Source organism: Eubalaena glacialis, chromosome 1 (genome assembly GCF_028564815.1).
Source record: "Eubalaena glacialis isolate mEubGla1 chromosome 1, mEubGla1.1.hap2.+ XY, whole genome shotgun sequence".
In the NCBI taxonomy this organism is placed as follows: domain Eukaryota; kingdom Metazoa; phylum Chordata; class Mammalia; order Artiodactyla; family Balaenidae; genus Eubalaena; species Eubalaena glacialis.
In genome coordinates this window covers 124,136,636-124,208,724 of record NC_083716.1, presented here as the reverse complement: position 1 = coordinate 124,208,724, position 72,089 = coordinate 124,136,636, and the positions used below count along the sequence as shown (strand labels likewise).

Sequence of the window (72,089 nt, the reverse complement as noted above, 5' to 3'; positions counted from 1 at the left end):
AGAACTATTGCAGAGTTCTGCAATATTCTCTTTTCCCTCAGCGAGAACTGATACCCTCCACATGGGGGCTGCTTCTTCAGCCGGGGCCCAGAACAAAGATGCAAGGAGCAGAGCTACAGCCAACCCATAATGGAAACCTGATATAAGTGAAAAATAAGCTTATTGCATTGCTGTGATTTGGAGTCCTTTGTTACTACTGCTTTGCCTAAGTTGACTGATACAAATACTTTACAGGCCGCTTTCCTAACTCTATTTCCCATTACTCTCTAATACTTATTCCATCTAAACTCCTGCCAAACTGGATGACTTGCTTTTCCTCACTCACAAATTACTCCAATTCTATGCAGCCATTTGTTATCTCCTGCCTACCAACCTACCTCTCAAAATCTGACTTCAACCTTCAAAGTCCATCTCAAGTGCCACTTTCTGTGTAAAGCCTTTCCTCATCCCTTGATGGGCCTCCTTTCAACCCTATATAATGACGACTACTATAACCTGTTTATTTTTGTTGGTTTTTTTTTTTTGATACTTTTCTTATCATGTCCCCTCAAAACATCATAAGTTCCTTGAGATTAAAGATTATCTTATTCATAATGTGTTCAATGAAGCTTTGCAAATAGTAGGAATCCACACAAGTATTTGTTTAATTAAATTAGCACTTTCAACTAAAGAACTGCTGTTTAGTATATTTATGATGTTTTTTTTTTAAACATCTTTATTGAAGTATAATTGCTTTACAATGGTGTGTTACTTTCTGCTTTATAACGAAGTGAATCAGTTATACATATACATATGTTCCCATATCTCTTCCCTCTTGCATCTCCCTGCCTCCCACCCTCCCTATCCCACCCCTCTAGGTGGTCACAAAGCACCGAGCTGATCTCCCTGTGCTATGCGGCTGCTTCCCACTAGCTATCTATTTTACATTTGGTAGTGTATATATGTCCATGACACTCTCTCACCCTGTCACATCTCACCCCTCCCCCTCCCCATATCCTCAAATTTATGATGTTTTTAAAGGTAGACTTTATGAAACACTTAACATACTCATTGAGTAAGCAAAATTAAGATGCAAGTAGAATTATTTCTAATAGCAAACATTACTGCTGAATGAAATATAGGTCAAAGTTTAATGAACCTGTGCGCATGTTTGTGTGTGTGTGTGTCTTATCTGCAAAAATGACCAGGCCTTGACCTTCATCCCTTGCTAAATCCAACAGGTTTTAAACCAAACCTTTATCAAAGAAAAACAATGTATCATAAAGTTAGTATTCCTATGATTACATGCTAAGGGCAATTTTTACATTTATGGCCCAAATTAGCTAATGTATTTTCTTACATTCAGGAAGATGTATTTCCCTGTTTATGATTAAAATTCAACAAATATAATTCCAATTTCAAAACAAATACCCAATAACAAAGTGTTGCCCCTACAAACCCTCGTAACAAATAGAGTCCTATCCCTGGTGATGAGCATCTATCTTCTTTTCCACTCCTCTCCTAGGAGAAGGGGCATTAACCTAATGCCCTCTGAAACATTTTGGCAGTAATTGCAATGGTTCTTCAGGTTTTTCTGAATCTAATTTCTTTTTTTGAATCTAATTTTAAAAGTACAGGAGACAGGGATGGGAACCACGCCGCCTCCCAGCCACGGTGATACGCGTGAAGCGCGGACCTTTCAACACGAACTTTATTAATTCTCACGTTAGGACCCTGGAAGGCGATGGAGGTGGCCGCTAATTGCTCCCTGCGGGTGAAGAGACCTCTGTTGGATCCCTGCTTCGAGGGCTATAAGCTCTCCCTCGAGCCGCTGCCCTGTTACCAGCTGGAGCTTGACGCAGGCTTGTCTGGAGCAATGCTCAGTCTATGTCTGATTATTCCTCACCACTGAGACAAGACTTTTCTGTGTACTCTGCCTATGAATTAGGAGTTTTCTCTGGTCTGCCTAGTGGGAACAGTGGCAGCTCCTAGCCTTGTCTGTGGCAGGAGTAAAACTTCGAGATGATCAGTATACACTGGAACACATGCATGCTTTTGGAATGTGTAATTACCTACACTGTGATTCATGGTATGAAGACAGTGTCTACTACGTTGATAACGTTGGAAGAATTATGAATTTAACAGTGATGCTTGGGCTTCCCTGGTGGTGCAGTGGTTAAGAATCTGCCTGCCAATGCAGGGGACATGGGTTCGAGCCCTGGTCTGGGAAGATCCCACATGCCGCGGAGCAACTAAGTCCGTGCGCCACAACTACTGACCCTGCGCATCTGGAGCCTGTGCTCCGCAACAGGAGAGGCCGCGACAGTGAGTGGCCCGCGCACCGCGATGAAGAGTGGCCCCTGCTCGCCGCAACTGGAGAAAGCCCTCGCACAGAAACGAAGACCCAACACAGCCAAAAATAAATAAATAAACAAACAAATAAATAAATAAACAAAAAAAACCCAGTGATGCTGGACACTGCCTTAGGAAAACCACGAGAGGTGTTTCGACTTCCTACAGATTTGACAGCATATGATAATCGCCTTTGCGCATCCATCCATTTCACATCTTCTACTTGGGTTACCTTGTCAGATGGAACTGGAAGATTGTATCTCATTGGAACAGGTGAATGTGGAAATAGTGCTTCTGAAAAATGGGAGATTATGTTTAATGAAGAGCTTGGGAGTCCTTTTATCATAATTCACAGTATCTCGTTGCTGAAAGCTGAAGAACATTCGATAACTATGCTGCTTCTTCGAACAGAGAAAGAGGAATTGGATATGGAAGGAAGTGGTTTCTATGTTTCCTTGGAGTGGGTCACTATTAATAAGAAAAATAAAGATAATAAAAAATAAGAAATTACTAAGCATAATATTCTCCGTGGAAAGTCAGTGCCCCATTATGTCGCTTTTGAGCCCGATGGGAATGGTCTAATGATTGTCTCAAGTCCTTTACATTTGTTCAAGTTGGTCAAGATCTTGAAGAAAGTAAGGATGAAGACATGTCAGAGAAAATCAAAGAACCTCTGTATTACTGGCAACAGACTGAAGATGATTTGACAGTAACAATACCACTTCCAGAAGACTGTACTAAGGAAGACATTCAAATACAGTTTTTGCCTGATCATGTCAACGTTGTGCTGAAGGGTCAGAGGTTTCTGGAAGGAAATCTCTATTCATCTATGGATCATGAAAGCAGTATATGGATAATTAAAGAGAATAATAGCTTGGAGATTTCCTTGATTAAGAAGAATGAAGGACTGACATGGCCAGAGCTAGTGGTCGGTGATAAACGGGGAATTTATAAGAGACTCAGCTCAATGTGCTGCAATAGCTGAACGTTTGATGCATTTGACCTCTGATGAACTGAATCCAAATCCAGATAAAGATAAACCTCCTTGTAATGCTCAAGAGTTAGTTAGAAGAATGTGATATTTTCTTTGAAGAGAGCTCCAGTTTATGCAGATTTGATGGCAGTACATTAAATACTACTCATGTGAGATCTGAGGTTACAGGGCAATCAACTAGCTTGAAATCCAAGGAAACACAGGTACCACCAAGGAGAGATTGGATAGGAGAGCTGGTTCATCTGAACATGGGGAGAAGAAAGGATTGCCATATAAGTGGGTGAATCTTGGAAGCAACCAGTACCTTTTCTCTGTCATAGTGGATCCTAAAGAAATGCCCTGCTTCTGTTTGCGCCATGATGTTGATGCCCTACTCTGGCAACCACACTCCAGCAACCAAGACGATACGTGGGAGCATATCGCAATTTTCAGTGCTTTAGGCTACGTCCAAGCATCAAAGAGAGACAAAAAATTTTTGCCTGTGCTCCAAATTATTCTCATGCAGCCCTTTGCGAGTGCCTTCAACGAGTTTTCAACTATCGTCAGCCCACTCCCATGTCCACTGTACTTTACAATAGGAAGGAAAGCAGGCAAGTAGGGCAGGTTGCTAAGCAGCAAGTAGCAAGCCTAGAAACCAGTGATCCTATTTTAGGCTTTCAAACAACAAATGAGAGATTATTTGTTCTCACTACCAAAAACCTCTTTTTAGTAAAGGTAAATACAGAGAATTAATTACTCCAACATGTTGGCTTCTCTGTACTGGAAAAGTATTCAGTGGTAGCTGGAAGGCTAGGCAGTTGTGCTGTAACCTGTTAAGTTTTATTGTGTTAAAATTATCTTGTATGAATTTATTTTTTAAAGGATACTGGAAATATATTTGAGATTATGAGTCTATAAAAGCTATGGAATGAAGCTGCAAATTTAGAGAAAATTAGCTTCTGTAAAAAATGCAAAGATAGTGTTAGCAAGTATAATTTTTTAAAAACAGAGGCTAGAATCTCATCTTTTATATGAAAGATGTACAATTCACTGTTTAAAAATAAAAATATTTATCATGTAAAAAAAAAGTATAGGGGACATTATTTTTGAACTGCTTATCCATTTCATGCTGTATGAGGTTTTACGCTAAGCGGAAGGTAAAAATACTTTGTACTTATTAGGGACACCACATTGTTTGCCAGAGCACCTCAAATTGGCCACCTGTGCTAGGAAAACACGCCATGTATTCAGCCCTTTCATTGTCACAAGAAGGGAAACATTTCTTCTACCAAAAACTCAAACGACACAAAAATGCATAAAGATTCCTGACCTCTTGTCAGTCATTTGCTATCTTCAACAGCAGCAATTTCTAAACCGTATTCCGTGGAACAGAAACATCTCTACACGCACGGATATATGTTTAGCCAAAAAAGCAAGGGTTGGGTAGTTAGTGGTTAAGAATCAGCCTGCCAATGCAGGGGACACAGGTTCGAGCCCTGGTCCGGGAAGATCCCACATGCCGCGGAGCAACTAAGCCCATGCACCACAACTACTGAGCCTGCGCTCTAGGGCCCGCGAGCCACAACTACTGAGCCCGCGCACCACAACTACTAAAGCCCATGTGCCAAGAGCCTGTGCTCTGCAACAAGAGAAGCCACCGCAAAGAAAAGTCCGCACACCACAACGAAGAGTAGCCCCCGCTCGCCACAACTAGAGAAAGCCTGTGCGCAGCAACAAAGACCCAAAGCAGCCCAAAATAAATAAATAAATAAATAAATTTATTTTAAAAAAAAAAGCAAGAGTTTATGGGGGGGGATCAGTGATCAAATAAGTTTGAAGAAGACTGCAAATTGGACCCCAACCTTTCTAGGAAGTCATTATTTACATAGGATATTAAATCTTTCATGTGATCCTGCAGTGAAAGCAGGAACATGTAAGCATGTTTCCCAGTTTATTCAACCATGGAATCAGCTTTTGGTTTTATGTTTTGTTTTGTTTTGGAACGCCCACTGAGTTAACCTCATGGGACACTGGTATTCAGCAGGACTTGAATTAAGAAACAGTTTCATGCAGGTATGCTTAAGTAATCCATCTAAAATAAGTGTCAGGAAAGAAAAAGATCTGAGTTGAAAATTCAGGTTTACACAAGTACATCCAAGATTGAGTGGTTTCTCAACACTGTCCAAGAAAATAGGGTTAATAGTCCTGAATTAGCACCTAAAAGAAAAGGTCTCATAGTTATGTCCTTAATTTGATGGTTGAAATATTTCAATGCATTCTTGGTTGAACTTCAGATTGGGTTTAGTGCAGCTCAGACTAATGCTGATGGTCAAGGCCAGGCTTCTTTTTCTCTCCATCATATTTATAGAAGTTTCATAATTGATGTTTTTTAAAGCACCTGATCACATTCTCCACACTGCTCACCAAATAAATTACTTGTAAGGCTCTTTGCCTACATAGGCTCACGGAGTTTATCATTCTGTATTAGGCTTAACTATTTGCATTCTTTTGGGGTATATACCAGAAATGTTTCCTGGCCCAGGAAGTGATAACTGCTCTCTCATTAAAGCAATTTTTAAATGCACCCACCAAAGTCATATTTTTTTAAAGGACTCGTCATCTTGATTAGGGTCCAGGTCATTCTGGAATAGTACAGACACTTAGAGATGATGTAGTAGTTGATCATTTAACTAAAGCATGATTACCTGCTATTTTTTGGTTTGAAGGTATAGTTACTTACCTGTTAAGGTTTTTTCTTAATCTTTTATGAAAGCAGTACCTGTTGTATATTTTAGATTCCCTTAGCTCTTGGGGTGATTTGGGTCTATGTGGCTAGATTTGATTCTAGATGTTTCTCCTCAATGCCAATTTAAAACTAAATGTGTGTGGCAAGATTCAAGTGGAGATGCTCAAACAAGAGGAAGGTGTGAGCAGCCCAAAGGCCCCTTAAGAATGTCACATGGAGGACATCACCGAGAAGGCTAGATAAGAGGCTCCTGACTTCCCCTCCACAGAAGTGCACCACAACAAAGAGTAGCACCCGCTCACTGCAACTAGAGAAAGCCTGCACACAGCAATAAAGATCCAACACAGCAAAAAACAAAACAAAGCAAAAAAAACAACAAAAAAAAACAGGCCGTTCTATATAGGTGCACAAGCACTACCAGTGACTTTCCCCTTTGGCTTGGCACAGAGTAAGCAAAAACACCCAGCTCTTGGTTTCTCCCTGATAGGGGCTAGACTGCATAGCTAACGTCCTGACTTTCCCAGCTGTTGCCTGAAGGTCAGGCTTCCAGTTAGCCTGCATCAGGGAGCTGAAGAACCTCCATAAGACTATCATTGGATTTTTCAGCAGAAACCCTGTAGACCAGAAGAGAGTGGGATGACATATTTAAGATGCTGAAAGAAAAAAACTGCCAACCAAGAATATTCTAGCCAACTTATCCTTCAGAATTAAAGAGGAGATAAAGATTTCCCAGACAAACACAAGCTGAAGGAGTCCATTACCACTAGATTGGCCTTATAAGAAATGTTTAAGGGAGTTCTTCAAGCTGAAACAAAAGGATGCTAATTAGTAACATGAAAATATACGAAAGCATAAAACTCACTGGTAGAGGTAAATATATACGTAAATTCAGAATACTCTAATATTGCAATGATGATGTATAAATCACTTATAACTCTAGTATAAAGGATAAGAGAAAAAAGCATTAAAAATAACTACAGCTACAATAATTTGTTAATGGATACATAATTTAAAGAGATGCAATTTGTAACATCAAAAACATAAAATGTGGGAGGGAGAGTAAGCATATGGAGAGCCTTTGTATGCATGTGAAGTTGTTATGATAACCACAAAGTGAAAACCTACAGTAGATACAAAAAAAGATAAGAAGAAAGGAAGCAAAGCATACAATTACAGAAAATCATCAAATCATGAAAGAAGAGAGCAAGAAAGGAACAAAGGAACTACAAAAAAAGCCAGAAAACAATTAACAAAATAGCAATAGTAAGTCCATACATATCAAAAATTACTTTAAATGTAAGTAAACTAAATTCTCCAGTCAAAAGATATAGAGTGGCTGAATGGATTTTAAAATTATAATAATGATAAGACCCACATAAATGCTGCTGAAAAGAGACTCACTTCAGTTTTAAAGATACACATAGACTGAAAGTGAATGGATGGGAAAAAAGCTATTCCATGCACATGGGAACCAAAAGAGAGCAGGGTAGCTATATTTACATCAGACAAAATAGACTTTAAGTGAAAAACTGTAAAAAGAGGCAAAGAAGGTCATTATATAATGATTAGGTGATCAATTCATCAAGAAGGATATAACAATTATAAATATTAATGTGCCCAACATCCAATTGAATAGATATCAACACAATAGCTGCAGGGGACTTCAATATCCCCCTTTTGACAATGGAGAGATCATTCAAACAGAAAGTCAGTAAGCAAACTGAACTTAAACTACATGTTAAAGATGAACATAACAGACATATACAGAACATTTCATCCAAAAGCAGAAGAATACATACTCTTCTCAAGCACACATAGAATATTCTCCAGGATCGGTCATATGTTAGGCCATAAAACAAGTGTTAACAAATTTAAGTACATTGAAATTTTAGCAAGCATCTTTTGTGACCACAGTGGTTTAAAACTAGAAATCAATAACAAGAGGAAAATTGAAAAATTCACAAATATGTGAAGATTAAGAAACATGCTCCTGAATGGATCAAGGAAGAAATCAAAAGGGCAATCAAAAAATATCTTTAGGGGGCTTCCCTGGTGGCACAGTGGTTGAGAATCTGCCTGCCAATGCAGGGGACACGGGTTCGAGCCCTGGTCTGGGAAGATCCCACATGCCGCGGAGCAACTAGGCCCATGAGCCACAACTACTGAGCCTGCGCGTCTGCAGCCTGTGCTCCGCAACAAGAGAGGCCGCGACAGTGAGAGGCCTGCGCACCGCGATGAAGAGTGGCCCCCACTGGCTGCAACTAGAGAAAGCCCTCGCACAGTAACAGACCCGACACAGCCAAAAATAAAATAAAATAAATAAATATATTTATTAAAAATATATATATATATATAAAAATATATCTTTAAACAAAAACAAAAACACAACATACCAAAACTTATGGGATGCAAAAGCAGTTCTAAACAAGAATTTTATAGCATTAAATGCCTACATTAAGAAAAAAGAAAGATCTTAAATAAACAAGTTAACTTTACACCTGAAGGAAACTAAATAAAGAACAAACTAAACCCAAAGTTAGTAGAAGGAAGGAAATAACAAAGTTCAGAGTCAAAATAAATAGATTAGAAACATAACAGAAAAGATCAATGAAACTAAGACAAACAAAATTGACAAACTCTTAGCTGGACTAAAAAAAAAGAGAGAAGACTCAAATGATTAAAATCAGAAACAAGAGGAGACATTACAACTGATACCACAGAACTACTAAGGATCATAAGAGACCTCCATGAACAATTACATGCCAACAAACTGGACAGTCTAGAAGAAATGGATCCATTCCTACTAAGACTGATTCATGAAGAAACAGAAAATCTGAACAGACCAATTACTAATAAGAAGATTGAATCAGTAATCAAAACCTCCCAATAAAGAAAAGTGCAGGACTAGAAGGTTTTGCTGGTGAATTTTGCCAAACAGTTAAAAAGAAATAATACTTATCCTTCTCAAACTCTTCTTAAAGATAGAAGAGAAGGGAACACTTCTAAACTCATTTTAGGAGGCCAGCATTACCCTGACACCAAAGCCAGAAAAGGCTTCTACAAGAAAATTTCCTTGGCCAATATCTTTGATAAACAAAGATGCAAAAATCCTCAACAAAATATTAGCAAACTAAATTCAACAGCACATTAAAAGAATCAAACACCACGATCAAGTGGGATTTATCTCTGAGATGCAAGGATGGTACAACACATGCCAATCAATAAATATGATACACCACATTAACAGAATGAAGGATAAAAATTATATGATTGTCTAAATAGATGCAGAAAAAGCATTTGACAAAATCCAACACCCATTCATGATTAAAAACTCTCAACAAATTAGGTATAGAAGGACCCACATGACAACCCCACAGCTAACTCCATACTCAACAATGAAAAGCTAAAGGCTTTTCTTCTAAGATCAGGAGCAAGACAAGGATGCCTACTCTTAGCACTTCTATTTAACATAGTACCAGAAGTCCTAGTCAGATAAATCAGGGAAGAAAAAGAAATAAAATGACATCCAAATCAGAAAGGAAGAAGTAAAACTGTCTATGTTTGTAGACGACATGTTCTCATATATAAAAAAAAAAAACCCTAAAGATTCCATAAAAAAACTGTTAGAACTGATAAATGCATTCAGTAAAGTCGCTGAGTACAAAAATTAATACATAAAAATCAATATACAAAAATCAGTTGTGGGCTTCCCTGGTGGCGCAGTGGTTGAGAATCTGCATGCCAATGCAGGGGACACAGGTTCGATCCCTGGTCTGGGAAGATCTCACATGCCGCGGAGCAACTAGGCCCGTGAGCCACAACTACTGAGCCTGCGTGTCTGGAGCTGTGCTCCGCAACAAGAGAGGTCACCACAGTGAGAGGCCCGTGCACCGCGATGAAGAGTGGCCCCCGCTCGCCGCAACTAGAGAAAGCCCTTGCACAGAAACGAAGACCCAACACAGCCAAAATTAAATAAATTAAAAAAAAAAATCAGTTGTATTTCTACTCAGTAACAATGAACCATCAGAAAGAGAAATTAAGGAAAAAAATCCCATTTACAATAACATCAAAGATGGTAAAAATACTTAGGAATAAATTTAACCAAGGAGGTGAATGATCTATATGCTAAAAACTATAAAAGACTGATGAAAGAAATTGAAGAAGATACAAATAATTGGAAAGATAGTCCATATTCATGCATTGGAAAAATTAATTGTCCATACTTATCCAAAGTGATCTATGGATGCAATGCAATCTCTACCAAAATTCCAATGTCATTTTTCACAGAAACAGAAAAATCAATGCTGAATTCATCTGGAACCACAAAAGACCCTGAATAGCTAAAGCAATCTTGAGCAAAAAGATCAAAGCTGGAGGCATCATATTTCTTGATTTCAAACTATATTACAAAGCAATAGTAATCAAAACAGTATGTCACTGGCATAAAAACAGACACATAGATCAATGAAACAGAATAGAGTGCCCAGAAGAGAAACAAACCCATACACATCTAGTCAATTAATTTTTGACAAAGGCACCAAGAATATACAATGAGGAAAGGATAGTCTCTTCAATAAATGGTGTTGGGGAAACTGGATATCCATATGCAAAAGAATGAAATTTTTGGATTTGACACCAAAAGCAAAAGCAACAAAAGCGAAAATAAACAACTGGGACCAAATCAAACTAAAAAGCTCTAGCACAGCAAAGGAAAACATCAACAAAATGTAAAGGTAACTTATAGAATGGGAGAAAATATTTGCAAACCACATATCAATAAGGAGTTAATATCCAAAATATATAAGGAACTCATACAACTCAATAGCAAAAGAAACCAAGTAATCTAATTTTAAAATGGGCAAAGGACCTGAACAGACATTTTTCCAAAGAAGACATACAAGTGTCCAATTGGTATATGAAAAGAAACTCAGCATCACTAATCATCAGGGAAATACAGATCAAAACTGCAATATCACCTCACAGCCTGATGACTTTTATAAAAAAGACAAGAGATAACAAAAGCTGGTAAATATGTGGAAAAAAGGAAACCCTTGTACACTGTTAGCAGGAATGTAAAATGGTATAGCAGCCACTATGGAAAATAGTAAACAGGTTCCCCAATAAATTAAAAAACAAAACTATCATATAATCCAACAATCCCACTTCCGGGTATATATCCTAAGAAAACAAAATCACTATCTCAAATTGATATCTGTACTCCCATGTTCATTGCAGCATTATTCACAATAGCCAAGGTAAACCTAAATGTCGACATACAAATGGATAAAGAAGAGCATATATATATATTATATATGTATATATATATATATATGATATATATAATATATATTATATAATATATATAATATACATTTATAATATATAATATTATTCAGACTTTAAGAAGAAGGAAATCCTGCCCTTTGCAACATGGATGAACCTAGAAGGCATTATGCTAAGTGAAATAAGACATACTGCATGGTACCACTTACATGTGGAATCTAAAAAGGAAAAAGTCAAACTTCTAGAAACAGAGAGTAGAATAGTAGTTGCCATGGGCTGGGGGTTGGGGGAGATGAGAAGCGCTTGGTAAAAGGGCACAAACTTTCAGGTATAAAGTGAGCAAAGTTCTAAGGATCTAATGTATAGCATGGTGACTATAGTTGAGAATACTTTATGGTATAATTGAAATTTGCTGAGAGTATATCTTAAGCTTTCTGACCAAAAAATAAATAAAGTAAGTATGTGAGGTGATGGAGGTGTTAATTAACTTTATAGTGGAAATCCTTTCACAATGTATACGTGTATCAAATAATCATATTACATATTACAATTTATTTTGTCAATTATACCTCAATAAACCTGAAAAATAAAAATAAAAATTTGCTTGTTAATCTGTTTCTTAATAATAATAACTGGTTTATGGCCCCAGGAAGGAAAATTTGGGCCAATAGAGCAAACCGGATAATCTGGCTCTTCACTTACCTCTGTGAAGTATCCTAGCATTCTGCTCCAGGAGGAAAACTGATTCAAGGTAGGAGTTAACATCCTGATCAAAAGACCCAAGATTGTTGGCTCATATGGCTTCCTTTATGCAAGCACACAGGTCTAGAGTAAAAAACACTAGATTGGGAGTCAAAGAATGTGAAATTTGTCAGCAGCCTAGTTGTCAGGAAACTTGGAGTACATTAGGGTGGCCATATAATTGACTGAATATAAATTACATTCTTTATTGGAGCACTATTAATGATTATACCAGGACAACAAGATGTAAACTGGGACTGTCCTCCACAAACTGGGACACATGGCCATCCTAATTCTGTCACTAGAAACTCTCTAGAGACCCTTCCAACTGTAAAACAATGATCCTATGATTAATGAACCAGTTTAAAATTTTATCTCTAATGGTTAGAATTGACAAATGCTTAAGGACTTTTCAAAATAATTAAGATGAAGAGTTTTAAATAATTAGAGCAAAGTTTTGAGAACACTATCTCCTTAAGATTCTATTTTCAGTCTTTCATGAGTCTTCCAAGATATTAAGAAATTATTGTTCTTAGTTCCTCTTTTTCAACACTTCCGTGAATACACTATCCTGAATGCTTTAGCTCTCATCCTCTCAGTCACTAAAAAATACTTTTCATGTTCTATTTTTATGTTTGGCTTTAAAGCAGCCACATTTTTGAGGAGCAGAGGAAAAGGGAAAGGATGGCGGTGGGAAGTAGAAGAGGAGGGCTGGGAATGATAATAGAAGTCCAGGGCAGGCATTTTCCCCCAAATCCTCTTTCTGGAGTGGACCTGAGATGGACAAAACCAATCCTGGCTTCAGAGTATTTCTTGTACTGTGACATCTTCACGTACTGTGATTCTGCTGTTTAAAGATACGTGTTTTCCACACAATCGGGCCTCCAAACGCAAGCCAGCTACTTAGTGCCTATGCCAGCCCTGGGCCTGCTTGACCTCTGCTCTCTAGCTTGGAAGAGTTGACATCCGGAGGCTCCAAGTCCCAAGCTCCCGGTCACGTCCTGCAATGGGAGTCAACGGCAGGAAGAAAAGGAAAAGCAGGGCTCTTCTTTGTCTTCGTCTCCAGCTGCATCATGGGCGCGGCTCCCGCTCTTCTCGTTGCTCTACAGGAAGATCTGCTTTGTCAAATACCTGAGATACATCTTGGAGACTCCGGCATGAAAGAATGAGTGCAAATGTTTGAATAAAAGGAAACTTTAGAAATCAAATACTTGTTGGGACTTCCCTGATGGTCCAGTGGTTAAGACTCAGCACTTCCATCGCAGGGGGCGCGGGTCTGATCCCTGGTCAGGGAACTAAGATCCCGCATGCTGCGCGGTGCGGCCGGAAAAAAAAGAACAACCAAATACTTGTTTGCACAAGGACAGATCTGAATTTTTCGTGTATTGTTACTGAAATAGAACTACATACTATAAGTAGAATATGCATATGATTTTACACAAATGCATTAAAATAAATCATACATACTTTACATTAGGTTATTCATAGTCTATAAAATAATCTTTCCCAAATCATATAGTATAAAAATAAGCAATGTTTCAAATTGCCTCCAAAACTGGGATAGTTCTGGCCCCAAATTAGAACAGAATTTGAACCATAAGTAGTAATTAGAATTAATTTTATAATTGTGTTTAAAATTTAAATACGCCAGGTTCTGAAAATCGGAAAATATTCATTTTATTAAACAGATGGAAGAATAAAATTATCAAGTTTAAAAACAAATCTGAGGTAAAAATCTGCATTAAATTACACTTAGGAAAATCTATCTCAGATTGTTTCCTTAATTTGTTTATTTATTTAACATTTCATCTTTCTAAAGTACTCTTTCATCACCTCTGGCCTTCTGGGTCTAGTAATTAAGGTGACTTTTATATAAAATGATCTCTACTACAGGGATGGGAGTATTTGCACTTAGCTACTGATTACTCAATACAGACCTATCAGATAAAATTAAAATGTTGCAACTAGATCAGAATGATGCACTCTTGTCTTATGTTAAAATACAAATCACAGTATGTTGACACTTGATAATTTCAGCTTTAATTTACTAGCCAAAGGGGATTAAGAATATACTATAAAATTTTAGTACAGTTGACCCTTGAACAACTGTTCAGATTCAACTGCACAGGTCCACTAATATGCAGATATTGTTCAACAGTAAATATTACAGGACTATAAAGGTCTGTGGTTGAATATACGGATAGGGAGGAACCATGGATATGGAGGGCCGACTATAAATTATACTCAGATTAACGCCCGTGTTGTTCTAGGGTCAACTGTATAGAAAATATGTTGGATGCAAAACAAACCTTCCCAAGAATTTACCAATATGACTATAAAGAAATGCAAAATAAATATATATACCTGGTTCCACAAAAATATTGCTGCCTAACCTCTAAGACGAATCTGAATATTAAGACCCGCTTCAGATTATACTAGTTGAACTTTACCCTACATTGTATCCTGGCATGGACTTCTTTTTTTCTGCCACTATCAGCTATTTCATGTTATGCTAACAGAGGGAATTGGCGTCTTCAATGTCCTGTCTGCATTCTTTCTAGCCCCCTTCTGCTCAGGTTTTTAGAAATAGGTATTTCAAATGCAGTCAGAGCCCCCAGTGTGTGGGGAAAGCTCTCCCACCCACGTTTCCAGTGCTCATCCTGCAGGCCCCCAGCAGTCAGTAGTTTAAGGAGATCATCCTGGATGGCTGCAAATGCTTTATTCAAGTTCCACATATGTCGCCAAACCCCAATCACTTAGCTGCATATGCTTTCTGTTGTATGTACTCATCCCCAAATTTACTGTATAGATTTATTTTTTTTAATATCTTTATTAGAGTATAATTGCTTTACAATGTTGAGTTAGTTTATGCTGTACAACAAAGTGAATCAGCTATATGTATACATATAGCCCCATATCCCTTCCCTCTTGACCTCCCTCCCTCCCTCCCCATCCCACCCCTCTAGGTGGTCACAAAGCACCGAGCTGATCTCCCTGTGCTATGCGGCTGCTTCCCACAAGCGATCTATTTGACATTTGGTAGTGTATATATGTCCATGCCACTCTCTCACTTTGCCCCAGCTTCCCCCTCCCACCAGCGTCCTCAAGTCTCTGTTCTCTACGTCTGTGTCTTGATTCCTGCCCTGCCACTAGGTTCATCAGTACGGTTTTTTTAGATTCCATATATGTGCGTTAGCATACATACTGTACAGATTTAGATGGCGGGGGTAAAGCAAAAGGACCCTGGTTGTGATTATTTTTTTTAACAAGATGGAGTTAAACGAAAAAAATCTAATAGTATTTTAGCCCACTACTTTTAGCATCCCCAATTTTTTAGATTATAAATTCACAATAGTGAATACACTAGTGACTATTTTTAAATAAAACACTGAATAATTTCATGCTATAAAAATAATATGCTCACGGGCTTCCCTGATGGCACAGTGGTTAAGAATCCACCTGCCAGTGCAGCGGACACGGGTTCGAGACCTGGTCCAGGAAGATCCCACATGCCGCGGAGCAACTAAGCCCGTGCGCCACAACTACTGAGCCTGCGCTCTAGAGCCTGCGAGCCACAACTACTGAAGCCCGCGCGCCTAGAGCCCGTGCTCCACAACAAGAGAAGCCACCGCAACGAGAAGCCCGTGCACCACAAGGAAGAGTAGCCCCCGCTCGCCGCAACTAGAGAAAGCCCGCGTGCAGCAACGAAGACCCAATGCAGCCAAAAAATAAATAAATAAATAAATTTAAAAAAATTATATGCTCACAATTTTAGCTTGGATTTGTTTTGCAGCTTATTTAATGCTGTCTGAAAATCAAGCAGGTAATGAAAACTACATAGTTGAGCATGCATTATAGGAGGCAACATAGTGGAGACTCTATCTAATAAGGCCAGTCGTTTAGAAAAGCGTGCCCATTTATCTGATACACTCAGCCTCCAGAAACTGTCATGAATTCAAATATAATTTCTTCAATGCTGCTTTAAAATCTGACTGAAAACTTTTTTAGAGTCTGGATGCTAAGCTGTAATGAAAGCAAAAACGAAACTATGGTCTTTGCAATCTCACTGTTACCACCACACCATTCTCTGTAAAGCACCAAACACACATACAGTGTTTGGCAGTCTCTCTTGAACTAGAGAACTTTTAGAATCACAGAATTTGAGAGCTGACAGGAACTTAGAAGGCGCTAAGTTTAGCTCCTCCCTTTCCATTTGAGAATAGGAAGGGGAGGATGGAACAAGGGAATCAGCATTTATCAAGCCCCCCAGGCACGTAGGACTGGGCACTTCCAACTTTACTACCTCAATTCTCACAGTCCCAGGTAGGTAGCATTAACCTCCATTTTACAGCTAAGGAAATGCAGGCCTACCTGGATTAAATACCGCCCTCCTCCTCCTGCCCCCCCAGTAAATCCACTAATGGAGAACAGGGGAATTCCAACTTAAAAGTCACTGCTCTTTCCTGAGGGTAATGATTCACAAAGCGTGGTCCTAGGACCAGCAGCAGGGGCATTACCTGGAAACTTGTTAGGAATGCAGATTCACAGGCCTTGCCCAGCCCTTCTTTTTTTTTTTTTTTTAACTTTTGGGTTTATTTATTTATTTATTTATTTATGGCTGTGTTGGGTCTTCGTTTCTGTGCGAGGGCTTTCTCCAGTTGTGGCAAGCGGGGGCCACTCTTCATCGCGGTGCGCGGGCCTCTCATTATCGCGGCCTCTCCCGTTGCGGGGCACAGGCTCCAGACACGCAGGCTCAGCAGTTGTGGCTCACGGGCCTAGTTGCTCCGCAGCACGTGGGATCTTCCCAGACTAGGGCTCGAACCCGTGTCCCGTGCATTGGCAGGCAGATTCTCAACCACTGCGCCACCAGGGAAGCCCGCCCACCCCTTCTGAATGAGAAACTGTGGGGTGGGTCCAGCAAGCCCTCTAAGCGATGCTGGTGGGCTCTCAAGTTTGAGAGCCACTGCTCTTTAGCATGTTGCCTCTTGGAAGTCTTACCTGGAGCATGCGTATTAAAATATATATAATTCTACACTGAGCTACTGCAGAGGTCAAAAGAACTTAGTGTATTGCCCCTTATCCCTGAATATTATGACAAGGATGGCCTTCAACAAAATTTTGCTTTGGATGTTACATCGTCTAACTGATTGACATTGAATTTTTTCATAAGAAAAAAAAAGTGAGAGCTATTCTGAATAAACAAATATTGCCAGTAGGATTCTGAAGAACTGTTTTCACCTTATGTCCCAAATAAATAAGACTTAAAACAAAAATCTTCTGCCTGCCTTATAAAGAGCCACTGAAATTAACAAATACCCTTGCCTGACTGACTTTAGTATTACTTGCCATAATTAAAACTAGGTATAGGAAAACCAAGTAGGGATATACTGAATGTTTAGCATACAAGGATCTAAGTTAAAGTTAATAAAAGTAGCTCTTAAGAAAGAAACCACATGTAAAATTAAATTAAAAACTAAGAATTTAATGAAGTACCTTGTTAAAAATTTCCATTTGGAAGGTTTTCTTTTCCAACTTTAAAATATCATGAAGGAAATGCTGTCTTCATCTGAGTGCTTCTCCACTCCACACCCCCAAATGAAAAATAAAATAATTCATGTTACCAAAAATTCAAAATGTTCTCAGTGGATATTCTGCCATTTCACTTTAGCATTTCGGCAAGTATGCCTAACCAGAGAATACTAATTCCTTTTCATATGTAGTTTTTCCTTAAATATATGTCAATGATTTCATTAGTTGCCATTCTAGTATGTATAGTTATCATATAGGAAATTTTATAGGAAAGCCTTGTTTTTCAAATGCAATGACATTAAAATGATGCTTAGTTCCTAAGATATATAAAACACAATTTTTTTTAGAAAACCAAAAAATCAAAATGAAAATAAGGTAATCATTATAATAAGAGTTAAAGTTAAAATAAAGATTTCAATTATCATGTCATCTTGATGCCTAATGGCAAAACAAAAAAGCTTCATGTTAATATAACAATAAATTCCCAATGGTCATTATTTGCTTTGAATTTATAATGAACTCCTTTTCTGTCCCCAGTTTTTTAAAGGCTCTAAATATTTAAAGGGAAGTTTCCTATGTACATATAGAGCACAGACTATGAAATACTGTACTATTAATTTTTCTACAGATGGATGAGGCTGATAGTATAAAAAAGGAAATGTGGGGTGTCTAAAAATTGCAAGTCTATGTAAAAAAATGTACCTCAATTTAGCCAAATGGAATTTTTGGTACATGACATAATAAAATAGAACCCTACCTTCAAATTCTGTAGACTGAAAATCTCATCTATGCCCTGTCACCATCGAAAAACAAAATCAGCACACAATTATGTTAGCTATATAAGTTAAATCTGCAGATGGTAGAGGTAACAGTCATCTCTTAATTCTTTGAATTCTTCCTATAATATTATTTAGTAATAAAGAATATTTCAAAAGGAAAGTAGGGAGAAATGAGGCAGGATTATAACAACTAGAATTGCTTAAAATAAAAATGACATTTCATTTATTTGCGGATATGATTCTGGGAAATATATTTTTAAATTACTTTCTACTTTATCTTTCTTTAAAGATATTTTGTTTCTTCAACCAGCACACTGAGGATTAGTGCTACAGATCTTACCAAAGTGCCTTATGAAAAGCCTTGGCTTCCAGAGAAGTCACACCTTGCAACCCCAAATTGGTTCTTCATGATTCACTGTGAAGCGGGCATGAGCATTCTTCCTGAAATAAGACTGTATACCTTTGAGAACGTTCATTTAACCTTGTGAGCTCACTTCTATAGAAACAATGAATTTTATTCGTTGGCTGCCAGTGGGAAAATCAGTTTAATTTAAGGAATTAATTAAGTCAGGCTGATAGAAGTCAATATATCAACTTTTTAAAAATCAAAATTTAACGGAATGTCTTACGTATATCTAATGGCTTTTCTGAGCTTCAAAAAGCGTTCATCTAAGCACTTTTAAGGCTGCCTCATTTTTCAGTTTTGTTTTAGTAGAGATTCTGATGTTCAGCTAACCGAAAGTGTTTCTGACAAAACAGAAGTAATTTAACTCCCTTTCATCAAGGTCATAATTTGAAACATTATACAATAATGGAATTTAAATTATGTATGGGAAGAAAAGTAGAAGACTGAAACAAGGTATTAGAAATCCCTATTTGGGGCTTTAGATTCAGAAAAATATAATCACAGGCCAACACTGTTCCAACAGAGATGAAGGACATTAGCAGTTACTTGAATGTAACCTCTCCCAACATTTCCAAAGGCCTGCAATGTGGTTGCTGTGACCCTAGGGCCCTGATACTTAAGACTTCTGGGTAATCACAGAATGAAAGTAATCTACCATAACTTAATTTTCTGAGAAGGTGAACTCTTAACTACAAAGGCGCAGAAAGGGAGTCTTCAACTGCTCACTTGCCGTGGCTACAGTATTCAAATACCAAAATCATTTAGATAAATATAACCTGGGAGAAAAAACAATACGTAAGTTGGCAAAGCAGCAGTAATCCCTACTTTCAGGTAACCAATGTAATTTTGCTTCCTTCTAAAGAGGTTCTTTGATAAAAAGCATAGCCTAGTGGAAGAAGACCTCCTCAAGATTTATCCAGTATGTTAACAAGGCTTACTACTTTTGGAATCCTGAGTGACAACACATGATCTGTATGACAACACGTGATCTGTATGACATGTGAACATAGAGCACATGGACAACCAAAAAATTCTAAGTTCAACCTCTTTTCCTACCACATTTACAGAAAAATTTAAAGCTTGAATTTCACTGACACTGTTTCAACTATTTCATCCTGTAAACTGCCGAAAGGTACTGGCGAACTGTCAAAACAGCAAAAACATAAAGTAGAGGGGTATACAGATAGTAAACGTCAACCAAACATAGTCTTTGAGTAATTGAAACGTACTTCATTAGTTCTTTTCAAGAGAAAATTTCTTTGAAGTCCACATTCTTTACATGCCTTTAACCTGTGCCAAGCTCACAAAATCAGGATTATTTTCAGTTTAAGATTTATTGGTGGCACCAAATAGGATAACATCTATTTTTAAAATTTAATGTTATCAACAATCTTTTAAATTAATATAATATAAAAGTTCTCAGGACAAGCAGAAAGATGGCTAAACTTCATTTTAGACTTACGGTAACATCGAAGCAATTTTAAGAATGTGAATAAGACGAACTGAAGCTAAATATTGCAAAGGGAATTTTTAAAAATCAGATGTGTTAAGAAATTTTGAAGAGAAAGGAACTAATCTCACAAAACTTGAGAAGGAAATAGGTTCTGATTAATCAAAAGCCTGGATGAATCCTGAGACATACATTCATCCTCCGAGGGCGACAGTGAGTAGAGTCCAGGAGCTGCTGCACAATAAGGACATATAAGACCTAAGTTTAAAAGTTAAAATCAGGAGTATTTATATTTAATTTAAACTTGGTAGAGGAAATCTTCAAATATAATTTTTAAAGTAGAATTTCTTCTTGCCTTCCTTCTTTGGTTTTTAACCATAAAAATTTATTTAGGAAAACTAAAATTATTTAAAGAGGCATCCAGTTCTAGAATAATTTGGCACATTTATATGTGAAAAAAATCAGAAACCAATTGATAGATCTACAATACACACACACATATATATAAACATTTTATTTTAATAATACTCTTTATCACTTCAATTTACATCATTCCATTATGAAAATGTTTAATTGAAGGGAGGATATTTCTTCAAAACTCTAAATAAGCAGAGCTTTATCAATTAAATTTACAGCAATACAGTCTTTAGAAGTACATAATTCTTCATTTTACAATAATACTTCTCCTTTAAAAATTTGTCATGGTTTGTCACAGATTTAAAGTAGAAGGCACCTAATGCTATGAAAGGATAGTACAGTATATGTAGTGTAAGTGAACCAGATCTTTTCTCAAATATCGATTCTTTCTAAAGTCCTACCAAATTTGTGTGAACATATTTGTTGCATAAATTAAACATTTTTTGTGCTGTTAATTTGTAATATTCTACAAAATTCAAAAATATAATCCGTACCTATTACAGGCAGCTTATTTTAGCATTTTACCTGCAAGAAACACCGATCTATATACTTAAAATGATTTCTTGAAAACATTTTCATAATATAGTCCAGCATTTAACAAATAATATGTGAAAATAAAGTCTCCAGAACATTAAAATTTTATCCCTTGATTAGTTCAAATTATTTCATCAGCTGAATTCCTTGAGATGTGTAAGGCATGTTGGTCCTTTAGATGGACTATAGACTGAAACTTCCTATAACTGTAGTGATATGTACACAGCTACATAGCAAAGCACTTCATTATGAAAATGAAGAAAACAGACAAGAGGAAAATATGTTTTAGAGTTCCAAAGAACTGAAACTGTTATTTTTCAGACTAGGCACTGAAACATTTTTCTACAAAAACTTGCCAGAGATTGTCTCTTCACCGTATATTGTTCCATTATCAAGCTAAAAATAAAAACAAACACAAACACAGGATCATCATTAGATTACAACTGTCATAGCTTTAATTTCTATAGTTTATATTTTAAAAAGCAAATTATCTTACCATTGAAATATATATCAAACACAACCTATATACTTAATAACTGGATACCAGAACTTGAGGTGAGTTCTAAGAACTCATGAAAGTGAGTTCTACAGCAATGTCAAAGGCTGACATCTAATACTACTTTAAGATCACATAATAACAGTTTTATTCACGGTACATTCCACCATTACCCCTGTCAAGACAAAGACTACTGCCCAACCTGCCCTACTTTATTCTACTCTATTGTAGTCCATCTTTTTTAGTCTTCACTATCTCCTCTTTATCCAGCTCTCACTTCCAAAAATATCTGGGTGAGGGTGGGTATGAGTGTGAATATGGGAATAATGCACAGCATACTAGGGAGGGAAAATGCATAAATTATAGAATTAAAAAGCTTTAAAGAATAACTATTTGCATTTTTTAATTTTAAAAATTAAAACAATTTTAAATAGACCAAAATATACATACTTAGTTCTACTCTGTCCCCAAAACCTCAGTAAAAAGATAATAAAGGGATTTTTTTTTTAAAGTATAAACCACATGGACATAGAGAAGAACAGAGACAAGAAAAGAGCAGCCAACTCTTAGCTAGCAATGAAAAAATACAACCAGATACCTCTGTAAGGAGGGGTGAAGAAACAACTAAAAATAGGCAAATTGGTACAAAGTTTATAGAAAAAGCAGTTAGACACTCAGACGCCCGCCCCTCACGTTTCACAGCTGGTCAAGTGCCTCTTCTCTATCCCAGGAGAAGATCTGAGGTTTATTCTCCAAAAAGGGTAGTAACAGAGGGTCTCTGGGCTGGGGAAATGCCAGGCACAATCCTACATGGCTCAGGTAAAAGTAACATTTATATAGGCATAACAATGTAAACACTGATTACACATCTATTCAAAATCACAGGATAAATATCCTGGGATGATGAGGAGGTAGGAATGATACAGGGCTGGAAGGCAGGCAAGTGCGGTGGGAGCAGAGGAGGGGGAAACTGAAAGTAACCTGTCCTCACGTGCCATAGTGGGAAAACCAACTGAAGAGGCCTGAAACTGAGAAATCAAGAAATAGAAGTATAAGCATGGTACTTAGATGGAGAGGAAAATATGAAATGAATCAATGAAGAGTTTAAAGGGACTCCTCAGGGTGGGAAAAGAATGAAAGCAGAATAGGCAGTGCAGGGCAGGGGATAGCTGCATTGTACAATAAGAATTGTAGAACTCTAACTCTTCAAACTATGTGCATATATAACCATCCTAAGAGGAAAAACTAGAATAAAAAAAGACCAATCAAAGAAAAACATAAAACCAAGACAAACAGCCTTGGGTCAGAGGTGAATTTACCATGAAGATAAACTTAAGCTTCATGGCCAATGTGAGTGCAAGGAGTTGACAGGAGTTGTTCAATGTTCTAGGTGAAGAGGGGAAGCCCAGGTGTAATCAAGAAACATTTCAATATAAATTGTCTAAAGTTATCTCAGAAGAAAGGGACCAGAATTTCCAGAATTTCAGTAATTTATTGTGATCTCTCGCTCTAAATAAATAATTGCTTTCCTACCTACCAAAGATATACGGTGGCTATATTTCAAGGGCTCATTAAGAGAAACATAAACTATCACGTACTCCTTCTGTCATGTAAGAAATATACAAGATACTATTTCTTAAAATTACAAAAAAATGTGGAAATATTCTCGAAACATTGTTAAGTGAAAAGCATAGTCAGATAATCAGGATATATATTGTGCCAGTTGTGGTAAACACACACACATACATGGAAAAGAGACTGGATATACACTGAAGTATTACATTTTTTCTTAATTTTATACTCAGAAAAAAATATTTTTCTAAAGTGTATCATTAAGTAAAATGATGACCATTAGCATGAATATAAGTAATAGTTAAAAGTTGGAATCACTTGTGATCATTTTGTAGTGTATAGAAATATCAAATCACAATGTTGTGTACCTAGATCTAACAGTGTTGTAGTTCAAGTATACTTTAATTTTAAAAAATAAATAGATTTTTAATTGCCTTATTTTAGGACCATCTTGCCAATTTCTACAAGAAAGCTTGTCAGAATACTGACTGGGATTGCAATCAATCTATAGATCAGTTTAGGAATAACTGGCTTCTTAATAGTACATCTTAATGGGCTGAGTCATTCAACCCATGAACACATTATTATATCTCTCCATTTACTTATATCTCTAATTCTTCTCTGAATTATTTTTTAGTTTTCCATCTACAAGTCTTGTACAATGTTTGTTAAATGTACTTGTAAGTATTTTTAAAAGTTCATTGTTTATGGAATTTTTCTTAATTTCATTTAATTATTGTTCATTGCTACATATAGAAATAACAGGAAGATATTTTTTATATTGACACTGTATATGTGATCTTGCTAAACTCAATTATTCTAGTAACTTTTTTTGCTAATTCCTTAGTATTTCTAAATATAATCATGCAATCTGCAACTGAATACAATTTTACTTCTTCCTTTTCAAAAAACAAACAAACAAACAAAACTTGGGAATCACTTAATTTGACTCAGGTACTATATTGTATGTGTTTTAAATTTACCAAGTATTTAATTCTTCTAACAACTTTGTGAGGGACGTTCTGCTGCAACCCCATTTTACAGATAAGAAAGCTGAGGCACAGTGAGGTTAAGAACCTTGCATAAAGTCACAGAGCTAGTACATAGAGAAGCTGGAATTGGAACCCAGGCAGTCTGACTCCAGAGTTGGACTCCCTTAGCCTCTAAGCTGTATTGCCTCTCAAACAACTAATAATGGAAAATCGATTCTGTATTTGAGCAATACAAGAATAAGAACCCTATTCAATACTACTGTCAGCTAACATACAAACCTGGACTACAGCTAACTAGCTCCATCCTCCTGAGAAACACCGTGCAGAGGAATGAGACTCTCGCACTGTTCGCTGTCTTCTGGAACCCTTAAAAAAAGACAATAGTTAGGAAAGCTTTAGACCTAAGGAACCCTTAAAAATGATCTATTCCACTGGCTGAGGCTTGAGGTCAGACTTAAGACAAGGTCAAGATTCCCCAACAAATTGTCCCAAATTCTTTTTAGAGTAGAATGTAAAAAGGTTTCTCTCTCTTAAAAAGAAAGAAATTGCAAAAAAAATGGAGGCAATGTTATCATATTTTATTATGAATTTTGTTCAAATAAACAAACGTTTTCTATATTTAAATTTGTTTTAGCAAAACAGTAAGCACTTTGGTTGTACCTGTGAATCAAAACATTAAAAAAAAAAAAAAAAGCAGTTGGGAAGAAACTATCTTATCACCTGAAGGGTCTGAACAAATTCTTTTATCTGGCATTGTACATATAAAATTATAATCTTTTTTTTTTTTTAACATCTTTATTGGAGTATAATTGCTTTACAATGGTGTGTTAGTTTCTGCTTTATAACAAAGTGAATCAGTTATACATATACATATGTTCCCATATCTCTTCCCTCTTGCGTCTCCCTCCCTCCCACCCTCCCTATCCCACCCCTCTAGGTGGTCACAAAGCACCGAGCTGATCTCCCTGTGCTATGCGGCTGCTTAAAATTATAATCTTTTAAAAATTCTTCACAGAATCTCTAAAAAGCTAGGCCAGCATGATATGATTCCTAATTTACTTAGTAAACATTATTTTTTAAAAATCTATATTAGAACTTAACCTACCTCTGAATTCGATGTTTTCTGCATATAAAGGCAAAAATTCTTCTGATTCCCACCATCACAGGATCCCAATTATTATAATGGCACAGGAGAGTTACAATAAAAAATGAAAAAAATACAGGGATAGCGCCTGCAAAAAATAACCAAGAAAACTGCACCTAAAAATAAGAGATAGAAAAAAAACAAAACACCCACAATTATCATTAAGACAATTTTCCCTTTTACATAAGTTTTCCACTTATGATAACTTGCAGGAATAAATTAAAACACCAAGAAAATAATACTAATCTTTGACAACATATTAAGTATGTTATTATTAAATATAAGGATTCAGGACTTCAACATATTAACCACTTGCTTAAATTACCAACAAAAGTACTTCTTGCTTGGAAAATAGCCTAAAGGAAAGCATGCTTTTCACTAATAAGTACAGGCATAGTACATCAGAAACAGAATTATGAAATTTTAAGCATCTGCCTTACACATCACATTGCCCATTTTTTCTTTACTGATTACTGCCTGTTCTCAAGTTGATTCTTCCCCTTTAGTTATTGAAGTCATTTTTAAAAACTCCCATTTTTGAAAAACTAGGTTATGCTATTGCTGTGATATGTTGTGTTATGTTATGGTTCTTAAGACAGTACTAAAAACAGATGAAACTCAAGTAAAACTTTTGCAAACATTTTATTGATGAAATATAGCTTGATTATCTAGTAACAGATGAAATAGAAATTTTCAAAAGGAAATCATGACTAAGTAAAATAAAGATTACAAAGAGAAATACTTTCAGCGGTGAGGAGCCCTCAGATCGCCAAGCCTGACCCTCCAATCCATCATTTTATCAGGGTTGTCAAGAAAATTAAAAATAATGAGACGCCATAAAGTTACCAAAAAAAAAAAAAATCATTCTTTCCTTTACCATCTAGATTCAACTAAGGATCAAAAACAATTGCTAAAAAGAGCCTGCACTGATTAACTATTGAGACTCAGCTGCAACACACTGGTGGTTTGCTTTCAAAATAATGACAAAAACAGTAACTCTTATCTTTAAAATAGGGAAGAAAAACTGCTTGCCCTCTCTAAGCATTAAAAAAATGAGGTTGAGAATCAAAGGCAAGACTCCCTCTGGTGGAAAACATACACTATTCCATTTCATACCACCCATTAGTCAGAGTAAAGGGGTTTTGTGAGAATAATGTTTTTTTTATGAGGGACTCATAATGCGTAACACAAGAAAAACCACTGACAACTTTTAACATGCACGTTCTGCTTGTATGGTACACACACACAGGCTGAGTCAGGACAAGAACACCCAGCAGTAAGTACTAAAAAGCCTTCACACTGTTATCAAAGTATTGGTATAACATATTCTTGGAATATTTGCCAGAATATTTAATAATCTAGAAAAACCATGATGAACTTAAATGACCCAAGAAAGGAAAAAGTATAAAGAACTTATGACTAATGAGAGTTAAAAATGCAGATATAGTTGATAGAATGATTTCATGAATATTCAACTAAAAACCCTATTTTAGAACTGAAAAAAGCAAACTTTACAAAGGTAGGTGAAACTCTTGATGACTTTTAAAGGCAAAGTTCACTTTTAACAATGCAGTTATTTATATGTTGCCGAATAATAAAAAAAAAAAACTTTTAATTTGATTTCCAACAAGCTATGAAGACAATTTTTTTTAAATGAAGACATTTATTAACAACGAAAACTGCCTAAGTAAACAAAAAGAGTCTAACTCCTGAATATATCTGAATATAAACCTGAAAACAATCAGGGATGCTTCCTATTATACCAAATACCAATAGGTTAAAAAAATATATATTTTAAGCACAATAAATAAAGTTGATAAATGCTAAAATTTCAGAAACTATATATAAATATGCTTGGATATTAGAATAAAAAAAAACCCAGGAGAGTAGGTTTCTCCTACCATGTTTCTATTACAGGTCTGGGGCATACCCTGCTACTTTTACCAGAAGGTATCTTCCTGCTCTCAATTCCCACCAAAGGCCCAGCCTACTAATTTAACTGATTCCCTAATCTTGATGCAAAGACAATCAAGAAATGACTGTTGGTATGTTTTTCTAATCTATTATATATACATACATTTTTCCCTTGTGTTTTGCCTTCATCTTAAAATATTTGAACAAATGACATAATCATTTAATAAAATTAAATCCGCTGTTACAGTTCTTTTTAAAAAATTCAAAAGTAAAATTAACCTTCAATTTTTATTTTTCAAATCTGCAAAAAAAACGATGTTTTCAAAATATCAGTATGGTAAAGTTCATTTACACAGCAATCTACCAAAATCCTCTAATAAGCAGCGCTTCCTTAGTTTCACTAGAATAATTTTGGTTGATATTCAAGATTATGACCCTGAAATGTAGAAAGACTTGGATATTATTTAAATCTATAAAAGGATTTAATGATGTATGAATTTAGTGTTACATACATTTTATAATATTCACATTTTTTGAAAATGCATGGTATATGTAAGATAAGTAATTCTCAGTTACAAAGATTTCCATTCTTAACCATGACAGATAAATTAGAATTTATTGAACCATAAAACAAAATTAAATACCACAGATTTGTTTTTTTAAATAAAGAGGATACATATCACTGAGAGTATTTTGCCTTTATCCTAAAAACTGCATGAAGATCTAAAGAAAAATAAAAATCTGATTTTAACTTCTACACATTATAAGCCTTTGGGCTTTCAAGTATTTCTTCTTCAAATTATATTAAACCAAACCACACACACACATCATTTTGTTACTTAATATTGGCATTAAAAGCTTACAAATGTTGAACTGAGTGATAAAAGGCTACACATCTTTTAGTGTTAGCCAGTGGCACATCTTTTTCTCCCTAGTACCCCTAGAACCACTAAGGAAACTTCTCCCTTCGGGCTGCTGGGAGGGACCCTCCACCCCAATTCTCTTTTCTGCAATGTTATCATGGCCAGCATTTATCACAAGAACCCTCACATTCAGACCAGGACTTCAGAGACATGGGAAGGAGCACCCGCCCTGGTGAGTCCAGACAGAAGTGAGCGATCACTGAGAAACGAAGTTATTCCTGTGCTGCTCACATCTGTGGGAGTATTAACATAGTGTTAAGAAACCTTTGGAGTCTATCTTAGAAATCAAAACACTACTATTTATATGATTAAACTATATCCCCTATTCCATATCACTGACTCACCAAAGAACATCTGGAACATAATCAGCTCCAAAACTGGAGAACTATATATAAAGACACTGCCCTTAATTTAGAAATTAAGGAAAAATATTGAAAGGCTAAAAAATGCAACACATTACCCATTTCTTTGGTACTTTTTATATCTCTTTGTAGTAAAACAGCTTGGAAGAGAAGGCATCAAGTATTATTCATGGTCATCTTTATAATTTAGTCACATTCCTTACCTTTCATTAGCTCTGTTTTAATAATACACTTAAAATATCTAATAAATAGTTTGCCTTACCTTTTGCATACACATGTCAGCTATTATGGACAGAGGTATTGTAAGGCTTAGTGCAAGTGTGCCTATCAGTGATGAGGTAAGAAAGCAGCCCCTAAAAAGAAAAAAAAGAAAATATACATTTCCATATCAAAAAAGTAAAAGAACCAAAGAAAAACAATGATCAAAAACTATCTATCTTACAATATAGGCAAGAGAGATCAGGAGCAAAAATAAAAGCTCAGGATGGACGAAGATATAATAAAAAATAAAGTTACTAAGATCATTCTTACAGTTTATCTTCAAATATTAAAAATCTAATATATAAGTATACAAATTTCAAAAGACTTTATGCTATTTTCTACATCTGCTTACAGACGTTATTCAACTTTTGATGTATAGCTTATATTTTATTAACATTTTTAATAAAACTGTCAAAAGAGTTCTTATAGTTTTGTGATAATGATACTTAGCTAACAAAGGAAACAGCTATATTAAAATTTCAGGACAATATCTCATAACACAGACTTTAACAAAGTGATAAGCCAACAGGTGGGTCTGTCATTAAAGCAAAAATATCTCACCCTCATTAAAAACTAAAGTAGACTTTAGATGTGTGCTGCTCTTTTGATTTGGCTTAATATCGGAAAAAAAGAACTTGAGTATTTTTCGGGGATATTTCCTTGTTGTTTTTCATTTTTCTAGCAATTGTCCTAACCAAAACCTAAGCTCTTCATTTTATTTTCACCTTGAACTATCAATGTTGGTATCAAATTTTGACAAACCAATTGCATATAATTTTATATAGTTGAAGGAAAAAAATGAAGGAAAGCATTATATTGAATAGATATTTGGGTATATAAGAAGAAAATGAATTATAGGCCAAGATAAAACCGTAATGTATATAATTAGGACTACAGACCCATGGAAATTATAGGCAAGTAAATTCTAGCTCAGTATATGCTAGGATTAACAACGCTGTCCTACAATAAAAGAGGCTATCTCTTGATAAAGTGTCACTTGAAGTATTCACCAGAGGCTGGACAATTACTTCTTATTGATGTGGTACAGAAAACTCAAGTGCTAGTCCACTATTCATGAGCTGATCTGTGAAAAGAGGGTTCAGGGATCAAATATCGTTTTTTTTTAATTAAAAAAAATTTTTTTAAATTAATTAATTTATTGGCCACACTGCAAGGCTTGCAGGCGGGATCTTAGTTCCAGGACCAGGAATCGAACCGGGGCCCCGGCAGTGAAAGCGCTGAGTCCTCACCACTGGACCACCAGGGAATTCTCTTGGTTTCTTTTTTTTTTTTTAATGCAGTATATGTTCTTAGAGATTTATAATGCAAAGTAGAATCACACTGAGTCTGAGATGAAGTATTAAAAATCCTGTTTGACTCATACCAGCTTTTCCCAATTTAGCTGATGGCTGAATATATCTGATTTATTTTTTTTAATTAATTAATTTACTTATTTATTTTTTGGCCGAGCCACGTGGCACGCAGGATCTTAGTTCCCCAACCAGGGATCGAACCTGTGCCCCCTGCAGTGGAAGCGCAGAGTCCTAACCACCAGACCACCAGGGAATTCCCCATTTGATCTATTATTCATTCAACATGCTCCAGGAAATGCTAAGACAGAGGACCAGGTGGATAATCTCACATCTATGCTAGCGGTACAATATATAGAGTTAACAGTGCACTTAAAAAAATTATTTTCAAATAAACAATGAGTGACAAGTACACATCTTTAATTTCCAAAAAATTCACAACTGCACTTTTAAATCTTTAGTATACTACTCAGCACCTGATTATATATGCTGAAATTTGTTGTCTATTTATAGTTAAACATACAATAATCTTGCCTTCCTAGAAAGAAATCATCATACACTCAAAGATTATGACTTCTGATTTAACTATTTTTAATGATCTAAAAAGGTATAAAATACGTAGATATGCTCCTTATAATTGTTTTGAGTTACCAACAACACCTAGAATTGAAGGGATATGAAGTTTGTTTCGTTACTGACTAACTTACTGCTTTTGAGTTGTAACCATAAGTACTCTTAAATGCTTGAGTGTAGAAGTATATCTGAAAAATAAACCTTTTTGAGGTCCTGAAAAATCCACCCCAGGTAAGGATAAACATAGCTTTGATCATAATATATGACCTTGAGTGTCCAGTTTAGTCAACAATAAACACTCATATACACAGTTGGGAATATAAATTGTGTTCCTTCTGTAGAGAATAACTTTGAAATTCTCTCAAAATCTAAAGTCTACACGTTTGATTCAGTCTTTTCAGTATTTATCCTATAGAATACTTACATGTATATGCAAGAACATACATGAGGATGTTCAATGCCATACTATTTACAAAGCAAAAGACTACAAACTAAAATGTCTCTCAAGAAGGAACTGGTAAAACACATTATGTTCTATGCATTATGTTACATAATAGATTGGAGCATAACAGATTAGAGTACTACATAGGCTTTAAAAAAATGAATCTAGTGGCTGATATGTAAAGATTTACAAGACAGTAATTTGTGTACAGAATGATATCCATAGTTTGCATGTTAAAAATAAAACAAATTGGAGGGGGGAGGATTAAGAGACTGATAACACACTTCTGTATATACAGACAATTTTGTAGAAGGCTTAGAAGTTAATAGTGGTTGCCTCTGGGGAAAAGAAATGAAAATTTGGGGTAGAAGGGAGATTACCTTTTCATTGTAATCCGTTTTGTACACTTTTGTATGTATTACTCTCTTAATTTAAAAAAAGTTAAATACAAAAAGAATAAAAATATTTCAAAACATGTTATTTATTATTTCTTTAACTGTAAAATTTTCCAAGGGAGCAAACTCAGGAAAGCTCACATAAGAGAGAGATTACATATGTCACAACTCATATTCATTCATCCCCAAAGCCTACATTAAAATCTGCTGACATAATGAAACTCTAGTGTATATATTTATTAAAAATAACTCTCTCGATAAAGAACGAGTATTATAATATTTGTAAGTGGTATAGTCCATGTTTATTATGAGTCTCAATGTAATACAAACCATACTAAACCTTTCTCTTGTCTAATATCCAAAAATTTTTAAAAATTATTTCTTTCAAATATGTAAAAACTCCTTGCTTTGAAACTTTCTAATCTAAGCTAAACTTAGAAAAGTAGGGAACACAAACTTCTATTAAAATACAGTGAGTGCATAATTGTTTAAAGCATATGGTTCACTGGGTTGAACCCTAGGAAACTGCCATCAAAAATGGTTTAAGATCAACAATTCCTTATGGTTCAACTAAGTTCAATCAAAACACTACCAGTAAGCAGTTTCATCTGCCCAGAACCAAGAGTGGAAAGAGGCAAGAGAAATGATAGAACAAAAGAAGTGATAGGACAAAAGAATGAGATATATGGTATATATTAATATATAAAATAAAATATGTAATTCTTTTTGGTTAAGAAAAAATGAGCACTTAAAATAATTTGTACAAAATGAGCAGATTTTGATACCAAGGAGTTTTAGATCAGCAAAGGAATTTAATTACATAAATTACTACAATACAAAGTAAATCTTTAAGTACTACACGAAAGGGAGTGAGCACAGAGGATATCAAGAAAATAGAGATATTTCCTTAACTGGAGAGGGGAGAGAAATGTAGGCAGAGCATTAAGGAAGACTTGATGGAAAAGCCTATTTTTGTTGCAGTCTTTTGCAAGGGAAAACTAGTCAGTAGTCTTAAATGGTATATAATAAAATACATTTAGGAGTTTAAGTACAATTTGTGTTTCTTTTTAAGTTCATATTAGATGGAAACAGGACTAAGTATTAAGCTCTCTATTTGAAGTTTTCTTAAACTCCATATATGACACTGTTGTCTAACTATTTTAAGATTATTATCATATATCAACATAGTTGATATTACAACATATCAAACTATGTTAAAATTCTCAAGTTAATCAGAGCTTAGGGTTTATATATCTGCCTCACTCATAGGAAAAGTCCTGAGAATAAACAAAACAAAAAAGTCTACGAACAAACAAACAGACATTCCAAAGTCTCCTGAATAAGCAAAGTCCCCAGATTCTCACTTAGAATTCATGTATTCATACCTGGGATACACATCTCCTAAGTGTGACTGTCCATTAGATAACGATGCCTTGAATTAGCATAACACTCTACTTTCTAAAACATTCTATAAATTCAGATCATTCATATTCATTTATTCGTTCAGCAAAATTCATGAGCTCCTTCTATGTGCCAGCCACTACTCTATGCAATGGGTGCACAGAAATTAAAAAACAAAACACAGTTCCTGCTCTAATGGAGCTACTGTATTAAGTTGTAAGTGTGTGGGGTGGGAAGGTGCGCAGGAGGGGCCATCAGAAGACAGAAGAACTAGAAATGCTTAAACTAGCCAAAAGTCAATAAACTCATAACTAATAAATCACAGGGCAATAAACAGTACCTACCACAACCACAGGAACTCTGAGAGCACTGTTCCAATAAGGCCATTAATGATAATGCACATCAATACTACTTTATTGGGAAACTCAAAGTCCTCAAATCCAGTATAATGAAGTAAAAAGAAACCTGGCCATAAGAGCAGCAGATTAAAGAGACCTACAAAACCTAAACATGTATAAAAGAGAGAAAAGTTAGTAACCGTGATTTATTGCAATTTTCCAAACTTACAACTCTACAATCAGAAAATGTTAGATTTTGCACAAAGGGCTTCAACAGGTTTCCTTAACTGAAATTTCTGTTATTTTTGTTTTTAAGTAAGTCTTATGGAGAGATCAACACAAGAAAAAACTTTATCAAGCAACTGGTGATCACTGAGTCTTCAAGGTTCACTGTATGGAGTGCATGGAGCAAGTACTGCAGCACAAACCACTTAAAACAACTCAGAAAGAAGGGTTGTTAACCTTAGATTATAATAATATAGCGTCCTAGAACTTAAAGGAATAACTGGTGCGTGCATGTGTGTGTGTATTCAGCCTAAATTATTAAGAGGAACTAGACGGTTTACTCTCTGATTCGAATCATATTTATGCTTAAAGCACCCGTGCTATGCTAGGAATAATGGAGGAGGGTCCCCCAAAAAGATAAAATTCTTGCTTCCCGCCTTCCCAAGAGCTCACAAGCTAGTCTGTGAGATTACACACATACACCAATAGCTATTCAAGTATGAAGTAAGCAGGGACTATGTGTAAAGGAAGGCTATAATATTTAGTGGTTAAGCGTGTGCTCTGCAGTCTGATTGCCCTGGGTTCCAATCCCAGCTCTACCATTCACTAGTACTGTAATCTTTAGGCAAACTTTAGGCAAGATGCTCAACCTCTTGTAAACCTCAGTTTTCCAATCTGTAAGTGTAAAATAATATTTAATTAGGTTACTAGGAAGATTAGACGAACATATAAAATACAGCACAGTACATGGCATGGAGTAAATAGTTAATAAAGGCTAGCTATTATTATTATAGAAACGTAAGCTTATATAAGACTATAACATGTGAATGTAAAGAAAAAAATATTTTATAGCAGTTTTTATTGGACTTTGTATATAGTTTAACACCACAATTCCACTATGAGATCCAGAGGTAACTATAGAGCTTTCCTAAAAGAAAATTAAATTACAGTAGGTATGTATTTTATATTTGCTGCTAAATAATAAACTAGTATTTAGGATGCCTAGTTAAATCTTTCTTTCTTTTTTTCTTTCTTCTTTATTTATTTTTGGCTGTGTTGGGTCCTCGTTTCTGTGCAAGGGCTCTCTCCAGTTGCGGCAAGCAGGGGCCACTCCTCATCGCGGTGCGCGGGCCTCTCACTATCGCGGCCTCCCCTGTTGCGGAGCACAGGCTCCAGACGCGCAGGCTCAGTAATTGTGGCTCACGGGCCTACTCGCTCCGCGGCATGTGGGATCCTCCCAGACCAGGGCTCAAACCCGTGTCCCCTGCATTGGCAGGCAGGCTCTCAACCACTGCGCCACCAGGGAAGCCCATAGGATGCCTAGTTAAATCTTAATAGGGCTGGAGCACCTACTCTCACCTGCTGCTTAAGACTCACAGGACCTGCCTTCTCTGAAGGACTGTCTTGGACAGCGACCAAGTCTCCCTTTCCCAGGAAGTTCCCACCCCTCCCCACTCCACACCCTGTGCAGCCAAATCCTAATGGCTCTAGGCCAGGACAACTCTGAGGAGTGCCTGGGCACATTACCTGCTCCCCCTATGCTCCCTGCCCAGGGACCTGCAACGAGCTGGGCCACACCTCAACTGTACCAGAGATCACGTGGTTCTCTCCCCTTCTCTATTCTGCTCCTCTCACTCCCTTGCCAGTCTTTCCTGCAGAGCACCCCTTCAGTGAATCTCCCGCACCAAAGCCCTGTCTCATACCCTGCTTCTAGGAAACCCAACTTAAGACACCTAGTGATAAAAATAAAAATGAACAAAACAACACACGTACAGAAGGCTTGTATAGTATTAAAAAGTTGTTCTAATTAAAACACCAAAATCTGGCATTATCAAGAACCAAGTCTCTTTTCTGTTCCCTGAACTATGAAACCTATGAAATCCCACATTTAGTAACAACTTTTGGATCTAGAGATAAAAGATCCAAATCACTTCACTTGTTCTCTAGACCCTCCAGAATGCAGCCACATGCACTTCTGCTCTTCCCTAAAGTGAACACTCCAGCACAATGGATCTACTCACTGTTCCCTGCTATGCTCTGCTCACATCCCAATGCCGAAAGAACCCTCCACATCCCAACCCTAACTACTACTTCTCCAGTACTATCTATTCTAAAGCCCATGTCAAATTCATATTGCTTTCCATATCATGGCACATATGAAGAAGATCAACCAAGTTATATGGCTGTGTACTACTCTCCAATAAGAGTAAATAAGCAATTTTTCTTGAAAGCTGCCAATCTTAAAAAAGAACACCGTAAAACATTAACATTTTAATCCATTCCAGATGGAATTTTCTATGACTTTAAAATAAGACATCATTAAAATTATCTTCATATTTAAAGTATACTTATTGAATTCTCTACTTGAAAGGAACTTGAGTGATCACCCAGTCTAGTGGCTTTTCAAAGGTTTTAGTTTTGTTAATCTTTAGGTGAAGATATACAAACTATTTTTAGCAGAAAAATCATTTCTACAAATTAAATTATAATGCTAAAAAACCAACAAAGCAGAATTGCTCCAGCAGAAGCAGCAAAGGAGTCTGAGAACCAGACTCACACGTGCAACTCCACCTCCTTCCAACCTTCCCAGGATCCTCCGTAAATCAGCTACTAACCTAGTCCAATCTTCTCATTTTCAGATGAGTATGAGATAAATGAAGTTATAACAGCTAGAGTCCATGTCTCCTGGTTCCCTGTAAGCTGCACTTTGAATTCTCATCACCATGCTTCTTTATCTATTGATATTCAGATATCTTTTGGAAGATATCTTGTCAATGTGCTCTTCTTTTGCAATCCTAGATATCACAAGTTCTTTACTGAGCTGATTTCAGGCAAAGGAGAATTTATAAAAATCATATTAGGCATTTACCAAAATTAAGAATTGATGCCAGAAACTATAACTGGATAATTTGAAAATCTATGTCATAAAAGAATATGAGTCTTAAAGATAAAGTGCAAATGGAAAACCTTCAAAAGACCTACAATTTTTAGTAAAAACAAGTACATAGACTGAAACAGTATTATATGTATCATTTTGGGGCAGTTTCTCCAATCTTACACTTCTAACAATTCAAAAAAGGCAAAATGTATAATACAACAGGTACACACTCACATGCTTATAACAGCATAACCTGTCATATCAGTGAGGAAAATATCTGATTCCCAGGCTGAAGACATTAATTCAAAAAAGGTGTTAGAAGGAATTTCTTTAACCTCACACTGAGGGAGTGAGCGTTTCCTCACAGGTGCACAACTATGCAGAACAAGGTAAGAGAAAAACATTGAGATTGGCCTTCATAATCTTTAAAATCTAATGGTTTTAAAGAATCATACGGGGGAGTGGGGAGGAAGACTTCCCTATTCCCTCCAAAAAACAAAAACGAAACCCTAAGTTAATCATTCAGAGTAAATAGCCTCACAAGTTAAACATAGTCTTACCAAAGAACATTGGAATATCCAACTTATCTTCTCTGTCTACTTTTCTCTTGATCATAACAATATAGACAGCATAGAGCATGGCTCCAACAAGAGACCAAATGGAACCTGTAAAAATCAAGATAATAATTTAAAGCATCTGTTCATTAACTCATTTATCACACACTTATTTAAAATCTGACACAGTCAGCTCCTATTTCAAGAAATGAGTATTCAAACATGAAAAGATAAAGTATAACCCACCTTATCCATGGCCTCCAGGAATATAGGAAGGAGTTTAAAGTATAAACAAATAAATGCAAAAACATCCACCTCAATGATCTAACCAATGTTATACATGTTATATTGCCAACATTTTGGTATTTAATTTTGAAATGCATACTTCATATTGTCCCCTACATAAGCAATTATGACACCTGACACAGCCAACTTAACAATGCTTCCTTCCCTCTCTAAGCTGTTGTTTACATTGTTCTCCCCACTGCCATGTATCATTTTTAATATACATTCTACCACCATCTTCAAGACCCTATTAAAGTCCCACCACTGCCACCAAGCACCCTCTTTCTACTCCACTGAATTTCCATCCTTCTTGTCTTCTATTTTAGATAATGTAATACTTACTATAGTTAAATATAGTATTATTTTATGCTCTGGGGGCTTCATTTTGTCAATCATATATTATTGATTAAAATCAAAAACTCCTTGACAACTGCAAACACATAATTTATAGTTTTTAATGTTCTAAAACATCTAACATAATGTAGGGCTCACAGTACCTGGATAATAAATATGGATTCTCTTTAATATATTAACTCACTCGCAAGAACATTTAAATAAGCCTTTAAAAACAGCTGTATAAGGTGTTGCCAGGTGACCATATTCAATACTTTAATCAATTATCCGAAAGTCCAGTGTTTCATTAAATCTATTTATTATTACTATTACTACTAAACTTTTTTTAAAAAGCAAAGGGAAAGCCTGTCAACAAAATCTCTCACACACACACAACAAATATATATATTGTTTTACACATACAGATGGGCTCTGGGTGAGAAAGAGGTAAGGCAGTTCAAGACACAGCTCCCTGGGGAGTAACCAGGAATAGTTTAGAAAGCATTGTTGTATTTAATAAACTTTAAATGTCTAAAGAAAGTATCCAGAAGGAGGGACTTCCCTGGTGGTCCAGCAGTTAAGACTCCGCGCTCCCAATGCAGGGGGCCCAGGTTCAATACCTGGTCAGGGAGCTAGATCCCGCATGCCGCAACTAAAGATCCCACATGCCACAGCTAAAGATTCTGCATGCTGCAACTAAGATCCTGCATGCTGCAACTAATACCCGGAGCAGCCAAGTAAATAAATAAATAGATATTTAAATAAATAAATAAATAAATAAATAAAAAATAAAGAAAGTATCCAGAAGGAAACCAATTAAGCTAGATTCTGATTACCCTTCTTTTGTTAAATCTAAACAATGGATCAAAAACAAAGTGTTTATTGTAGTAGTAACTGTTCCAGGCAAGAATCAAAAGTGAATGACAAAATTAGCAGGTACAAGCATGATGGATAGGATATATGTATAGTCTCAGCATCTCTTACAAGATGATTATTACTTACAAAGGGAAAAATCAGTAACTACACTGGAGCAACCTGACACACAACTTTAAAATTAATGTCACCAGTAATGGGACAAATCAACATCATGTGCCTTCTGATATGATGTACTTATCAGGACACAATATCACTTCCATGGTATTCTTGCCAAAAATGCACAACATAAATTTAACCATAAGGAAATATCAGACAAACTTAGATTGAAGGACATTCTACAAAACGAGTGGACAGTATCCTCCAAAAATATTAAAGTTATGAAAGACAAAAAAAGACTGAGGGATAGTTCCAGATTAAAGAAAACTAAGGAAACATGACAACTAAATGCAACAAATGATGTTGGACCAGGAAAAGAACATTAGTGGAAAAAATGGTGAAATTTGAAAAGGATCTACAGACTAAATAAAAATTATTGTAATCACTGTTAATTCCTGATTTTTAAACCTGTACTGTAGTTATGTACATTGCAAATAGTTAAGAGAATCTGGGGGAGGGCTATATGAGAGTTCTGTGAACTATTTTTTTAATTTTTTAACATTATTTCCAAAGGAAAAGTTAAAAAAAAAAAAAAGGCCTTGTTAGGGCCCACCCTGTGTGTGTGTGTGTATGCACGCATGTGTGTGGACATGCACATGCATGATGACATGCACAGAACTTTTCTTGTATATTCTAACAGAAAGAATGCAGAGTCATATACTTACCTATTGGGTCTCTCCCAGCAGATTTTTCAGACCCTGACAGGTTTACCAGCACAACACCTCCGATGCTATGAGAATAAGAGTCATTATTGACAAGTAAAATAATAAATTCCTTAAAAAGACTAACCTCAAAGATCAAAATTATTTACAAGTAATAAAGACTAATCTCAACTTTGGGTAAAACTATCAAAGAATTAATGATTTAATTAATAATATCTAACAATATTATCAGTATAGTATAAGTGCTATACTTATATTAACTCATTTAATCCACATAAAATGCCCAATATTACCTTATAAGGAAGGTATTATTATTATTATCATTCCCATTTTACACATGAGAAAATTAATGCACAAAGAAATGAAGTAACTTGACCAAAATCACACAGCTGGGATTGAAACGCAGGCAGTCTACTTCCAGAGTCCAGTGTTCTTACCTGCTATGCTATCTTCTGCCTTTCAATTAGGAAAAAATTAACCAACTTGTCATCCCTCTTCCAATCTTTTTTGGCAATGTACAAATATCAAAACCCATATAAACCTAGCAATGGCACTAACTCTCACTGGTAAAACCGAAATTAACGGTAAAACTATCCTTAAATATTTAAATAATTAAAGTAATCCCATTATTTTAATGTAAAAATAAGACCAAATTAAGGATGTAGAGAAATCAAGAGGTTATTCCTTCATTCAACTGTTGCTTATTGAGCGAAACTTCAGGTTAAGCAACGAACAAGAGAGATGTGGTTCCTGGCCTCATGGAGCCTTACACTGTCTTTCTATTTCTATTTATCTTTCTACTTTTATTAAGACAATGAAAAGAAAAGGCATGAACTTTGAACAAAGTTGGATAAACCTCATCACTTCCCTCAGACAAATATACTGTATTTCCCTAATGCAAAAATATGTTTGGCTAAAACATGGGCCAATCATGCAAAAAGAATAAATTCCTAGTGTCCATAAAGTCTAAATGGTAAATTAGTTGGTTCAACCCGATTGCCCACGGAAACTACCATGGTCAAGTTACCCTTATATCTAAAAGAAAGAAACACCACTTATGTGATTGCCAAGTGCCAGTCTCTACGATAATCACTTTCTATATACATCCCTCCAAACTTTAAAACAAGACTGCAAAGTAGTAGATGATACTATCATCATTTTGTCATCTAGGAAATCCTCTCAGAGAGTTTAGGGCAAGTGCCCAGGGGCAAAAAGCAGAGCTCTGATTCAAACCCACCTCTGAAAGTTCAGAAACACTAATCTTTCTGGTAAATTATTCTGCTACCTTCTCTGATTTCTGATTTTCTCTCACAAAAACAACAGCTTCATCAAACCAACACATCTTTTTTGAGTACTGACTGTGAGCGAAGCTTTATGCTAGGCCTTTGATGACACAAAGAAGTAGAAAACAAGGTTTTGACCTTCAAGGGTTTATAATCTCGTAGGGATACAAAGTTAAATAAAGTAAGATTTAAATTAGTCATTAATGATACTTATGTATTGTATTACAAACAGTAATACCAAATTGCCAGATAATTTATACAGAAATAATTGAAAGATTGAGGCTGAGACAATCAGAGAAGACTGCAGGTTAGATTTCTAGAAGTGGGAGAAGTGAAAACTAAAAACTAAACAAAAAGGGGAACTTGTTTTAGGAAAAGGAAACCAACTTGGGAGCTTAAGAGGATTACCATGCAGTTAAACGTGAACGTCAGTACAACACTTAGTGGTCCACAGTCACGTGAATGGGAACCAAAGCTGTTTTGGGGTCCTCCCTCCAGTTACCCTCCCCAGGAAGGTTTTGAAAACTAGCCAAGGATGTGATGCAGAGCTGAGTAGCATAATGTCCATTTAAAACCTTTTACCCTCATCTATCGTTGCCTATACAGTATATTATAATATAAACTATCGTCTATCATTACCAGAAATGCTTTAAACATTGCATTTTTAAGCAGAATAAACTAGCTATTACACTATATTCTTACCTTAAAATTACAGCTAATAGTTTAGAAAGAGTAAATCTATCTCCACTGTTACTTGGAAACATTGCAGCAAGGATTAAGGTAAAAAGTCCTATGGAGAGAAAAGGATAAAAAAAAGATACATTAGCTTAAATACTGTCAAAATTATTTATTACCAACTTGATTGTTTAAATAAGTTAATTACACACCTAACTTTTAAACTAATTTTTGTCATTTTTAAATGACTAAGAATAAGACTGCAGTTACCTAGGCTGAAATGTTCAGAGATCACACATAAAAACAGCCTCCAAATGAAACCATGTTTATTTCAACAATACAGATCAAGTACAGTCCTATTTATTTTAAAACTAATAAGAGAGTTAAACTGAGCATTCAGAGTAACATTCTGACCTCATCAAAATCAAGCATGTGTACTAAAGTTATTTTTACAGCTTCAAAAATACTTTTTTTATCTTCCAGATTTGGAAGGTGATTCAATTTTAAAAATAAAACACCTTTCATAGGGCAAATTATAGTTATGAAATAAGCAATTACATTTAGCCAAAGGGTTGAAAAAAAGATCTTTAGAAAGAATATGTGAACGGAAAGACAGCTACAATACAAAGAGTCAGCCTATTAAACTTTAATATATTGTTATATAAAAAAATACTGTAAAGTATTGGAAGGAATATAAATAGCACAAGGCTATGGCACAAAATTTAAAGATTAAATAGTAGTTATACCAATATACATTAGAAAGAATGAAATAATTTAAAACAAGATAAAAATATATGTATATGTACACATATATATCAGAAATAGGTCTCGAGTTATAATACAGATTTTGAAGACAAATTTCTTACCAGAAGTTGAGGACAAAATATTAACTATAGCAACTTTTGTGTCTGAAAGTGCTTCTTGATATGACAAATTTGCCAAAAACCACTAAAGAAATAGAAAATAAAGTGAAACCTAATAAACGATTTTTTATATTTGTCATTATAATTTATAGTCCCCTCCTTTTTTTCTCCCTCTAAATACTGCTATCATAAGTTTTAAAATCTGCTTTGTATTGAAAAGTCACAGGCCCAAAAAGAAGACAAACATTTATATCAGACCTAATATCTTTGCTATCCAATTTCCCTTAAGAAATTAACAACAGTTGGTTAAAAATTAGCACTGTTCAGGCTTTTTTAAAAATTAGGGTAAATTTAATATCAAATCAACATTGACATTTGCTTTATCCAAGCACTGATAGTACTCTATTAAGTTTATCTAAATCAAATTTAAGTTGGGGGGAATTCTCAAACATTAAAATACGTACAGATGAATATAACATGATGAGAAATCGATTGAACAAGGTGATGCCTAAGGGGATGGATGGAACTAGCCAGATCGATAGAAAAAAGTTTACATTCACTTTGGAAATTTTAAAATGTCCAAGAAATTGTGAATTTACTGGCTAACTGTGATTGTTTCTCTGATTCTCGGTTTTGAGACATAATATAAAGAGTTCTCATAACTTTGAATATAATGAAGGAAGTTTTCCAGCTATGAGGATTTTTTTTCTTCTTTTTTCCCTTTGGCTTGTCTAGGCTAGGTTATTCTTATATTCCCAACCCTGTGCCTACTTTGATTTAGAGAATAAGAAATAGGACCTCTTTTGATGAAGCCTGGTGTGTGTGTGTGCATGTGTGTGTGCGCGCGCATCCAAAGTTCATTTATTTTTACTGCTATCAGATAATCTAATACAGTTTACCACAACTCATCCATTTTTCTGTTGATGAACACTTTCTGACTATTTCAAACAATGCTACCAAGAATATTCTAGCATATGCCTCCTGGGGCATATGTACATGAGTGCCCCTAATGTAGTATATACTAAGAAGCAGATTGCTGGGTCAAAGTAAATTAACTGCTTGTCTAACTGTTTTCTGTTACTTAAACAGACTGACTGGATAATCATATTCTACTGGAGAATGACTTGTCTCTATTAAGGGAGGGACATCTCTTGATATCTCTCAGAACTTGTAGTTAAGTGAGAAGTATAGTTATTAGCATTTATATTTCAAAGAAGCAGTATAGACACATGATCTTAGAGCTAGATCTCACTGCTAGAAGGCAGCAGATGGTTGAGAGTCTAGAAGTCTTTGTTCAGTATACACTGTACTCAGAGCTAAAGCCAGACTCTGATTCCATCTGTAGGCCTCTGACTTCCTAATTTCACTTGACTATCTAAATAAGAAAATGAGGTTAGCAACTGGTAAGATGGGCAATATCAAATATATATGACAGTAGGAGCCACAACCTGCTTGCAGTTGAAGTGCTACAAAAGAAGCAGAAGATTCTGCCCTTAATTATCTTTTGGAGATTTTCTACAAGAATAGGCCATGCTTGTGGGGTGATAATTAGCTTTCTGGACCCACTTTCCTTACCACTTTAATACTTAAATACTGTGCTCATTTTCCAAACAATCTTACTGGTCTCTGCTAATGTGAGATAAAGAAGTAAAAACAGACCACTTAGATTGCAGGAATTCAAAGAGTGTAACTACTCATCATTAGCTATGAACTCTTTCCAGAAAGATCTTCCCATTCTCCAGCTCTCCCCAAACTCCATTCTCTGGCTTTCAAACCCAAGGCAGCCTCATCACAAAAGAAGACCACCTCAATTGCCCTCCGGTAAAAATTATCTTTACAATGTTTCCTTTCATTATTCCAGAGTTGAGGACAACCACTTACTAAGAATTAAGCTGTCACAAATAATTTATATAGTATTTCATTATTTCATGAGTGATAATCCATTTTAAAATTAGCATAAAAGCCTGTATGACCTAAATTACATCTTACAGAAAAAATTAAAACACCATAAGTCCTAATGAGACAAAACAATTAAAGAAGGACTGGCAAATACAGTAATCTTTAACTCCTTTTGACCTACAATGTACAATACATTAGCCATGAGCCACATGTGACTACTAAGCAAATGAAATGTGGCTACTTTGAATTGAAATGTTTAGAAAGTGAAATGAAAACTGAAATTGAAATGAAACAGAAAAAGAAATTGAAATGATATAGAAATTGAAATGTTTAAAAATTGAAATGTTTAGAAGATTTTAGTACCAAAAAAGAATGTAAACTATCTCATCAATAATTTTTATACTGATAATATTTTGAAGTGTTTTACATATAGTGGGTTAAATAAAAATATAGTATTAAGGGACTTCCCTCGTGGCGGAGTAGTTAAGAATCTGCCTGCTAATACAGGGGACATGGGTTCGAGCCCTGGTCTGGGAAGATCCACATGCTGCGGAGCAACTAACCCGTGTGCCACAACTACTGAGTCTGCGCTCTAGAGCCCGCGAGACACAACTACTGAGCCTGCATGCCACAACCACTGAAGCCCACATGCCTAGAGCCCGTGCTCCACAACAGGAGAAGCCACCGCAATGAGAAGCTCCGCACTGCAACGAAGAGTAGCCCCCGCTCGCTGCAACTAGAGAAAGCCCGCGTGTAGCAACGAAGACCCAACACAACCAAATAAATTAATCAAAAGAATATATATATAGTATTAAAAGTAACTTGTTTCTCTCTCTTTATTTTAATGTGGCTACTAGAAAATTTAAAAATACCTATGTGGGGGGCTTCCCTGGTGGCGCAGTGGTTGAGAATCTGCCTGCTAATGCAGGGGACACGGGTTCGAGCCCTAGTCTGGGAAGATCCCACATGCCGCGGAGCAACTAGGCCAGTGAGCCACAACTACTGAGCCTGCACGTCTGGAGCCTGTGCTCCGCAACAAGAGAGGCCACGATAGTGAGAGGCCCGCGCACCGCGATGAAGAGTGGCCCCCGCTTGCCACAACTAGAGAAAGCCCTCGCACAGAAACGAAGACCCAACACAGCTAAAAAAAAAAAAAAAAATACCTATGTGACCTGCATTTGCACATTATATTTCTATTGAACAGCATTGCTCTAGAGCTCATCCAAGCTTATTACTCTATTAAGTCAGGTTTCTAAAAAGATATATACCTGGACTATATTACTCTGACTTTCTACAGAAATGCCTTTACTTAAGATTAACACAGCTCCTCGTTCTTATAACTTACTTAAGGTTGATTTTTCAAAAAAGACTATTAATGGTGGAAGCAACGTAAGTGTACATCAATGGATGAATGGATAAACAAAATGTGGTATACACATACAGTGGAATATTACATAGCCTTAAAAAGGAAAAATATTCTGACACATGCTACAAAGATGAACCTTGAAGACACTATGCTAAGTGAAATAAGCCAGTCACCAGAGGAAAAATACTGTATAATTCCATTCATATGAGGTGTGCAGAGCAGTCAAATTCATAGAGACAGAAAGTAGAACGGTGGCTGTCAAGGGCTGAGGGAGGTGGGAAAGAGAAGTTGTCATTTAATGGGTATAGTTTTAGTTTTGTAAGATGAAAAAAGTTCTGCTGATAGACAGTGGTGAATGTATTTAATGCCAGTGAACTGTACACTTAAAAACAGTCAAAACAGTAAGTTTTATAGTATGTATATTTTACCACAATTTTTCTGAAAGGCTGTTATCTGTACATATCTACCTGTAAATCTGCTATACAGAATAGTGCCTTTCTACATAAGAACCTATGAAATATATTCTCTCAGTTTTGAGTTAGGAAAAGTGTATTTTATCAATAGATGACTAACTCAGGAAGTTTTCCTTTTTTCCTTTCTGCCCATTTGTCTAGAGATGAATTGTGTGCTTTCTTTCTTTCTTTAAATGGAAGTTCCTGATATAATCAACCCATTACACAGCCAGTTTGCACCCTACACAGACATTATCTGTTTAGTCTGGCTCTTATCCACCCCTCCTTTTTTAAACTTTTACTTTATAGATCCTTTTATCGTGTTTCACCTCAAGTCTCCTTTAAAAATTAGGAGATTTAATTAATAAATCTTAGTCTTGCCTTATACTCATTTAAAACAAGCAAACTGAAATCACAATAACATAATCCAAATATATGAGCCTTTAAATTAACTTTATTACATATGTAATTATCATATTACAACTCCCAAAGATTCTTTGATTTGTACTCCTGAATATATTAATCAAGGTATCACTAAAACAGAGGTTATTCAGTTAGAGGATGGTGAAAAATTGGCTATGCAGTAAATATGAGAGGCAAAACGGTAAAGTAAAAAAATCTTATAATCAGGCTAATAATATTGACATTAACATCGTATTACCTAGTGGTTTAAAATGCTCAGTATAAATTTAAACCTTAAAGGCCCATACTAAACCACCTTGGAATAGTCTACTTCCAATGATACATATAGAAAAGAGCACTGAAATTCATTTTTTAAATTGTAAATCAGCGTTTACTAACTCAGACAAGTTATCTAATCCCAGATTAGCCCAAAATAATATTTTATTTGCTATATGAATGTTTTATGTGAAACATTAAGCATATTTTTGTTTGTATATTAAAATAATTAAGAAGGCATAAACAATATTATAAGAAACAATGAAAAAATGTTTACTATGAGTACTTATAAAATATTTGACCACATTTATATGAATTTAAAATAAAACCTCAAAAGCACTTATTTGAAGAAATCAATGCAATCAATGCAAACTCTTATCTGGACATGTACTAGTGCTTGTATATATCATAGTGTGAAATAACTTTTTTCATTATTCTGACCATGAGGCAATGTCAAATTCTAAATATACATGAGTGGTTGTAGTGTATAGTATTTATTGAATTCTTTTACGTATGCCTAGTATTTATTAATTTTAATACTCTAATTTCCCTATGATAGCAGATAACAGAGTTTAAAGTCATGACTAAGGCAACCTAATAGTCTGAAACTTTAATACTATATTGTTGGTATGTCTACTGTCTTAAAATTCAAATTCCAAACATATAATAAAGAGAAGACTTACCACAAAGCAAAAAAAAAAGCTAATTTTTGCTACTTGAGTTGCAGTAAGTTTCCCCACAGTTTTGAGTAAGGATTCTTGTTCTTTCACGGTAGGATATGACATGCGAGACAACTTAGCTTCCAATGCGTGGCTTGATGGAAGCTGTCGAATCTCCATGATATTACTAAACCTTACACGAGACTTTTTGGGAGCTTGAAAGGAAAAGTAAAGTATAAAATCATTAAACGTTTCCCCTCGCATCCAAAAAATGTCACAAGTTTTAATTTACTTATAAATGTATATTATTTAATCCATCTATAATCATATTCGAACAGTCAAAAAACAACCAGTTAAATTATTACATGGGACAGCTCTGCTCATTCAAAAGAGTTGGGGGGAAAAATGTTTCCACCTATAAAAAATTTTGAAGGTTTTAAAATGAGACCAATATTCAACAAAGTTTCAAACAACTGCCTGGTTCAGGATCATAGTATGATTATTATTTTAGCATTTATAGTAAAAGTTTATTTGGATTTTTCCTCATAGATATCCAATTTATGAGAATTATTTTCCTGGTCAAGCACGCAGAACATTCTTCTATAGTTCCATTCCTTGAAAGAGAATATCACGGATGAATACTGTGCGTTACGTTGAAGCTGGCATTCTTTACCATGTTCAAAGAACCAGCAAAACTCCTGTAATTTGCTATCAAGGTCTCTGATGGCCTGGTTGAAGAGGATGCTGTTCATTAATAAATATATCTATATATACATAATAACACCACAGAGATTTCTGGTATTTGGAAGTTATTTCCATTGAATTAATAAAAACGTCCAGTCAACTGGACAACCACAGGCTGAGCCAACACCACACGGAACAGAAGAACTGCCTGGTGAACCCAGGCAACCCACAGAACCACTAAGTTTTGGGATGGCTTGAATGAAGCTAAAATTTCCACCTGTTTCTAAGTTATGAAATTCTAAGTTTTGCTTACATTTTTCAGTATCAATGTTTGTGTTCTCAGGTTTTTCACTCGGAAGATCATGAAATTTCACAGGAACATATAGAGGTTCACTCTGGAATGCAGCAAAAACAGAAACAAATATAAACAAGTATAATAGCTGATATACTGGCTAAATTTAAGTGGATGGTATATAGACACAGATACCACCCAAAACAGGGCTGTTCACCACCACGTTTATACAGCATAATTTTCCCAAAATGCATTTTCAAGACTTATATAGGAAACTCAAATGATCCACCCAGGTACAATGACAGAAAGAATCAATTTAAAGCTTAGAAATGTAATCACACAGCACTGGCATATTATGATATTTAATTTTTAAATGTCATAAAAACAGACCTCTCTCAGCTAACAGATTATCTCCCACTCCTTTTCATTCATTCTTTTAACATATACATATTGACCTCCTACTATGTCAGGTGCTGTTCTAGGTCCTAGGGATATAAGAGCAGTAGAGACAAAGTCTCTGCCCTCAGTGATATAAAATAATCTAGTGGTAGACAACAGAATTAAAGCCAGGTTTGTTTAACCATGCTCTAAAAGTCTACATTTTTAAGTGATTCTAAATCCCCCAACTGTTTGTGAAAATGTTCTTCAGATGATCTGTATTTAAGGCACAATTCTGTTAATTTAAGAAACAAGGCTGTTTCTTAAATTAACATAAAATATTTTTTATTTCTTTAATTTATCTTTAACTCCTCATACAGACTCTGCCAATGAAAAATATTCAGTAAATGAAGAGACAATAGGATTTGGAAATAGATGGAGTCTCACTGTTGCATTGAACTTTTCATTATAGCATTTGGCCTAGAACAATGTGACATGTCCATCTTACAGATAATAGAAAAAAATAGTAGAAGAGTAGGCTGCCATCTCAACTCTGTCTTCTACACTGATAGAGACAACTGATATTAGTCTTGTTTTTGTTTTTTTCTGTTTTTTGTTTGTTTGTTTTTTGTTTTTTTTGGCCGCACGGCAAAGCTTGCAGGATCTTAGCCCCCCAACCAGGGATCGAACCCGCGCTCTTGGCAGTGAAAGCGCAGAGTCTTAACCACTGAACCACCAGGGAATTAGTTTTATTGATGCTTAGGATCCCAGAGAAAAGAAATGACATTTTCTCTAAGCTTCACAAACCATTCACAGCACCCGGTAAGCTACCTTGCAAGCAACTGTAGTTCTAAAAGTCAGAGGAACAAAAAACTGTACTGTCAGTAAGGTCACCGAGCTAGTGCTTCATAAATTGGTATTAAATTTTAGAGTTAACTTTAAAATTTTTCTCAGAAAGAATGCCACATTTGGAATAATATATTTTAAAGAGATGCCTTAGTAATGGTCTAAAAAGAATAGATTTTTACATACTCTCTCTCCAACAAGATTATAAATGCTTAAATAGAGTGACTGATAATTCCTTCATATGCTTGCTTATTATCTGTCTCCCTCGTTCCCTGAACACACACTCTCACACACTAGAACATAAGCTGTATTTTGAGAGTCTAGAACAAGTGTTTAACGTATATTAAGTGTTCTTAAAATTTTGTTTAATGAATAAACAATCTGCTTATAGAGTCTCAGTGTCAAGTAAATGTATTTGTTTCTAAGTGGTAATAATATAATAACAAACATGAAGTGACAAAGTTGGTAAGAAACAAAGGACAAAGGACTTCCTTTACTATTTTCAGTCCTTAACTAATTTCCTCTTCCCTTCTCTCCCCAGAGGTGGCTGAATTGCTTACTTTTAGGTCTCAGGTATCTCTAAGAAAGTACCAAATTACAACTTTCACGGAGAGCAGCCAACATTGAGATATATTTTTATTTTAATATAGCTGTGGTGCTATCAACGCTATTTCAGTCCTTCCCGCCATGGTCAACTACACCGTCTCTCTTCCTGAGGAGAAAAGAAACACTTACCAAAGAACTATTCATAGTTGTATCTGTTGTGCAAGCAGCAAAGTAACCTTCAGCATCTGCAAACTACAAATAATGAGACATAAAATTCAATTAAACTCATGAAATAAAGTAGAACTAGTGTGAGTCACAGCTCAAAGGAACAGAACCAAAAATCCAGAGCAGACCTATAAGGGTATAATCATTATTAATAATAACAGCAGCTAATGCCAAGTACTCAACCATGTAAGGTAAGTATTATCATCTTTATTTTATTGATGAAGAAACTGAGGATAAGAAATTTCATCTAAGTAACAGAACTAGGATTAAAGCCCAATTTAGTCTAACTCTGAACTTAAGCCCTTTTCACAATATTATAATAACATTTCAGATCACTAGGGAGAGGATGGGTGGGTTAGTGAAGAAGACAAATAACATCTTAGCATTATCATGATAACAGTGTTAACCTCAAGAATCCCCTAAATGGATTCAGACACTGGACCACTTTGAGAACCACTGTGCTAGTGCTGTAAAAGCATGCTTTTATTCACACCCACAACTACCCTATAATTTATCCCTGCTTAAAGTTTGAAGAGGTTAAATAACTTGCTAAAGATCACACAATCAGCAAGTGACAGAACAAGATTCAAACACCAGAAGCCCATGCCCTTAAAAAACCCTTATACATCAGTAAGAAAGTGTCAATGTAGAAAAATGGACAAGATATGGACAACTCACAAAAGAATTCTACTGTGCAACAAATACATGAAAAAGTAACCCAAAACACACAGATTAAACAAGATACCACTGTCTACCTATCATATTGGCAAAGCATTAGGGTTTTGCTAACAGTTCAATCTCATGCACTGCTAACAGACATGAAACAGGTGCAATTATTGTAGATGATAATTTAGCAAAAGGAATCAAAAGCTATATAATGACATTACTGTTTTATCCAGCAATTATACTTTTAGGAATTTATCCTAAGTAAATAACTACAGATGTGTACAAAGACATTCCTATTTAATTACAACAAAAGAGAAAGTGAAGGGACTTCCCTGGTGGCGCAGTGGTTAAGAATCTGCCTGCCAATGCAGGGGACACGGGTTCGAGCCCTGGTCCAGGAAGACCCCACATGTCGTGGAGCAACTAAGCCCATGTGCCACAACTACTGAACGTGTGCTCTAGAGCCTGCGAGCCACAACTACTGAGCCTGCATGCCACAACTACTGAAGCCCACGTACCTAGAGCCTGTGCTCCGCAACAAGAGAAGCCACCGCAATAAGAAGCCCGTGCACTGCAACGAAGAGTAGACCCCGCTCGCTGCAACTAGAGAAAGCCCGCGCGCAGCAACAAAGACCCAATGCAGCCAAAAATAAAAATTAAAAAAAAATTGGGGAAAAGAAAAAAATGGTTAAAATGGTAAATTTGATGTTATATGTATTTTACCACAATTTTAAAAAGAGAGAGAAGGATAGAGAATTTAAAAAGAAAAAAAAAAGGAAAAGAATTAATGTAAAAGAGAGTTTTATGGGCTTCCCTAGTGGTCGCGCAGTGGTTAGGAATCCACCTGCTAATGCAGGGGACACGGGTTAGACCCCTGGTCTGGGAAGATCCCACATGCTGCAGAGCAACTAAGCCCATGTGCCACAACTACTGAGCCTGCGTTCTAGAGCCTGCGAGCCACAACTACTGAGCCCACATGCCACAACTACTGAAGCCCATGCGCCTAGAGCCCATGCTCCTCAACAAGAACAAGAGAAGCCACCGCAATGAGAAGCCCGTGCACTGCAACAAAGAGTAGTCCCCGCTCACCGCAACTAGAGAAAGCCCGCGCACAGCAACGAAGACCCAACACAGCCAAAAATAAATAAATAAATAAATGTGGAAAAAAGAAAAAAAAAGAGTTTTATATTCTTCATTATCAAAAATTCAGTTTCTACTACATGGAAGATACATCACTACATAAACTGCCATTTCTTTCAACACTTAAAAACAAGCATGTTATGTGACATTAATGATGGAACATAATTTGATTAGCCAAACATCTGAAATACGCCCTGAAATATATTATTTTCATTTTAACATATAAATTTTGAATTAGTTTGCTTCTACAATCAACTTTACAGCTAATTAGATGATATTTATTTGATCTGCAAATGACCATAGACTCTAGATATTCTACTTATCCTTTATCTTCCATCATCTTCTCCACATTAATTGATTTGGACTAGTTAAGTAAGTCTTAACAACTCAGAGGATGTCCTGAGGTAAGGGAAAGAAAGTGATTATGTACCTTTGACTTCTCACAAAACATTCTGATGCCAAGCTGATTAGAAGAGTAAATTTAAAAGTATGGACAAAAGCAAGTTTTTCTTATATCGTGCTATCTTCACTCATTTAACGAACAAGTTAAACTCTGACTGTTTTTCAAGAAACTAATAGTTTGAAAAAATTTACCCCCGCGCCAACAAACACTTCAAATTTAAAACTTACAAAAGCAGCATGCTTTCCTCGAAATCCTCTTGTACACTGTTGTCTCCATGGCTTCCAAATTATAAAGCCCAAAAGGTACAGAACAAACATAGATGTTTTTGCAAAAGTGCTGAAGAATGGTTTGTTGTACTGAGTAAAAACATACTGTGGAGGAAAAAGTTATAGAAACTATGAGACAAACCTTATTACTCATTTCCAATAAAATACAGTTATTACATGATTTTTAATTCTAGAAGTTCATTTGGAAGGGAAACATCAAAAGGGATTATAAAAATATTTTGAATTCATTTCTGAATATTGTATTTGCCTTGCATACAAAGGATAATATTTCCAAAACAAAGCAGCAACAACTTGCAAAAACTTTTGTTCAATATTCACTGAAAACCTACTATGCAACAGTATCTATACTAGCAGCTAAGGAAAAATAAGACAGGATTTCCTGAGAGGAGATCTATAGATACAGATACAGATATATAGACATAGATATAGATATGAAGAATACACAGTGTAATGCGCTAATACCATGATAGGGGGATACAGGGTACCATGGGAGTACCAAAGAAAGATGGACCATTTTGAACATTACAGAAGTTTCCCAAAAGAAGCTATTCTTGATCTGTATCTGAAGGTCTGAATAATAGCCCAAACAGAGGAAATAGCATAAAGAGAGGCAATGAAACAGTATGGGGTATGAAGAAAACAGCATGAAGTTTAATGTCATTAGGAAGTTATACAACAGCCTGTAACCATTGTTTTTTTCTGTTTGATTTTTTAAAATTGAACTATAGTTGATTTACAATGTTGTGTTAGTTTCAGGTGTATAGCCAAGTGATTCAGTTTTTTATGTATATATACATATTCTTTTTCAGATTCTTTTCCATTATAAGTTATTACAAGATATTGAATATAGTTCCCTGTGCTAAACAGTAGATCCTTGTAATCCTCATTTAAATTGAAAATATCAGAATGAACTCATAATTTTCGTTTCCAAAAATACCCCCAAAAAACCTAGTTATGTGCATTGAAAAGGCCTAGAAAAAAATGATAACCCAGAGAGGGCAGACAGCAGAAGGAAGAAGAACTACAATTCTGCAGCCTGTGGAAGGAAAACTATATTCACAGAAAGACAGACAAAATGGAAAGGCAGAGAACTTTGTACCAGATGAAGGAGCAAGATAAAACCCCACAAAAACAACTAAATGAAGTAGAGATAGGCAACCTTCCAGAAAAAGAATTCAGAATAATGATAGTGAGGATGATCCAGGACCTCGGAAAAAGAATGGAGGCAAAGATCGAGAAGATGCAAGAAATGTTTAAGACCTAGGAGAATTAAAGAACAAACAGAGATGAACAATACAATAACTGAAATGAAAACTGCACTAGAAGGAATCAATAGCAGAATAACTGAGGCAGAAGAACGGATAAGTGACCTGGAAGACAGAATGGTGGAATTCACTGCTGCAGAACAGAATAAAGAAAAAAGAATGAAAAGAAATGAAGACAGCCTAAGAGACCTCTGGGACAACATTAAATGCAACAACATTCACATTATAGGGGTCCCAGAAGGAGAAGAGAGAGAGAAAGGACCCGAGAAAATATTTGAAGAGATTATAGTCGAAAACTTCCCTAACATGGGAAAGGAAATAGCCACCCAAGTCCAGGAAGCGCAGAGAGTCCTATACAGGATAAATGCAAGGAGAAACACACCGAGACACATAGTAATCAAACTGGCAAAAATTAAAGACAAAGAAGACAATTATTGAAAGCAGCAAGGGAAAAATGACAAATAACATACAAGGGAACTCCCATAAGGTTAACAGCTGATTTCTCAGTAGAAACACTACAAGCCAGAAGGGAGTGGCATGATACACTTAAAGTGATGAAAGGGAAGAACCTACAACCAAGATTACTCTACCCGGCAAGGATCTCATTCAGATTTGATGGAGAAATCAAAAGCTTTACAGACAAGCAAAAACTAAGAGAATTCAGCACCACCAAACCAGCTCTACAACAAATGCTAAAGGAACTTCTCTAAGTGGGAAACACAAGAGAAGAAAAGGATCTACAAAAACAAACCCAAAACAATTAAGAAAATGGTAATAGGAACATACATATCAATAATTACCTTAAACGTGAATGGATTAAATGCTCCAACCAAAAGACACAGGCTCACTGAATGGATACAACAACAAGTCCCATATATATGCTGTCTACAAGATACCCACATCAGACCTAGGGACACATACAGACTGAAAGTCAGGGGATGGAAAAAGATATTCCATGCCAATAGAAATCAAAAGAAAGTTGGAGTAGCAATACTCATATCTGATAAAATAGACTTTAAAATAAAGAATGTTACAAGAGACAAGGAAGGAAGTACATAATGATCAAGGGATCAATCCAAGAAGAAGATATAACAATTATAGATACATATGCACCCAACATAGGAGCAACTCAATACATAAGGCAACTGCTAACAGCTATAAAAGAGGAAATTGACAGTAACACAATAATAGTCGGGGACTTTAACACCTCACTTACAACAATGGACAGATCATCCAGACAGAAAAATAATAAGGAAACACGAGCTTTAAATGACACTATAGACCAGATAGATTTAATTGATATTTATAGGACATTCCATTCAAAAACAGCAGATTATGCTGTCTTCTCAAGTGCACATGGAACATTCTCCAGGACAGATCACATCTTGGGTCACAAATCAAGCCTTGGTAAATTTAAGAAAACTGAAATCGTATCAAGCATCTTTTCCGACCACAACACTAAGAGATTATAAATCAATTACAGGGAAAAAAATGTAAAAAACACAAACACATGTAGGCTAAACAATACGTTACTAAATATCCAAGACATCACTGAAGAAACCAGAGGAAGTCAAAAAATACCTAGAGACAAATTACAACGAAAACACGAAGATCCAAAACCTATGGGATGAAGCAAAAGCAGTTCTAAGAGGGAAGTTTATAGTAATACAAGCCTACCTCAGGAAACAAGAAAAATCTCAAATAAACAATATAAACTTACACCTAAAAGAACTAGAGAAAGAAGAACAAACAAAACCCAGTCAGTAGAAGGAAAGAAATAATAAAGATCAGAGGAGAAATAAATGAAATAGAAACAAAGAAAACAAGAGCAAAGATCAACAAAACTAAAAGCTGCTTCTTTGAGAAGATAAACAAAATTGGTAAACCTTTAGCCAGACTCATCAAGAAAAAGAGGGAGAGGACTCAAATCAATAAAATTAGAAACGAAAAAGGAGAAGTTACAACAGACACTGCAGAAATACAAAGCATCCTAAGAGACTACTACAAGCAACTCTATGCCAGTAAAATGGACAACCTGGAAGAAATGGACAAATTCTTAGAAAGGTATAACCTTCCAAGACTGAACCAGGAAGAAATAGAAAATATGAACAGACCAATCACAAGTAATGAAATTGAAACTGTGATTAAAAATCTTCTAACAAACAAAAGCCCAGGACCAGATGGCTTCACAGGTGAATTCTATCAAACATTTAGAGAAGAGCTAACACCCATCCTTCTCAAACTCTTCCAAAAAATTGCAGAGGAAGGAACACTCCCAAACTCATTCTATGAGGCCACCATCATCCTGATACCAAAAACAGACAAAGATACTACAAAAAAAGAAAATTACAGACCAATATCACTGATGAATATAGATGCAAAAATCCTCAACAAAATACTAGCAAACAGAATCCAGACAGCAATCAGAGAATAAAACGAAATAAAAGGAATCCAAATCGGAAAAGAAGAAGTCAAGCTGTCACTGTTTGCAGATGACATGATACTGTACATAGAGAATACTGAAGACTCTACCAGAAAACTACTAGAGCTAATCAATGAATTTGGTAAAGTAGCAGGATACAAAATTAATGCACAGAAATCTCTTGCATTACTATACACTAATGATGAAAAATCTGAAAGAGAAATTAAGGAAACACTCCCATTTACCACTGCAACAATAAGAATAAAATACCTTGGAATAAACCGACCTAAGGAGACAAAAGACCTGTATGCAGAACAGAATAAGACACTGATGAAAGAAATTAAAGATGATACAAACAGGTGGAGAGATATACCATGTTCTTGGATTGGAAGAATCAACAATGTGAAAATGACTCTACTACCCAAAGCAATCTACAGATTCAATGCAATCCCTATCAAACTACCACTGGCATTTTTCACAGAACTAGAACAAAAAATTTCACAATTTGTATGGAAACACAAAAGACCTCGGATAGCCAAAGCAATCTTGAGAAAGAAAAATGGAGCTGGAGGAATCAGACTCCCTGACTTCATACTATACTACAAAGCTACAGTAATCAAGACAGTATGGTACTGGCACCAAAACGGAAATATAGATCAATGGAACAGAATAGAAAGCCCAGAGATAAACCCACACACATATGGTCACCTTATTTTTGATAAGGAGGCAAGAATATACAATGAAGAAAAGACAGCCTCTTCAATAAGTAGTGCTGGGAAAACTGGACAGCTACATGTAAAAGAATGAAATTAGAACACTCCCTAACACTATACACAAAAATAAACTCAAAATGGATTAAAGACCTAAATGTAAGTCCAGACACTATCAAACTCTTAGAGGAAAACATAGGCAGGACACTCTATGACATAAATCACAGCAAGATCCTTTTTGACCCACCTCCTAGAGTAATGGAAATAAAAACAAAAATAAGCAAATGGGACCTAATGAAACTTAAAAGCTTTTGCACAGCAAAGGAAACCATAAACAAGACCAAAAGACAACCCTCAGAATGGGAGAAAATATTTGCAAATGAAGCAACTGACAAGGGATTAATCTCCAAAATTTACAAGCAGCTCATGCAGCTCAATATGAAAAAACAAACAACCCAATCCAAAAATGAGCAGAAGACCTAAATAGACATTTCTCCAAAGAAGATATACAGATTGCCAGCAAACACATGAAAGAATGCTGAACATCATTAATCATTAGAGAAATGCAAATCAAAACTACAATGAGATATCATCTCACACCGGTCAGAATGGCCATCATCAAAAAATCTACAAACAATAAATGCTGGAGAGGGTGTGGAGAAAAGGGAACCCTCTTGCATTGTTGGCGGGAATGTAAATTGATACAGTCACTATGGAGAACAGTATGGAGGTTCCTTAAAAAACTAAAAATAGAACTACCATACGACCCAGCAATCCCACTACTGGGCATATACCCAGAGAAAACCATAATTCAGTAAGAGTCATGTACCACAATGTTCACTGCAGCACTATTTACAATAACCAGGTCATGGAAGCAACCTAAATGCCCATCCACAGACGAATGGATAAAGAAGATGTGGTACATATATACAATGGAATATTACTCAGCCATAAAAAGAAACGGAATTGGGTCATTTGTAGAGACGTGGATGGATCTAGAGAATGTCATACAGAGTGAAGTAAGTCAGAAAGAGAAAAACAAATACCCTATGCTAACACATGTATGTGGAACCTAGAAAAATGGTACAGATGAACCGGTTTGCAGGGCAGAAATTGAGACACAGATGTAGAGAACAAACGTATGGACACCAAGCGGGGAAACCAGGGGTGGGTGGGGGTGGTGGTGGGATGAACTGGGAGATTGGGATTGACATGTGTACAGTGATGTGTATAAAATGGATGACTAATAAGAACCTGCTGTATAAAAAAATAAATAAAATTAAATTAAAAAAAAAAAAAGATAACCCAGAAGGAATGAGCACCTCTAGAATCCAGATGATGATCTGCACCATTTTGCACACAAAAAAACCATAGGCCCTTGAAGAAAGGGTCAAATCCAAGTATGGGGCAGGAATGTATGAGATGAGTCTGGGGCATCTTGTGCCAGAAGGCAAACAGGATGTTAAAGATTAACAGGGTAGGGACTTCCCTGGCGGTCCAGTGGTTAAGACTTCGCCTTCCAATGCAGGGGGTGAGGGTTTGATCCCTGGTTGGGGAGCTAAGATCCCACATGGCTCATGGCCAAAAAACCAAAACATAAAAAAAGAAGCAATATTGTAACAAATTCAATAAAGATATTAAAAATGGTCCACATCAAAAAAATCTTAAAAAAAAAAAAAAAAGATTAACGGGGTAATATTGAAAGGACACTGGAGAGAATTTAAAGGGGCTCCCACCAGCCAAAGATAGGGCAGTTTAAGCATCAAAAGGGATAATAACCACAATTGTTTAAAACACATCAAATATACAAAAATCCATAAATGTATAATGATATGCAAAAAATCCTCAATGGTTACTTCTGGAAGTTGCTAGGCACCATTAGTTTAAAATGAATAAAGGGGGAAAAAATGAATAAAGGAAAAGAATCAAGATTTATCCAATCTTTCCTATATGACCCGTGTGTCAGGATAACCAAACAGTAGTTGTGGAAAAGTTCTCCTTAAAGAATTCTAGCTAATAAACGCAGAAGGAACGACCCTTAGAAAAATCACCATTTTACAACCCTAGTGAAATACTCTATCTGGGCAATAATCATATGGATATTCAACCACTACCTAAAGATTGATGAGGAACTTACAGTGCTCAAATTGGCATCATCCAAAGTAAGACTTGCAGGCATTATGGGCCTCATGTTGTGATGTCAAAGGAAGTACCCGATACCACCAAGGCATTTTTTCCTAAAAACTGAACCTAAATCAAATCAAGACTTTACATCTAACTACCATTTTACAGGAAATAAGAGAGACAAAGGAGCAAGCTAAATGACATCTCAAGGAAGTAATTAGCCAAATCCAGAATGTGTGTGCTGTGGACTGAATGTTTGTATCACCTTAGGTGAAAATCTTAACCCCCAATGTGATGGTATGAGGAAGCAGGAGCCTGTGGGATGTGATTAGGTCATGAGGGTAAGTCATGAATGAGATTAGTTCCATACAAAAGAGACTCCCCCCCCCAAAAAAAAAAAAAGAGATTCCCGAGAGCTCTCCTGCCCCTTCTGCTTTGTGAGGACACGGTGAGAAGACTGCCATCTAAGAACCAGGAAGCGGTTCACAACAGACATCAAAACTGCTGGCGCCTTGATCTTGGGTTTTTCAGTCTCCAGAACTGTAAGAACTGTTGTTTGAACCACCCAGTCTACGGTAGTCTGTTATGGCAGCAGCCCAAATGCACTACGACAGTGTGATATATTCTACAGAAAGAAAGATCCAATTTCTCCAACAAATCAAAAAAAAAAAAAAAAAAAAGGGAGGGAATACGGTTAAGGACTAAAAGTGACTTAAAAGTTCCAACAAATGTAATGTGTGATCTTTGACTAGATCCTAACCTAAAAAGACGTCCTCGACAACCAGGGAAATTTGAATATCAGATGATTTTAATGAATTATAATTGATTTTTTGAGATATATTAATGGCATGGTAATTATATTTAAAAAATTAGAAGTCCTTTTGAGATGAATATGAAAGAATTTATAGGTGAAATGACAGGTGGCTAGAGCTTGCTTTAAACACTGGAAGAAAAAATGTTTGGGAAGGGGTTGATAAGATTGGCAACATTTGGGGCTTCCGTGGTGGCGCAGTGGTTAAGAATCCACCTGCCAAGGCAGGGGACACGAGTTGGAGCCCTGGTCTGGGAAGATCCCACATGCCGCGGAGCAACTAAGCCCGTGCACCACAACTACTGAGCCTGCGCTCTTAGAGCCCGCGAGCAACAACTACTGAGCCCGCGTGCCTAGAGCCCGTGCTCCGCAACAAGAGAAGCCACCGCAATGAGAAGCCCACGCACCGCAACGAAGAGTAGCCCCAGCTTGCAGCAACTAGAGAAAAGCCCGCGTGCAGCAACAAAGACCCAACACAGCCAAAAATAAATAAATAAAATAGAATAAATAAATTTATTAAAAAAAAAAGATTGGCAAAATTTGATAACTGTTAAAGGTAAGTGATGGGTACGTGAAGATCCATTATACCATTCTCTCTACTTTGTATATGTCAGAAAATTTCCACAATAAAAAGACTGATTTTCAATTTTGAAATACACAGTATATCTTAAGTTTGAAGAGCATATTTGGCTGAGGAATTAGACACATTACATATGCTCCTGGATAACCAAATTATAAAATATCCTCTTATCAACAGGTTTTACTTTTTTCAAAAATAGGGACAAGTTTGTTGTTGGGTTTTTGTTTTTGTTTTTTTACTTTGCTTAGATATGGATTGTTAAATTATAATTTAATCAGGTGCTCTTTTGTCCTAAACTTTATTACGTGATAAATAAAAACCAAACTATTTATTTAAAACTAAAATAAAATTTTAAAGATAGGCTTATTTTCCTGTCAACATTAAAGAGGTTTCTTTGTAGTTAAACTACAGAATGTTAATCTAAAAAAAAAAAGGTTGTAGAAGAGTGAAAAATAAATGGCCTATTGTATTCCAGAGCCTAAGTCCAAAAAGGTTAAACATTTATTCATTCATCAGATACAGTGTCAATGTCAACTATTTACTTAGCTACCATGTGAGACGACCAGCAGTATCACACTGCTTCTTTTGACATTTAAGTTCATTTTATAAATGCTAGTCTTCCTTTTGCCTTAAGATAGCAACATGTAAGTTGAAATGCAGTAACTTCTGAAAATAAGTCTTTACAGGGATCATTAGCCAAACAGAATAAAGTACCTGTACAAGTTGAAAGAAAAACTAGCTTGTGAACTCAAAATACCACATTACTACCGACAGGTCATCGATAAAAACAACATAAAATTTAACTAAAGGCAATCACTGTATACATATACTTCATAGTAATGTTTGAATCGGCAAACATATAAATGTCCATGCACACATGTATGTGTACGATAGTGCCCTGTACATGAAAACTCAGATCACTTTCACTCATCTGTCCTAAAGCATTCTCACTTTCTACTAAATGGTGACAAATGGATTTGCATCCTAGATGGCTGTTCCACTAGAAGACAGTATTTCTAAAGAAAGAAATTAATTTAGGAAAAGAACAACAAAAACACCCACAAATATTAAGAAAATATGCATGTATCTCATTTTCTAAATAACCTCCCTAAAAGATATAAGAAAACTGTATGAAGCAACAAAAAGAGTATCCTTTCAGTTTCAACTTGAATTGATACTAATTCATTAGCAAAGATAAATAATTCAACAATATTCAAAATACTGCTTTAAGTAAGCATGAGAGATAGTAATGACGAGAGATACTATAACAATAATAATATTTCCATAACGCAACATCATTCCTAGACAAGAATTACATACCGAAGTAAGTTCTGAGGATGCGACCCATATCACATCAACAAGTAGGAGAATAACAATCCCAAGAGCCATTCGCCTGCGCTGAGTGAAACCACTGCTCTGGGAATTCATTCGGTTCATGATAAATACACACACCATTTGCAGTCTGTTTCGTGAAAATACAGATCACATTAGAGGAGATTTTAAAAAAATAACCGTATAAAAACGAGAAAATTAGTATAACAGAAATATCTTACATTTGTTAAGCTCATGTTCAGGTTGAAATTCATACAGGTAAAAAAAAAAAAAGGTGTGTAATTTACCTTATTTTAAAGGCCTTTCTGAGGTCTTCAAGAGCAGTGCCTGAAAACTGGGCAGATCTGAGTCTAAACGGAGGTGAAGAACTCAGCGCACCTAAAAACCACCACAGAACAATGCTTATGAAAACATCGACCCCTCAATATAAGATTCATAAGCTCTTTTGCACTCTTCACCTTCCCAATGAAAGAATATCAAAGTGTGTAAAATATAACTGACACTTTCCTCTAGACTTGCATGTGATCCGTTGTGCATTTCAAATTATACTCAGAAAAGAACACGGTACAGGAAAAAAAAAAAAAAGCCGTATTCAACAAATGGCATATTTAAGAATAGTTAGCTACTGAAAAATAGCTTCTCCGAGTTTCATAAATACAGAACTGCACTCGCCTCCCGTGCCTCTCTCCGGAGGTACCCACTCCCGGGACAGCGTCTAGACACGCGCCTGTTTCTAAGTGTCTTTTCCGTCCCCGATCTCGAGCGCAGCTGGGTGATGCGAGAGGAAGGGATTTGTTGTGAGTCTCGACGGCACGTTTCCAAGCACCTCACGTGGTAAAGGGAAAGGATCCTCCAGGCTTCCCCACCCACCCCTGTCACTTATTTTAGATCTAAATAGTCATTCACGAGATGGGTGGGGAAACAGCTGTTAAAGGGAATCTTCCTTTTTCGGAGGAAAAAAAAAAAAAAAAGTTAAGCCGGGGACACCTCCCCAGGGAAGGCGAGTAAAGCCCTGAAGCGGCGGCGCCCAGGAAGCTTCCTCAACGGCCAGAGTCTGGACCGGGTTCGCTCGCCCCCGTCAGCCTCCCCCCTCACTCGACCCCCAGACACCGTTGCCGTTTCGGTCAAAGCACGTCGGCTGCTACCAAAGGCTGGAGGTGGGGCTGTTGGTGGACCCTCGATCCCGGCTTCGGCTCCGGGTGATTTCGCGGGCCTCCCGTGCCTACCTACCTGGCCTTCCTGCCCCGCGATGGTGTCGTGGCGGCACCATGAGCAGACCCGGCCCGGACCCGCCGCCGCCCAGGGCCACGGCCGCGGCCTCGGACTCACAGGGCTGTCGCGGCGCCTGACATTGCGCTGCGCTGGAGGCCCAGCCCCTGAAGCCGCGGTGCCCCTCGGGGCGAGGCTGCCGACGCCCCCCGGCTCCACTCGGCCCGGGAGGGCGTGGAGCGGGCGAGAGTGAGGAACCGCGCAGGCAGCGATGGCCGCGGAGGCCTGGAGCTGGATCCCGGCCCCGCCCCCGGCCCCGCCCCCGGCTCCGGTCCCCCTCCCGCCCCTGGCCAGCCAGCCCGGCCTGCGGCCCTGCCCCCCGGCCTGAGGGCGGTGGCGCGCGGGTTACGTCACGGAGGCGCAACGGCGGCCGCGGGAGGGTCCGCCTCCAGGGTGGTTTGGCAGCGCTGGACACCGAGCGCGGAGATGCGGCTGGGGCGGCAGGGAGGAGCGGAGGTGGGAAGAAGGGAAGTGCGGCGCGGTGGAAGGAGAAGAGGGAAGCGGGCGTGGGTGGCTGGGGCGGAGCGAAGGTCAAGGGAGGTGGCCGAGCCTCCAGATGGCCCCGCACTAAAAGAAGAGATAGCAACTCCATTTCTTACAAAGTTCGGTCAGGCAACTCGATATTCCTTTCTCGAGAAGAGGCCGGAAAAGCAAAATGGCTTGGGAGAACTTTTGCTTTCTGGAAACTTTTTGTATGTAAAGTAGATCCCAGCTCTGGGAATTAGAAGCTGTGTCCCTAGCGCAAGCTGCTTCACCTCCCTGACCCTCAGTTTCCTCATCTGAAAAGTGGGCATAATAATAGTAGTACCTGCCTCATCTGTTAGTTTGTACATATGCCAGGATTACATGAGCGTACAAATGTGAAGGGCTTAGATAATTCATGGCAGAGTAGAACACAAATGTTAATAATTATTACATTGTACAGATTTTTTCTTAATCATCTTTTCAGTATCCCATAAGAAAAATGGCTTGCCAGCGAGCTGGTTTGCATTTAGAAAACGAAAACCATGCTAAGAGGGTCTGTATGGAGTTGTCTACCACCAGCGCATTTGTAACATCTTTATGAGATGGTGCGAAGAAATGAAATTTTCTTACTTCTATAGTCAAATGTAGTGCATTTCTTACCTTTTTAATCTCGCATTTTATTGAAATTGAAGGTATTGAATTTTTTCAGTTGACTAGTAAAACAATACCAATGGACATTTTTTGTGTTAATCTAGTCAATTTCTAATAAACTATCAGCATCAAGCTCCTCTAATAAATTATTCAGAAACGTATCATGCAGAATAGAAAAATCTTAACCATTTACTTAAAATTACTACTTAGGGGAAATTTGTTTGCAGACATTAATCAAATTATTTCAGTACCTGCTTTATCCTTCTTTCTTTAGGGTGTCAGGCTCGTAATATGCTTAAGAATTTTTATGCTACATTTATGATACATAGACTGAAAAAAATAGTAGCATTATGAATACCTCCCAGGATCTAAGAGTCAGGAAAATTAGGTTTTAATTCTTAATCTGACCACAATTTATTGTGTAATCTTGAGGACTATTATTCTCTCTACCTCAGTTCTCCATCTATAAATATGCTGATACTCTTATCTGTTTCTTAAATAAATAATGCAAATGTAAGTACTTTGTAAATGTATATAAATTACCATTATTACCACTTATTTCCAGAGCATCTGCTAAAGGACGGTGCCTCTAATCCTAGGTTAATCTTCCCTTAACATTTTTTTCCCAGCATACTCTGAGGGAAATTCCACTGGACTCCTCTGAGTCAACAGGCCCTGGTGTGGTTTCTGTGCTGTGGCATCCTGACCTCAGGCATTTCTTTCTTTTGTCCCCATATGTCTTGTCCAAGGCCAAGTCCTCAGAAACTTCAAAGTCTTAGAAAGCTGCTTTCTGATATAAGTTTACTCATCTCTGTGTGATTAAGTCTTAAAAGCAGGTATCTTTACATTTCCCTTCCTACCAAATCCCAGCTGTCTACATTTTCAAATATAAATTACACCAGAGCAAGGATTTTTGCCTATATGGTCCTCCATTATCTCCTCAGCACCTAGAATAGTGCCTAACACAGAACTACAGTCAATATTTGTTGAATGAGCTTGAACATCCTTCTGTCTCTTGACCTTTTGAAGCCAATATTCTTCCTCATATCTTCATTTCTGTTGGTAGTACTATTTTCATAGTCTCACAGGCTTAAAAAGATTGATCTTTCATTTTTATTAATTTCCTTTTTACTCTTCAAAGTCGATCACTCTTCAAGTCCTTTTGAAATCTCTCAATAGTAGACCCTTAAGATTCATCAGTTAAGTCTTAAAAAAAAAAATCCCCCGAAATATAGAGACTATAATTTCTTCAGTAAGTACCTATGTTACAATATGAATATGAAAGCAAAGTTGTATGTGAGTGTACAGGGCCGTCACTAGTTAACTAACTCCTGTACACCAGTATCAAAGATTACATTTTAAATTCAAGCCTCAGTAAAATTACAAATGGCTATGTCATGAGCCTTGGAGCCCCCAGTTAATAGTTGAAACCACTTATAATAGTTCTGTGAATTCCGAGTGTGGAAATAAATAAAGAACACTCAAACGAGAACAAGCAAAAGATATTTATTCAGAGCTTGTGATAGCAAGGCAGTCAGCTCCCATCACTTGCATTTGGCAGAGACTCAAAGGAGGGCCGGGAAGTGTAAAAGCTTTACAGTAGAATAGGGGAACTGCTTCAGGATGCCTTGATTGTTGGCATGGGGAAACGAGAAAGAGTAACCAGAAGCAAGGCATCCTATGTGGTTGGTTAGGGGTGCGTATTTGCCTTTCTCTGGTTGGTCCTAAGTTGGAAACAGGGCAAACACTTAGGAAGCTGGCAGTTATTGATCAAGTCCTGGCCAACAGTCTACTCTTGTAGCTTGTATGTTATCATCATATTCTCTTTAGTACCTACCAGAATGCTGGGTACACAAGCTCAATAAATAATTGATTTGATTTGTATCTAACACATGGTCTAATGGACTGAGCTTCACAATTTTTTTTTTTTTATTGTACACAAGAGACTGCTTTTGAATTTGAATTATTGCATTTTACGGGGTAAATAATATGCTGTAATGGAAGTCATAACCTTGGGAGATTCTGGGATATCTAAGGTCCTAAGGGTTTATTGTGTACACTCAAGTCCTAGACTTTAAAGGGTTTACAGGCAGGTTGGAGGAGCAAAATAGCAAGAGATCTGAATAAAAGTTCCAAATATATATAGAATAGGCATCCCAGGACAGTGCTTAATTGATGGCCACTCATTGCCATGCCCTTGAGGGTATGGGCCAGAGTTCCGCAGGCATGATCTCTTTAGGTAAATATAAAGAAGGCTTTAGAAAACAGGTGGATCTGAGCTTCATTTTAATGATGGGTAGAATTTTGATGGGGGCAGGGTAGAGGAATGATTTTTTTTTCTAAGAGAGTAAAAGAGTATGAGTGTAGGGGAGGAAAAATTCTTTTTTCCTTTCACCCTCCTAGGTTCTCCAGCTGGGGTCCTGTAAAATTAGACTGACAAAAGACAGATTAACAAGGGAACGACAAACAGTTTATTAACACATACAGGGCACATCATTCGGGAGAAATCTCAAGGAAAAGTAACTCAAATGGGCGGTTAGAGCTTGGGCTAATGTAGCATCTTAACAAAACAATAATTTCTAGAGATGTGACAAAGGAAAAGAGTTTCAGACTTTCAGGTGCAGCAACCCGTGAGAAGGTAAACACGTAGGGGCAGCTAATGGAATAAGGTTGGTTTGTGCAGGTCCATCTTGGCTTTCTGTCTTCTTCGTGGCCATAAAACTTCCCAAGGAGAGGGGATTTAAGTATGGCAGTCCTTAATTTTTCAAAAGTTTCCACTTATAGTCAGGAAGGCTTCTTTCTGCATCTGTTGATCTCATTTGCCTCCAGCTCAAAATAATCCTTATGCCAAAGTGACAATTTTGGGGGGTGGCACATTCTGGTCTCTGACATGAGCAAGAAAAAAAGGTGTGTCCAGAGGCAACTGGTAGAACACTTGACAGAACACAGCATATATGGAGGGAAGGAATGGGAATTAAGACAGATCAGGTGAATTCTGGGGAGGTTGCAGCGTGTTGTGGGAACTAGTTCAGGGAGTTTGGACTTATAATTTGTATGTGAGGAGAACCGAAGAGCTTTTAAATAAGAGAGAAACACTTTTAGTAAGGCAGAAATTATTAAGTGTCCACTTGATGGCTACCAATGTGGTAGTATTGTTGGGGCACCATGTAAGACATGGCCCTCAAGAAAACCATGTTATGGACCAAATTGATTATCTAATTAAAGCAGGCATTTGCTAAGCTAGAAAGTACTGAATCTAAACGTACTTGGCTAGTATCCTTTTAGCACTATGTACCAAGCTGGATGCTAAATCGATGCTTTCTTTGAAAATGGTCTCACTGGAGTATTACTTCCTTTTATATCTTAACTGGTGAAGGCATGATTGTTGAGGAACGAGATAAGAAAATAAGAGCCCCATTTAATTGATGCAGACGAATTTAAAAGTGGCGCCGCCCGTGCCCACCCTGTGCTTTCAACCAGCCCATCAGCCTCCTGCCAGCTGAGTGGCCCACGCCAGCAGGTTACAGCGTGGTAACGAGGAGCTCACTGACAGCCACACCCACTTCCCAACAGGATCCTGACCTCCTCAGCTTCTCACTCGTTCTCCCATCTCCCATCTTGGTCTTGTGCTCTGCTGCTGACACTTGATACCTGATACCGCTCGCCCAGTACAACCTTGGCTCTCTCCTCTCTTATCATTTGCACCAACACCTGCACTCCCATCTGCTGCGAGGCAGTAACTGAACAACCCAGACTGAGCCTCACAGTCCCTGGAACACTTCTACAGCCCACGTGGCCCATGAACAGCCCAGGTTGCCTCAACTCCCAAATGAGAACATTTGACAAAAGCACACTGAGGCTATGGTACATGTAACAGGTTGTTAGATGTGACTCTCTGTGTTATCTTCTGCTTTGAGCAGAGGCCCCAAAACAGAATAAACAGTAAGTAGCAAAGACAGTCATGTTCTAAGGTAAGGGATTAGACTGTAAAGGGAGTGTCCTAACCCAGTTTTACTGTCAGCACACCACTCATATCCAGGCTGTATATGTAGACTTAAGAATCCATGAGAAGAGTCTAAAGATGGGAAACTATGCATTTGTTTGAAGAGCGTTGTCACATTATCTGAATATTCCCGTCAGCATCCCCATAGGGATTTGGGAGGTGTGCTTCTCCCCACCTCAAGACCAGCAAGGGAGGAAGCAGGCACTTCTAGAGAGTATTCAAAGGTCTTAGCACATGTTCTCTTGAGTTTAAGGAACACAAGGACTGGTGCCTGAGTCTGGGGGCAAGAAGATGCCACTAGGGCTTACTGGAGCCTTGCTGCTCTGTCTGCATGATAAGGAAAGAGAATTCTGATGGGAATGGCCTATATTTCCAGGCAGAAAAATGAAGATGAATTTCTCACGGGCTAGAAGTGGACCACATAGGAAGGAGCCATATTGGGTTTCTTAAGAGTGACTCTACCAACCAGGGCTGCCTCGAGGGATGAGATATCTCTAACAGAACTACTCAGGGGAAAATTGTAAGTGGTCAAAGAGATGAGACAGGCCCTTGCCAAGGAAACTACAGGAAACATATTTCCCAGCAGAAGCATTCCATGAGAATGAAGATCTGCATCTGGAATACACCACGCCGGTGGTGCTCTAGTAAAGGTTTAACAACCAGATCTCCAGGAAAAGAGTCCAGATTTGTAGCATTTCTGACTTCCACGGTAAGATTCCTTGGCTCCTGCCACAGCCAACTTTGGGCTACCAATGTGACATCACTAAACATGGAAAAGATGCACAATAGGACACCACTGTAAAGTACTTCCACCATGCATATACAGTAGACATAAGTAAACTCAAGACAAGAACACAGAAAACAGTAAAATGTAGTTAAATAATGAGTATTTGTTATCTTTGATTTTAAAACATTTATTTAATTGTAAGTTTATATATGATTTAATTTTTAATGATGTCTGGATTTAACAACCACACAAAATTCCTGATAATTGAAAAATTAGCTCTTGAGGGTTGCTACAGGCAAACTTAGCATACACCACTGTATCATTCCCAGAAGGCAGAGATGTCATATTACAGCCAAACCAGTCAGGTAAGACCTTTTCTGTCCCTTCCCTGGCATCCTTCCTCTGCCATATCCCCTATGCACAGAGGTATCAGACACAGCCTGGTGAGTGGCAGAAAGGAAGTAAAATAAGATAGGGAATAAAGAAACCAGCCAAGCTTCCCTCCCAACTGCAGGCTTTCAGGCCTGAAATAGCCCTGGGCTGGCAGAAGGGTGAAGCTTAAATTGAATGAGAGTTAGGAGTTATACGATTATTAGACTAAAATGAACTTTTTAACATCTAAACGTATCCAGAAAAGCTAAGCAACATGCCTACTAATTGCAGCAAAGAACAAAGAGAAAAATCAACTTTATAGGGGAAAAGGTGAGAAAGCATAATGTCATTTTATGTGTGTATCCTGCAGTCATCCAATAAACAAATATCCTAACTATGCATTGCTGTGTAACCAATTACTCTACAACTTAACATCTTAAAAATTATTTCACAGTTTCTGTGGCTCAGGGATTTGGGAGTGGTTTAGCTCTATGGTCTGACTCAAGGTCTCTTTGTGAAGTTGCAGTCAAGATGTTGGCTGGGCTGCCATCATCTGAAGGCTTGACTGGGGCTGGGGAATCTGCTTCCAAGATGGTGCACTCACATGGCTGTTGTCAGGAGGCCTCGCTTCCCTGCTAGTTGTTGGTCTCAGTTTTTCTTGCTAGCTTCTGGTCTCAATTTTTCCCTAGGTGGGCCTCTCCACAGACTGCTTGGGTGTCCTCATGACATGGCAGATGGCTGGCTTTCCCCAGATCAAGCAGTGTGAGAGGCAGAGCAAGGAAGAAGCCACAATGACACACCATCATCTTCACTATACTCTACTCATTTGAAGCAAGTCACTGAATCTACCCCACACACATGGGGTGGGGCAGAGGGATGAGGCTCCGCCTTTTGTAGGGGGAAGTGTCAAATTTGTGGACATATTTTAAAACCACCACAACCAATAAACACATCTAAGTGAATAAATACATATGTATTTGCTGTAGTCAAGTTATCTCCAACCAGGATGTAGCCATTTGTGAATTTATTGAAGGTAATTTATTGAACTGACTCTTTTTATCTTTATGTGACAGGAGCTCTAGCTTGAGTCTTATAGAGTCATTCAGAATTATCTGGGAACCGTTGGCAAACTGAAAGCTGGTGGTACACAAAGACTGAGGTTTTTCAGGAAAATGATCCTAAGAAAGAAATAATCAGAGAGCAAGCCTGTGGCCCTGAAAAAAAGTCTTGGCCCTCAGAAAGGAGGAGCAATTCTAAGTAAAACACAGTATTAGTCTCATTTCTAGCATCTCAGCCTCACTGTGGGACAACAATAATGCTGAGAGGTGGAAGCCCTCTGTGGTGCCCCAGCAAGAGAAGGCTAATATACATGTAGATGCATATTCCTAGCAACAATATTCACAATGGACAATGGAAGCAAACTGTCTTAGTACATTCGGGCGGCTATAACAAAATATCACAGACTGGGCAGCTTATAAACAACAGACATTTATTTCTCAGTTCTGGGGCCTGGAAAGTACAAGATCAGGCACCAGCATGGTCACGTTTTAGCAAGAGCCCTTTTCCTGGTTCATAGCTGGCACCTTCTCTCACTGTGTTCTCACATGGTGGAAGGACCAAGGATCTCACTGGAGCCCCTTTTATTCGACACTAATCCCATTCATGATGGTTCCACCCTCATGATTTAAAGAACTTCCCAAAGGCCCCACCTACTAATACCATCACATTGAGCTTTAGGATTTCAACATATGAATTTTGGGTGGACACAAACATTCAGACTATAGCACATCTCAAGTGTCCATCAACAAATGAATGCATAAACAAATTGTGGTATATATATTTATATACATAACAGAACAATACTCAGCTGATTGAAGGAATTAAGTGCTGATTCACGCTACAATATAGATGTACCTCGAAAACATTATGCTAAGTCAAAGAAGTCAGACAAAAGGTCACATATTGTATGATTTCATTTATATGAAATATGCAGAATAGGTAAATCCCTAGAGACAGAACAGAAATCGGTGGTTTCAGGGGCTCAGGGAGGAGAGAATTGGGAGCAACTGATCAATGGATAGAGGGCTTCCTTTTGGGATGATGAGAATGTTTGGGAACTAGATGGGCGTGGTGATGGCACAACACTGTGCCACGGAATTGTTCACATTAAAACGGTTCATTTTATGTTATGTGAATTTTGCCTTAATTAAAAAAAACCGATTAAAAGAGAGAGAGAAGGCTTGTATGTGAGCACAGGTATGAAGCATCTAGAGATTCCAGAAATCTTTGGAGGGGGGATAGGAGATCTTTCAGGGCATGAGACCCAGCATTACGTGTGTGCATGGGTGGGAGTACAAGCCAGTGAAACTAGAAGCAGAGCTGCTACTATGAACTTGGACCCACTTGAAAGCCTGGGCAAATTCAAGTTTATGACAGTAGGTGCCAAGAATAACGTGCTTAACGTGAGTTGTCCACGCTTAGTAGTTCATGTCATGGAAGCTCAATTTGTCCAGTCCCTATTTGACTTTTGAGAGCCCTTTGTCAGGCGGAGGCAGGATTATATGTTTTGGAGCCAGGAAAGAGCCCCTCTCTCCTTTGGTGAAATTAACTCATTCATGAAAAGATTCAGCCTACTGATGCTCGGAACCCTAAGAAAAAAAGGAGATTTTTATGCGTGGTGACCTAAAATAACTGAGCCTTTTCCTTAATAGCTAGCAACTCTCTGTTAGCCTACT

General features: G+C 36.9%; 1 protein-coding gene and 1 pseudogene across 2 annotated transcripts; one reads left to right on the top strand and one right to left on the bottom strand.

Moving 5' to 3' along the window:
* Positions 1-1,723: 1,723 nt before the first annotated feature.
* Positions 1,724-4,057, top strand: LOC133091434 (nudC domain-containing protein 1-like; annotated as a pseudogene).
* A 16,742-nt stretch (positions 4,058-20,799) lies between these two features.
* SLC35F5 (solute carrier family 35 member F5) lies at positions 20,800-63,369 on the bottom strand. 2 transcript variants are annotated; one of them, XM_061199317.1, is made up of 16 exons: positions 63,098-63,369; positions 62,155-62,245; positions 61,856-61,997; positions 52,564-52,707; positions 50,092-50,154; positions 48,154-48,235; positions 47,181-47,371; positions 42,106-42,187; positions 41,267-41,354; positions 39,285-39,349; positions 36,976-37,080; positions 33,319-33,478; positions 28,855-28,945; positions 25,355-25,509; positions 24,529-24,615; positions 20,800-21,585 (listed from the first exon to the last, which is right to left on the bottom strand). In XM_061199317.1, exons 1-15 carry the CDS (start codon positions 63,135-63,137, stop codon positions 24,540-24,542), a joined length of 1,575 nt encoding a protein of 524 aa, XP_061055300.1. In that variant the 5' UTR covers positions 63,138-63,369; the 3' UTR covers positions 20,800-21,585; positions 24,529-24,539. The 2 variants fall into 2 exon arrangements, 1 of the variants encoding a protein (XP_061055300.1); XR_009702010.1 differs by lacking the exons at positions 20,800-21,585; positions 24,529-24,615; positions 25,355-25,509; ... (2 more) ...; positions 36,976-37,080; positions 42,106-42,187.
* Between the last annotated feature and the right edge of the window lie 8,720 nt (positions 63,370-72,089).

Bases quoted from the DNA above. Each gene is read 5' to 3' on its own strand.
- SLC35F5 (XM_061199317.1), bottom strand. From the start codon at position 63,137: ATGGTGCCGCCACGACACCATCGCGGGGCAGGAAGGCCAG. The intron at 62,246-63,097 runs GTAGGTAGGCAC...GGTGGTTTTTAG, and splicing joins TCGCGGGGCAGGAAGGCCAG to GTGCGCTGAGTTCTTCACCT. The intron at 37,081-39,284 runs GTAAGTATATGA...TGATTTTTACAG, and splicing joins TGCTGGGAGAGACCCAATAG to GTTCCATTTGGTCTCTTGTT.